Genomic DNA, 72,089 nt, shown 5'->3' on the forward strand with positions numbered 1-72,089 from the left:
CTTGTAACCCTTTGGAAATTTTGCTCCAAATTTTCCTTAAATTCCCCAGTCCATGTTTCTTACCTCTGCCCTGACCACAACAGAAGGCCAGTTTGCCCTTTAGCACACCCAGTACAAGAGTGAGGGAGCTACTGGGGAGTCCCCACAGAAGGCCATGGTGATGAAGGGACTGAAGCATCTCTTAATATGAGGGAAGGCTGAGAGAGCTGGGACTGGTTAGCCCAGTGAAGAGAAGGCTCAAGGGAAGTTCATTAATGCACGTGAGTATTTGAAGGGCGGCTGTAAAGAAGCGGGATCTTTCAGTGGTGCCCAGTGACACGACAAGAGCACTGGGCACAAACTGAAACACGGGAGGTTCCACCTGAACATAAGGAAGGTTGTGATGGTTTTTTTTGGTTGGTTGGTTGGTTGCCCATAGAGGTTGTGGGGTCTCTACCCCTGGAGATAATCAAAAGCTGTTGGGACAGCAGAAATACTGCAGGATTATAAAAGTATTAATTCCTATTGGAGTTCAGCAAAGTATACATATGTTTAAAGTAAGCAAACTGTAAGAATATACTACAATGATCTGCATTTCCCCTAGAAATCAAAAAAGTAATTACTTATGTGTTAATTTTCATGTAACCTTGATTCTTCTTCACAGGAAGGATAAAGCATGCAGGAAGATCAACAACTGGAAACAGTCAAAATATCATGGCTACATTTTCACTACACTGCATGCACATGGCCCTGGTTGTACAAACTGTTACAGACTGAATGCCAGAGGAAACACTGACAAAGACAACAACTACTAAACCACTTCTGCTTTCACCTTGTTACATTCCTTTATGGCCTCACACCTCTTTTCTTATACATTCAGCCTGCACTCCTCCATTTATATACTGTATACTTGTTTGTTCTTTATAAGCCACGCAGGAACACACTGGTTTTCTTAAAAAACATTATGTTAAGGATCATTCCTTTATTCAGAGCCCATGCAGCATGCAGTGACAGCAGGGGGGCTGCTTGGCATGAACAATGCTGGAAAGAGCACGACGTATTCCTAAACCCACTCTTCCACCCTCCTTAAACACAACAGAAGTTTTCAGGTAATGGTGAAGCAAAGGCTGAGGAAGGGAGAACAGAAATGAGGAATGAAATACCAGTTGCCATGCCTCTCTAGGCATGAAGAGGACAGCAATACTTAATGTTCATCATTATCAGGGACACCCTTCAACACAGCAGCATTGATTGAGATTAGACATCCAGAAAGGACAAAAAGTTGACATCTGGGGCAATCTGAGGAACTGCAGCAACTAACAGAATCTGATCTTCTGCATCTGTCTCACTTTCTTCTTGATGTATGACTTTACAGATGAACAGATTTCCTGGCACCCAACTGAACTGATTTACTGAGGATTAACCCCAAGGTCTACTTGAGGCTTCAAGCAGAACACTTAGCAGTTGACCAGCAATCAAAGGTCCACAAAATCAGTGCATTTTTGCTGCTCCACAAGAAAGTTAAATAGAAGGTTGGAAAACAGCTGCAATATCCATTATTATCTGGGATCTCTGCTTCTTTGAGCCAAACAAATTAAAAATCCATTGCAATTTACATCTCCTCTAATCCACAGCTGCATCTCAAAATCCTTATAACAGACCAAGGGGATCTTTCTGCACAAGGAAATCAAAACAAAACACTTCTGTGTTGATGAAGAAGATGATGCAAGGTTAGATGCTATTCCTAGCACAGGCTTTTGAAGACATGATCTGGCATTTGCAGAAGCTGTTAAGGTTTACATCTGTAAAGTTTCTAAATACCACACTAGAAACACCAGTGATATATGCCTGAGGTAATGTTTTCTGCACGTCAACATCATTCCCACAAATGGTCACTGAACAGCATCGAAGCTCCACCGAATAACACTCTGCAGAGCTCCAGCTGCCTTTTACAGACAGCTCAACAGCACCTTGGAGTACCTCGTACTTACCTTGGATAAATGGTTCAGTTCATATAATTTACACAAAGCGAACTCAACTTGCAGATTCTCTCTTCCTGTTTTCCCTCCAGCACACAAACGTGTGATGACTAAGAGAGCTGGTCTCTTAGACAGAAAACATTTCCAGAAGCTACACATTTTAATGTGGCACAAAACCCCCACATTTTCTGTCATGATTTCTATTTCAGTATTCATGAAATGTTTACCTGCTCCTTCATCAGACTGGGAACCAGAACCTAGGAAGTGCAGAAATTACTAACGCAACAAGCAGCTTAACGACATACACTTATCTTTTCACCGCAAAGGAAGTCACAATAAATATAACAAATGAGTATACAAAGAGTCCCCAAGATTTTATTTAAAGAAACACGTTCAAATGCAGCATTGAAAACAGAGAATGGAATGCAAATAGTCAGAGAACTTATGCTGAGTCATGTTTTCTTTGATAAACTAGCACCATTGAATCACAAGTCACAGACTAAATTTTTCCCAGAGGTGTAAAAAACCTTCACCATTATAAAATTCCTATAAGATCTATTAAAAATTGTTCCTCAGATTACTACTCCTAAAGAGATGAAAGCAGTTTGAAGTACAAGTTTTTTTATCTACTCATTGTTCAAGTTACCTATAAAAGACAGTTTATTCTTATGTCTAAACATCCTGATGAAGGGGAAAAATGTCTAAAAGTCAGCTTCACAAGTCTTTACAAACTAAACAAGTAAGAAAGATCTACTGTGTTATAAATATACACAGTACAACATGTACAAGTCTGATCTTACAAAACAAGAGCTTTCTAGTCCATAAAAATACTAACGCAACTACAAAATTTTCTTAGTGTTATAGTCACTATATCAAATTCCTAAAGCACTGTATTTATTCCATAGCACAGCAGCTTGAACATGTTCACAATGGGAAAAAGCCCAACACTCCACTATAAAACTGACTTCTAATCCTAATTTCCCACTCAAGTTTAGTGGTAACGTTAGCATTTGCAATCTATTTTCATGTCACAAGTCCTTTACATACTTCTAGACTGTGTTTGAACTATTCAAAGTGCTGAAAGTGCGATCAAAGAACAGAGTTTTGTATCCATTTTCCAGTACAACCTTCTCTGGCACTGGCAACAATAACCCAGTATTTCTAGGTCTGTGAGGTGAAAAAGGCACACGCTCATTTGTACACACTCCGGTAAGCACGCACAGATACACACACGCACTTTGCTTGCAAGACCTGCTCCTACACAGCAAAATGCTTCTTTCTGAGTAGGGATCTTCAAGAATTCCTTACAAATGGTTTAATGCAGATGCCTGGAATTCATAAAAACCTTCGATACAAACTGCTTAAAATGACTGAGAAGGTGGTGAAAAAAAGATTGTTTTGGTTTTAAACTTCTGGTATCCGAATATTGCTCTGGAATACAGAGAAACAAAGTCTACGCTCTCTCACCCTTTACCAAGCAACGTCCAGGTTACAGTAGCCCACGTGATTTATCATTTCATTACAGTTAACACAGCACATGTGAGCATACACACATACATAACACTTCCTCAGCATTCTTTCTTCTGTTGGAGACCATCTGCAGTCTGAATGAAAATAAAACTATTTGAAGAATATTTCAAGCAATATCCTTTTGTACTTACACATAAAATAAAAGAAATAACAGAACTGAAATGTGCCTCAACTGGAACAGACTTTTACTGATACACAAGCTAACACTGCTTCCTGTCACTTTCCTTCCCTACAGTGGTCTTCTACGACATGCATCATAATAACTAGTGCTGTTAAAAACTAAGAACATATCCCTCTTAACAAAGTTGACAAATTTTTCTAGTGGGCACATTGGCTTGCTGGAACGTTTATAATAATCCTTGCAAAATGAGGTCTGGAATGTGACATCGGCACCATTATACAGGATGCGGATAAAGTGTTCTTTGGGTCTCTTCCCATCCTGCCACAGCTCAAAAACTAATCTGGCAGCAAATCTTGGAAATCTGGCCTCTGTAATGCCCAAGGCACTAAGAACAGGTGACAGTGTGACATCATGTGCAGAGTAAAGAACGAATACTTCTTCCTTCTTGCCTTCTGCAATACGCTGCAGTCGATTAACGGTCTGGTTGAGGAGAGGATGAGTAGCCAATAGTGCATAGAAGAAATAGAGTTTCTTTTCCTGTCTTTCTCTCTCATCCTCCAACTGATGTCTTTTGATTACTTTGAAGTGTTCCATACTAATGCAGCCAGTTTTGGTACACGGAAAACTGACATTGTGGCAAAAATAGCACAAGAGAGAATCTATTGGGTTAGAAGCTCTCAGCTGCCTGGTGGGAATGCCTACAATCTTTGCCATATCCACATATATTTTCTCCAAATCATTGTTTTTCACCCTTAAGCTGTACTGTCTGCGCTGTTCCTCTTCTAGGTAGTGGTTTCGCATCGGACAGTCGCAGCTTCCAGAGCAAAAAATGGTGCTCCACTGATGCCTCATGTTAATTTTCTTCCAGTCAAAATCCGGCAAAAAAGTGTAGAGCAGCGCCAAGGCACTCTGCAGGGTTCGACTTTTTCCTGTTGTCTCCAAGTAGAGCTGTTTTGCTGTCCAGTTGCTCAGAAGCAGTTTATGTTTGTTTATATAAATTTCTCTTAACAGTTGTCCGTTTCGCAAGTGTTGTACAACCCCTGGAAGAGAATTTTTTAAAGTTACAAGACATGATTAGAATCTTCTTAGTTTTAGAGATAAAAATAAGCTACACAGCTAGCGGTCTTAATGATAAATGCACAATTAGTTAAAAGGTTATGAAATTAGAAACTGAACTTCACCTATGCTTGACTATTAGGAAAACTGCATGAAATATGAGATACCCGCTACTATTCAGTACCTCTCCAATTCTAGGAGCTAAACTGATATAGATAGAAAAAACTGGTTCCATAAAATTTGTTTAAAACCTCAGTGGTTTAAAATCTGTTTTTTCGATTACAGACACAGTCTGAATGGGTCTAATATGATTATAAAAGTAAGATGGTTATGAAGATGGACCCAGACTGACTGTTTTCAGACAGGCTATAAACGCTGCACATTTATGGCAGCCAGTAGAACTACCAGCAGTGAGGAAATCAATACACAGAATGTGAACTCGTGTGTAAACTCACAAAACAGAGTGGTGAGGTGTGGCAAAGGCTTCAAGCTTCCTTCTCCATCTTCCCTCAGGAAGCACTCAAACAGCTTGATGATTCCTACACTAAAGCTCTGCCTTATCCAGCTGGCAAGGAGGAGGGTGTGTGTCTTTCTCACACGCCAAAACCTTTACTCCAGCATCCACCTTGCTTGTGTTGTCTCCCACAGCAGCAAAGCAACAGGCATGAACCCTTTATGCACTAGAACATCTGTATAACTTGCTACATGCCATAGGAGCCCCAAATATTAATACCAGCTCAGTTACAAGCTGTATGCTGTGATTAATCCAGTTTCACACACAACGTGCTGTGTTAGGAGGAGTTCCTCAGTAACCTGCCCAGATTTCTCACGAGGTTCCTTTGCAATGCTTGACATGGCCCAATACAAGTATTTCTTCTGATGGGATCCCGGAACTCACAAGGATTTGACAGACAAGCTTTGGACTTAAAAAAAACCAGGAGATTCCTGGAAAGAGGCAAAAGGAAAATGGTGCCAGCTTCCCAAATCTTCAACACTATGTTCATTCTCTCTAGCGAGTCTCCAAACCCATTGGCTACCCAGATCCACTGTGATATGCCTTTTCAGTCACTGGTATTTAAAATAAGAAGAGCAACACAGTTAAAAACAAGGTGTGGGAATAAAATTGAATGGATCAATGTTAAAATTTGAAAAGATAGGAGAACATAAAACTATTATCAATGTGAATTTTCAAATAATTTAATGAATGTTGAGGAGAAAAATCCCCATGTAACTAATCCTTTTCACAATCACATTTCTACCTAGCTATGCACAGTATGTTTCCACATGTTTGTGAGCAGGCACTTTTGTATTTTTATTTTTGATGCACTGATATGAATACATACAGAAAAATAAGTGCAGCAAACAAACACACAGACTTCAGTTCATACCAGTTCAGCTGGCTGTTCTGCGTGGAGAACACAAACAATTCCAAGAGCTGTAGAATCTGTGAAAATCTGTTTCACACAAGTGGCAACTTGTTTCTATATTTGTGTAATCTTAACTTTTGTTCCCTCGTATTTTCTATCACCTGCTGACGGCAGTCCCGGATCCTTTCCAAAGGCTCTTTTATCACTGCTCTGATCCAGAACTACCTGCACCTTCCCTCTCCAACCTCAAGCCGTTTGTTTCTTTCTCATATTTCCAGTATCCCCAGCATCACAATACTCCCAGCTCTCCACATACTTCCTTCTACACAGTCAAATCCCTGACTGCAACCCTTCCAGTTACCTCCCATCTCCTGTGTTCTTTCGCTACAGATAAACTAAATATGTTCAGCAGCCTTTCTCTCAGTGGTAGTATTGATGAAGTCTCAAAACTTCATTTTTTAAAAAAGTTTTTTGGAATTTAATTGCTGATATTTCCACCTTTTCTCCCAATAACTAGCTCAGCAGAACTGACAGATAGGGTAAGAAAATAAGCTTAATTTTCCTGTGGTGAAAATATACAGAAACAAGTACACCAGAAAACACACTTTGGGCACTTCATTACAAAGCTTAGGATGGGGTCGGGAAGAAGCAAAAAAGCAGCAGATGTTTTTCTATTTCCATAATACAAGCATCAAATGAGTTTGTTACATCTGAATCTCTTGCAGGGGACACAGTAGTTACACCACAGATAAAAACCGGCAATTAAGTTCAGTTCAGAGCCACTTTGAATTATAAACCAGTCAGAGTACCAGATCTCCCTCAGGAGGGACTGAGCAATGCCATTTCTCACCAGGGTGACGAAGTAATTTTGTGGTGTGGAGCAACCTCAAGGAAAGGTGCTCTGACTTGTTGCAAATAAAAGAGATGCCAAGCGTGATCAATCTGTGACAGAAGTGGCAAGCATGGTTCTAGAACTATTACCACTGCTATGGTAGAGAGTCAAATACTTCATTCATACCCCAGCATAACCTAGACTGTGACCGACATTGTAAGCTTCCCATAAAAAAGCATTTATTCCAATCTAAAGAAAACGAGAAGATCCCTTTTTGAGCAGGCTGTATTTAACAGAGCAGAGGAAAAGCTAAAGCTGCTGTGGCAACTCACCCGTCTGTGTTAGCTCTCCCATCTCGCACAAGGAATGGCTGGGGTAGCGCGGCAGGCTGCTCAGGGGACCGTCCATTTGGGCTGCAGAGCCTTTGGACATCTGTTTGATGAAAGCTTCAAGCTGAGGATGAGAAGGTTTCCTAGAAAGGTAAACCAAGATGTGAAAACTTCCAAAAGCAGATGAGAAAACAGCTCAAGAAAGTCAAGTATTTGAAGTATGTCAGCTCAGAGATTTCATGATGCGAGGTTACTTCCCACTGGGATGACATCTGCTCTTATTCAGGACTTTCACAAGTCTGCAAAAGAAATCTAACTACTTGCTACCTAAGTGCTATAGGGAACCCGGTGTTGCATCATGTTAAAATTATAATACCTTTTGCTAAGTAATTTGGGAAGATTTTTGGGGGTTTTACAGACACAGTCACTAATACTGTTGCAAATTAAAAAGAAAAAAAATTCTTACCACAAAAACCACTCTCTCCACTTTCTGAAGTACCAATGCACTTTAACACCACAGCCCAAGGCACTAACAATCAAAAAGGCTTCATACAGCCAGTATTTTAAGTAGATGATCTTGAAGGCATTCTCAAGTTTTGTAATATACAATGCTGGTTACAATCTCAGCCTTTATTTCTAATTACTTCAGGCTTCCAATCAAATAGCACATGTAGCCTCCATTGAGTGGTACCTGGAAAGCAGTATCCAGTAGCCCCATTCCAATTGGAAGCCATTGGTTTGGGTTTTCTACTATTACCCAGGAAGAAAGAGTCCAGCACTGCTGGACACTTAAAACAGATACAATATCCCCACAAGGCAAGTGATGAATACAACTGGAAAAGCAATGCATACAAAAATATCTAAGTTAACTCACTGAAACAGAATTCAAGTCAGTGGAAGAACACTCAGATGTCCTGAACTGTTCTGCAAATTTCAAATACGCTACAGACTCAGCTCACTGTTGTACTGCAGCGCTAAAGACTACATATACGAAAGAGTCCACAATGTAATCAAAATGAAATAAATCTTTAATAAAAAAATCTATGATTGCACTTCTGCAGCAAAAATACATAAGTAGGGATTTCTTTGTTAAATGTCAATACTCAACAAATGTCACACAGTCACCTCTCCACTTTTGTGCAGAACTAAATCAGAAACTGTTTGGCAACCCAGCTCTGCCCCAGATGGTTCTCATTTTCATAGGACTTTCAGCCTGATTATAGTAAACATTTTTTTATGTTGTGTTTATTGTTCATGTATAGACTTTGCTAGAATGATAAACTGTTTTGATTCAAAAACCTCAGGTCTAAAGAAAACGTTCAGAGTTGCAGGAACCACAAGAGGGAGCAATAACACCGCTGAAGCATGAATAAGTGCCTGGAATCAGAGCTGCCCAGGACAAAGGCATTCTTGCTAACACAGGAGACACGGACAAACTCTCCTAAATGCGAAAGCACCTCGGGCAGAGCTGCTCTCAGCACACACATACAGGGCTCTCACAACAATCAGTGCCTCTGGTAACAGAAAGCCTCATGGTCGTATCATTTTATAAAAACTTGAACTTTTCAGTATTTAATTTACCTCCAGGAAAAAAACAAAAACTAAACAACCCACAGCACACACAACCTTGGCAGGAAAATGTTACGATAAATTATGAAAAGCTGCCAGTAAGAAAAAAATGCAAAATGAGAGAAAAATATCAAAATAATTTTTTTCCTTTTTACTTCAAATTGAAAGGAAAACCAGCCAATTTATGACATGCTAAATCCACAGCTGCTTCTGTATATTATAATTTTAAGAACACAAACGAAGATTAATATTTGAGAAGCAGGGGTACATTAAAAGGCTTTGTTCCTTTCTAAAGCAGCGGAAGCTTCCTGTAGTACCACGCACACATTACAAAGCTTAATCCAGCACCAGATGTGAATTTCCGAAAGAACTTATTGTACTGTTTTCACAGCCCAGCAGTGCAATCTAAAAATGGAAGAATTAATTTGAGATAATTAAATTAAACCCGTTAGCAAAAAAGCTTTTTAAGCTCATTACAGACATAGCAGGCTGAACTATCAATTTTCTGAAGTTTGCACGTTTATCCATTCTGCTTCTTTTGCTGCTTTGCTCACAACAACTTGAACTCTAATAGAATCAAACCTGTACTGATGAAAGTGCCATCAGTTACTTGTGGGAAGGAGGTGAAGAAAGAAACAAGAGAAGTATTTATCAATGCTTTACAAAAAGATTTTTCTAAAAATGGCAGGCAAGATAAACTAAAATCCAAGATAAAACTATAAAAGCACAGGCTAAGCACATGTTTGCAAAAGCAAATTATGAAATACAACTGCTAGACATATTTCTTGGTATAAATTCAAATCTTACTACTTGTTAAATATATTCCATGGGAAGAAAAAAATAAAAATCAAACAATAGCAATAAGAACCATTCTGCCTGAAGGGGTCAGACATCTCAGGCTACAAGATATTTCTCTCCTCAATGTAATCCTCACGCATGTAACCCAATTCTGAACATACCAGCAATTCTCCTGACTAACCCCGTACAGCTGAGCAAATAAAAAAATTCTTTTTCTTAAGAGCAAAAGCTATAGCACCACTCAAGCTACCACCTAATAAATGATCCTCCCTCCCCACCCCAAGATTTCTCTTTTCTTTAGAATCTGAATCCTCCTGTTGAATTGGCCAATTTACAGCTGCCGCAGGAGCTGGGGTATCCAGGCAACACAGCTGAGACTGCTGGGGCTGCTGGAGCAGGAAGCAAAGAAAATCACCCACTTGGAGAGCTGAAAAGATTGAAATAGCCTTACATTTTTACTTCCCTAAAAGTAACAAGAATATAAAAATGGGCTAAAGAGATAGCCTTGTGTAATTTGCTGGATGTTTATTTATTAATATGACTTATTCATACAATTAATCAATAATTAATAATTACTTAATAAACAATTAATCCAATTCATTAATGCAGTATTTCTTAATATTCCAACTTTTGTCAGAACATAGAATGGCTTTTCACCTAACACCATACTTTTTCCTAAGTTTGAACTTTTATTTCCCACTTTTAATGTCTGTAAATTTGCCTCTTAATGATTTTATTTTTGTAAATTCCCATCAATTTTTATCTGTAACAAAACTGAGGATGCTTCTTTTCCCTCAAATAATGAATTCAGCTTGCCTTTTTGTTATTTACCAACTAAACACTGGGATAACAGATTCCAGATTTAATAGTGTAGTTTTCATACACTAGTATTAAAAGAGACCAACATTTAAATCCTTATTCAACATTTAAATATCTTATTTGTAAAGGTCCTAAAAAGCTCTAATACCAAAATGTCATCTCTTTTTTGCTACTCTGTAACCAGCCTACATGGAAAGAAATCACACCTTGCAACTATTTGAACTGTATGTATATTTCTGCCAGTAACTGGGCTGACATCCTTCAATGAAAAGATTTCTTTTCCTTGAGAAGTTCAGATAGAAAAACGTAGAGGTATTTTTTTGTGTCTTTTTTTTTTTTGGTTGGTTGGTTGGTTGGTTTTGGTTTTTAGTTTAGTTCTGTTTGTTGGTGGGTTTGGGTGTTTGGTTTTGGTTTTTTGTTTTGTGTTTTGGTTGGTCGGTTGGTTTGTTTTTGTTTGGGTTTTTGGTGGTTTTTGTTTGTTTGTTATGAGAAGCAACCACTAACTTGCTGGTTGTTCTGAATTAGCACAGCAAAGTGAGAAATCTACAACACCCCAGAACATCTCCCGATAGATTCTGGGTGGCTTGGCTATAATGGCACAATATACCATCTCAGAAACACGCAGGAAAACGCATTTATTCCATCTATTATATATGTGCTTAGCTATGAAAAATAACTCGTGCAGTTCAATGTTAAGTTCAAACACATCACATAGAAAAGCCTCAAATGGTGCAAAGCAGCACAGAAACTTTGTTCTAGGGCATGTTTGCAGCTGCCCCCGCGAGGCTGACAACCCAGGACTCCAAGGTCAGGATCTGGGAATTGCTCTGGGAGACAGCGGAGCTTCCTGCCCCTGGATAAAGTGCCGCTCAGACTGACTGAGTGCGTGGAAGCCTCTTCTGCTAAGAGGTTAGCTCTTTGAGCTAATTGCCTTTGTTTAAATAATAGTAATAAGAAGAAGAATCACAGCATGAAGACCATTGCTAGACTTCATAGGTAATTCACAGAGCAAGAAGAAAATCATCCTTGCTTCTCAAGACCACTATTGGTGCTACTGATTTATATTGTAAGCAAAAACTGTTTCTATTGAAGACTTGAAACATAAATAGAAATTAGATCTAGAGCAGGGTTTTGTTCCTCTTTTAGACCTAAGCTGCAAATCAGACTCAAGCAGGTCAATTTTGATAAAAATTTCCCACCCCTTAATCTTTACATTTATTAATTTTAGGACTAATTTTTATTGAAATTAATTCATTGATAGGAATAGGCTGAGATTCCTTTAACATTCTTTCCTATCAAAGTTATTGGACGCACTGAACTTTTGCTTTACTTCTACTGTGTATACTGTAAAATCAAGTACAGTGTAAGCCCTGTTTCTTTCACAAACATGATGGTCAAACCACAGCATTCAATCTGTCCTCCAGTTAATTAAACTTAATGCTCTTTTGAACCACCTACAAATTTCAGACTACGTATCTATAAAAATTGCAAAGTTAGTCTAATTAAGATGAAGTACACTATTTAAGAAACAGATGTGGAAAGACATTATCTTGACAAGACTACATGCAACTACAGTTTATTTAATAATTTACATGTTCATAAAAATTCAAGAGTGGCATAAATAATGTATCTTCATCAACATATAAGATTTGACAGAAAAAATAATGTGTTGGTCAAGGTTATGATTGAAAGACAAACTGTGATAGAAGAAATATTTCAATTATTGAGATAAATTACGAAAAGTCATTTATCTAAAAGCTAAAACTGAATAGTTAATCAAGTAGAAAACTAGCAGCAGATAATGAATGCTTCACAGAAACAAGGAGGGGTAAACTTTTATTCATGTTACGTGCGTTACTGCACAGCGCTGTCCTCTTGCAGCACTGCATTCCAGACTTGTACGGATCTATGTGCCTCAGGAAAGAACTTGTGGAGGTAGACAGTGACACAAATGAGATATTGATTTCTGTTTTCTTCCCAAATGGCATTTATCTATGCAAGCATCACTTTTGTTAGCAAAAGGAGAATTTGCAAAAGCCAAGAGGACCACATTTCTCACAAGGAGCTGCAGAACCCTCAATGTGTCACTTGGTGAGGAAATGTGACCCCGCTGGGCACACGCCAAGCTCTGGCACAGGAACGTTACCTTCTTGTAATTGTATGACACCAGATTCTGTCTGCTAACTACACCAAAAGCAAGTGCCTTTTCTCTTTACTTCAAATGCAAAAAATGATTTTATAACTTAAGGCAAAAATAATGTGTTTTCTTTAAGTACACAAAAAAGGTGTTAGATCAAACGTCTAGATCATTTCCTTTTCAGAAGGCAAATGAGTGGAAAGAGACACAAAACCAGCAGATTACTGTAGTCTACAGAAGAGATCCTTAAGGATCCTTAGTACTGTTGGGGCTTATTTATTCATAAAAGTCTTATGGTTTTTGCATTTCTATAACAAACCCCAGTGCTCTAGTCTACTTCACTGCCCTTCTGAGTCTTCAGAGAAGTCAGAAGAAGCCTCAGGAGACCTTTCTTCACCTAATTCTGGTCTGGATCATGCTTAGACCTCACTCCAAGTCCAATCCACACCTCCTTTAGCTCAGAGTGTGATACCTGCCTCTCCCACACTTTCTTTAATCATTTTTCTGGCAGTTTCAAGACATGCGTATTGAAACTAAAATTCAAATATTTGTTACTAAGCTTATGATTAACATCAACACCTCTCAAAATGCCTTAAAGCATATGCCAATTTACCTAGCATACTACCAAATTATAGTGGTCTTCTGAAATCATTGTAACATCTTCCAAAAAGCATTTCTTTTCTATATTGCATACAAACTCAATGAAGAAACACTGCATATTTTTTTACTTTTGACACTATAAATGTAAGATAAAAAGGAAAAAGAAGTGGGAGATTAATTTATTCCCCCCATAAGCAAACATTACACTGAAAGGATTTTCATAACGTCATTCAATTCATTTTCTAGAGGAAAATAGTATATATTATTCAGTTCCCTTTGGAAATTTGCATCCCGAACAATGAAAGTAATAATAACTGAAGTTTTAGATGGAAGAAATCTCCAAAGCATTTAATCCATTTGCTTATTTTCATTCCACACTCATATGTCACAATCCATAACTCACAAAACCAAAGCGTGACCTCAAGGCTATTTTGCATATCTATTAGAAATCCATGAGGCTGTAGCATAATCTGCTTAATTAATGAATTCCATCAGCTGAATGCCAAGTCAAATAAAGCACAGACTGAATATGAGCAGCATACTTATCTGAAACTAAGTCCAGAAAGCTTAAACAAGCCAGACATTCAGACATCTCCACTAAATTATACAGTATTGAGAAACCTTCAGTTCAAAGGTAGCAATTATTTACCTTATATTACCCTCAATATAAATAGGTTTACAATCAAGTACCAAATTTACATCACAAAGGAATATAAGGCTGACAGCCAAAGGGAGCAAATAGCTTCCTGATGTTGAAGTAATAAATGTTCCTTTCAAAGCAATGGCAGAAAGTGTAACAATTCCAGCTGTATTCAGAAAGGTCAGCTTTAACACATCTGGGCAGCATGGTCCAGAGCCAACTCCTTTCATCTTTCTGCTGCCCTTTCAAAGCTGGCCAGGAGATTCTATTTTACATAAGCTTTGTTCTCAAGGACACAAGGTCTTTTTGGTTCTCCGCTCATTTCTAGTGGCTGTGAACGGTAGCGGAAGTACCATCTATATATTGATAGTCTAATGCTTCATAAATAAGTAACAGTCAAAGGCATCTACACTGCTGGCCTCCTCCATCCCCTTAACTGCTTGACTTGGCCATTCTGCTGGCAGTGTCAAAAGTTGCACTACTTGCTTGCCTTTTATGGATAGTTTTCCTAACTTCAGGGCCTTTATATTGCATTCCTTGCCTGAAACTGAAGTGGAAATAGCTATAAAAGCTTCTGTGACAAATACAAAACTGAGGTCTCACGTGGCACTTTAATACTGAGAAATACAGCTACTCATCCAACTTTGTCCCTTGCAGTTAACATCTCTGCAATAAAATTTTCTCACACACATTCTAACATGACAGATACTAAGCAAGATCAGAAGATGAGAGCCTTTAGGAACTCCAGAAGGAACCTGGATATTTCTTTACTTAGTATTTCATGCTGAAAATAATCTCACCCCTTAAAGGCACGTCATTCAAAATGTTATCATAACTGTTAGTAAATTATTAATTTTTCATCTTTTAGAGACATTAATTGCCCACTCGACTTTATTGCAGAGATAACTGGAGTTTGGTCTCATGTCTGCAATCCCAGGGCTGCATAACTCATTTCAGAAAGCCAGTCAGCTCACAGTGGGCACAGAGCGCTGTTGGGCTTGGGCACCTCTCAAAGAATTCAAATTTTTGTTGGAAGATAAAAATTCTTGACAAAACAAGTATTTTCTGGAAGTTCAAGTATGAATACAGAAAAGCGACAGCCAACACAATAGCAAACTTTTTTTTTTTTAATGCACTATGTAAAAGGTCCCAGACCACTATCACTTAGAAAGGTTTTTCAGTGTTACCAGGAAATCAGATATTTTGGGTTGCATTCATAGACAGGGATTCCAAAAGAGGAGTCTCCTTTCTAAAAAGGAGGATGTGGTTTTGCTCAATTTCCTATTTTGATACTTGCACCAAGGGGCTAAGAAAGATGTAAGTACATATATGCACTCTAAATCAGTGAAATTAGATGCTATTTGAATCTTGACAATTCCAGTGACATGTTAGATATAAAAACAGATTCCTCATGTTCATTTTGCTTTCCATTTTGCTCTTAAAAATATATGCATACATCCTTTCTTTAAAGACAGAGAAGATTCCATGCTATTCTAGGAAAAAGGTACTTCGGGTATATCCACACTGCTTTGTGTACCAGATCAGGAGACCCACTGTGTCCCTTTCCCTGAGCACTGTGGCTACTGGGAGCTGATGCAGCCCCAGCCACTGAAATCTCCACACGTGACACTCCTGAGCGGGCAGCATCCAGCTGTGGATTTGCCCAGCGCTTTTGCTAACACCTCTGATGGATTTTCTAGATATTTTCCTTTTAACTGTAAGTTTTCAGTAGCATCACTGGGAAGTCCTCAGGCATGAAAAAGAAAAAAAAGAAAAGAAATAAAAACACAGATCCTACTTAAGAGGAGAAAAAAAATAAACAACATATGTAATCAAGCAATCTGGGACAAAGGTTGATAATTTACATCATTGCTGTTTATTTCTGCTGCTCTACACAATAATTCATCTTTATCAATAAGTAAGCTCTAACCAAGAAAGAAAGGTTCTTCCACAAGAGCAGCAATTCAGATCATATCTACAGCTCACACTGGTTCAGGTATGAAGACAAGAATCAGCAAGCTACAAAGACATGATGTTAGACAGAAGCACACTATATTGAAACAGAAAGGTAAATGATGTTTTAATGGCAGTCAGACACAAATAATTTGTGTGTGACAGTTTTAAACAGTGAGTGGTAACTACAAGGAAATGGTGGTTTTCAAGTAGTAAACACTGCGCTGTTTAACTTGTCTTCTAATACTTAAATCTACAACCCCCATTTTTTTCCTGAATTTTAACACAAATCTTAATTTCGGGGAACTCTGATAACCTACGTTTCTTAAAAAATGCAAGAAAAAATAACATAAAATACAAAAAGCAATTTTTGAATGGTGATGACAAACTGTGACCTTTTTGTATTCACATAAAAGGAAGCACGCTTAGCTGAAATGGAAGAGACATTCCCAAACACTGCACTTAAATTTTGAAAATGTGTAGAAGCAGAAGAGGAACAGTAACCTAAATATTCAATTACACAGCTTTTGCTTTTTAAAGAAATACCAAATATTCCTACTGCTCTGAACTGGTAACAGGTAATAGTTCCTCTTTCAAAGGAAAAGTTGTACACCACTGAAATAGGTGTTTGGGGTTTTTTTAATCCATGACAATACACAAAGATCAGAAGTCCTAATGTACAAATTCTTCCCTGAAGAGGAACAAAATAATTATCAGGCAAAACACACAGTTAGTAATGATAAATGCCAAGAATTTTACCTGCTAGGCACCAACATACAGTCAATATCAGGTCTCTTTGTCTTGGGAATGGTATACAGCGGATACCTATCACCATGTCGAATCAACACTTGAACTGACACTAGCTTAAAATAATGAGGTGCATGACCTGAAGTGAAGGGAAAAAAAAAGAGAGAGAAAAAAAGGAAAAGTAAAAAGTTAACTAAATATTACCTAAATCTTTCTCCTTTCTTTAAGGAGGAAAAAAACAAACAAACAAACAAACAAACAAACAGGTATAATTAGCTTGATAACTTTGGTATTGCAATGAAAGAAAATCCCTGTAAGAAATGGTAACTCACTGTCCCAAGAAAGATTTCACTTGAAATCGCAAGCTAACTTATACAAGACTCAGGTTCTTAGCACGTTCTCCATAGTACATTTGAAGTTCAACAACCATACAGACATCATTCAAGCACTGAACTCTGCCAACATGACAAGGTCACCCCACTTTTATGATACGTCTCTTCCAGATCCCTATCATAATGATGGATTTTGCAGCATGTCTAATTTGGAGCTTTATGATACACTAGTTTGTGATTTATTTTATATGCATTAGTGGGATATGCTCATGCGGGAATTCATTCAGACTAACTTGCTGCTGCAGCCACTGTGGAGTGAAGAACACAAATGTGCCTTCTTGCCATGTCTAATGGATTGGGGTTCCAAATTTATTTACTTCTGGGTCTTTTTTTTTTTTTTTGTTCAGTATTCCAAGTCAACTGTTCGCAATGCAGCTCACTTGTAATAAGAATTACAATTCAAGTATTAAATATCTATCTCTCCTGTCCCTTTCAATTTTAGACCTCCAGTTGACCATTGACTAGAAACAGAACAGCTTCCAAAAATCAGGATAACAGAGAGGATACAAATGGAAGGAAAGAAGAACAGCATATCTTGAATGATTTAACATAATTCAGCAACCAGCTGGCATTTGTTGTGCCTTCTCCAAGCACCAAAGAACTGACAATGCACAAAGTTATAATTTCCAATAGGAGCAGGTAGAAACACACAACTAAGCTGTTGTTTGCATTCACAAAGCTTACCTTCCATACTGCGCTCAGCAATGGTGGGAATATTGCAGTAAACACGAGCTTCATAAACAGGATCTATTACAGGAGGCTCAGTCAGCAAATCGGGCATGATTCTCTTTCGGCTCTTCGGATTCAACCCATCTTCCCTGATGGGGTTTACTGGGATTAAATGCACTGAAAGATACAGAACATATACCATATACCCTTGGAGGCTTTAAGGACATATAGGACTATGACTGGTTTTTTTTTAACGTAACCGCGCACAGAGTACAGTTTCCATGAAAGAATGCCAGTCTGCAGTACAGACCTTTCTTGTGAATTTTTCATTATTTACACCTAGAAGACAAGCTCAGAGAGCTCTTTAGCAAAGTCAGTGCTCGGCTAAGAGTGCAGAAATCCATCTGGATGTAGGACAACTGCCTCTTGTACTCTGCTCAGAACTGCGCTTTCTGTCAGTCCCTCGGGAAGCTCTAGGAGTATTAATGAGAAGAAGAGGGCCATGGCAAGCCCAGCTGTCTCTCATCATTCCAACTTGAAAACTGATGTTGAAGTTCCCCAGCAAAAGACACAGCACAGTTATGATGGTACTACAAACCACTGGGAAAAGTGCTGGACAGTCCATAATTTACCTTACAAATCCTCACACTTACACGGCTACCTTGCCAGCCTTAAATAGTCTGACTTATCTAAAGAAAACACACACAAAATATATGGTATGTATCTAATTAAGCCTACCACATAAAATGTTAAATACAAAGAAATGCAGTTAACGCTTACACACACAAGGAAAATTAACAGAAATACCACTGCCAGTCTTCCAGCATGTAGAGGACGCTGAAGCAAATCTGAATTTAAGGCCAGAGTTGTGCTGATAATGTCTTTTTACTGTGCCTGGATGTGAAAGCACTACTTAATTTATCAGCCTTACAAAACTACACTTGTCATAATGAATGCCCACATTTTTTTCTATTAGTATTTTCAGGGGCAGATTTAGAGGTGAAAAAGAGGAGGAAAAGTGTTTGTGTTTTTACCCCATTAGTTTTCCGTGGTGAGAGCAGGTCGGGGAGTGGGAAGAGAGAGCAAATTTCAAGGCAGAATTTTACTAATGCTTCTGGGTCAGTTGCTCAGTTGCATCTTGACTGACTGTTTTAATTTAAGAGGCAAATTTGTTCTGCAGTAGAGTTGTGTGGACAAAGAAAAGCAATGAAAACAACAAACTGAAGTGAAGCATGCAAAGATTTTTAAGAGCACATAGTCATTAATGTAACACAGACTCTTCATTCTTAAACTACAATACACTAAGTATTATTATGTGGTTTCTCTTTGCCTGCCAAAGCCAGAATTCAAGCATTTTCCATACCCTTGTTAGTGCTGTTGACATGGCCAATACCCGCAAAATGCAGTGACTTTAAACTTTTCCTGAAACTGTTTCAGATTTTGCATATGACTGCCCACAGGACTGTGCTTGGCAAGAACATTAACCTGCAATTTTGACTTCAGCCACTTAAACTGCAGGGCTCAGCAGTCATTCCAGCATTTATTTATCAAATTCATTTTTTAGGTCCTTCCGTGCTAAGACTCACGTTATTGTGAGACACTGCAAACCACTGACCAAGAAACTCCAGCAGTAAGACAGAGCCTTGGCAACATCTATCAGAGGTTAAGTCTGGCTTCAAGTAGGCTTACAGCAAATTTGTATTTGGGCTATAGATCTCAAACCTAAGAATGTGTTACAACAGTTTCTTGACTCTACAAATAAACAGCATTACAAGACAGTAGTGGCCTAAAGAGAATAAATGGGAAATGACAGCAGTTATGTTATATTGGTCAAGTTTCCTAGTCAGAAAAGGTTGGGAGAAACAACTTTCAGCTTTCTGTTAACAAATTGTCTCTAGAGCAACTTACATTTCTACTGCTTACTTAATGCCACAAAACCAGAGTTGGCTTAAGTCCTCATGGAGGCAACGTAACTCCAATCAACTCTGACCCATGAGCGTTTCCAAAGATGGGGAAACCATCCACCAATAACAACAGCCACAAACTCTGGTGCTAAAATTTGGTTGGGAGATTTAAAAGCAAAATAAGGAACCTAATTTTTTATCCAAGGCAGTTTTAACTACAAGAGACTGAACAGATCACATTTTTGCACTGAGAGTACAGCACTCAACAGATGCATCTGTTATCTTATTCAGATCAAATAGCTATGATTCATGGGGCCAAATATTTTGTTTGCAGATAACAAGTCTCATTTCTAATCAAACTAGTTGAACAAATACTTTAACACTGCCGGACAAATAAGGAAAAGCACTAAATCTTACAGAGAAGAATCTACTCTAATTAAAATATTAAAAATAAAACTGAATATTAAAAACACCACCTAGAGGATTATCAGATTACATATCTGAAGTTTAGAAAGCCACTGACAGAACACCCTTAAAGAAGACCCTTAAATCAAGACAGCAGTTATGGGTGCACTGTAAGATTATTCCATGGACTGGAAATGGACTCGGAGATTAGGAATAATAATAGTTCATGTCATTAATTAAAAAAAATAAATAGTTTATTAAAAACTATCCCATTCTAAATGCTGCTGCTAACTACATTTATTAATTACCTAGTAATAGCCGGTAAATATTGTCCATACTGTATAGTGAATAAGCCTGGCTTATAGCAGGGAAGAAGGAACACAACATTTCCTCCCTCAACTACCAGCACCCTGCCCACATCCAAGTATCTCAGGGATGGGCTAGAGGAGCTTCTAACTTTCACAGAATCATTGAATCCACCAGGGGTATGACCATGTTGTCTGGATTTCTGAACATATTTGAGCAACTGGATCTAGTGAAAAATGTCCCTGCCCATAGCATTTGAATCTTTAAAAGGTCACTTCCAACATAAACCATTCTAAGATTCAACTTAAATGATTCAAATTGTTGGTAGGTTTGACAAAGAAAATAATCCAGAAGGTCAAGAAACTCCAGTCATCTAAATGAGCACTGTCACAACAAGTGCTATTTACTTTTAGCACACTTGAAAGAACACATACTGGCGAGGGAAATAATCTGGGTCTTCTATAATATTTAACTATGTTAAATAGAAAAAAAAAGAAAATCATGTGATCTGGGCACCAGTCTAGGCAATCCACTGGAAATTTCCACCAAATGCATACACATGCGGATAGCAAGTATTCCAGAAGAGGGGGAAAACAAGACCAAGGAGAGATGCCTTCCAGCTGGAAAGCTGCCTTGTGTGTGCCAGCACTGTCAGCAGGGTGGGCTGAGGAGCCCAGCGCCCCCAGCCAGGCTGCGCCTCCTCCCCTGGGCAAAACTCCTCACAGCCCTGAGGACCCCACGGTTCCAGCGCTTTGGGATGAGGATCCCAAGTGACGCAGTCCCTCTTCGTTCTTCTGCCTGCTCCAGCCAACGCCAGAGGTACCTTCCACACTGACAGCTGAAGCCTGCGTTGTCTCTCAATTGTTTTCTTATCTTCTGCCATTCCCTGGATGTGCCTTGTGTTATGATGTTTTCTCCTTTCTGCCTCCCTTTTCTGTTCAAGTCCTTGGGTTCATGCTCCCTGCTGTCCTCCTTTATCCTGCCTCTGGGCTTTCGAGTCCTTCTTTGCACACCTCATCCTCCCAGCTCCCTAATGCACAGAAGGTTCAGCTTGTTCCTCCATTTCAGTACCTTTTATACCACACAGGGCAGTTACTCAAAGCAATTTGAAGAGGTGGCTGACTCTCTGTATCCAAGTATTTCCTTACTGGAAGTCCTCCTCTATAGTGCCAATCCCACCTTTGTCCCCCAAGTGGGTTTTCTGGTCCTTATGTAACCAGCAAACCTACAAAGGTAGGTTTGTATTGGACCAACACAGCTCAGAGAGGGAAAGGTAATCATCTGAAAGTCCCTTGTATGCTCATATGGAGTTGAAATTAATCTTTTCATCCAAACTCTGTTCTGCTCTTGCAGCTGTAAATCATGAAAAGATCAGAATTCTATTATGTAGTTTTCACATGATTTTTTTATAGCTTACCACTATTTTATATGACTTGTTCTATTAGTTCACAGTAACATGCACTTGCCCAAAACAGAAGTCTGCCGATGTGTATATAGACACACATCTTTGATTAAGGGAATTTTTGAACAGGATTTTTACACTGCTGTGCCTTTCAAAGCTCATGTTTTACTGTGACAGGAATACAAGAATGTGAAACAGAAATGAAATAGATTATTTTGATGTGCATTTCCCACAGCCAGGGCACTTAATAAAATGTATCTGAAACATATTTGGTGATCTAACTGGAAGCTTTACCAGCACTGAAACTATAAAGAATACAAACATCATATCATAGACATAGCTTGTTAACAAAAAGGGAAAGAAAATAGATTTCATTTCCCAATATTCATATATTTATTTTTAAAACTACAGAAGTTACATAGAAACTACTTTGAAACATTATTTTGGAAAAAGTTATATCTAGGAAAAAAGTAGAAGGTTTACAGAAACAGCAAAACGAAGGAAACCCCAACAGAACTCTGCCTGGTGTCCCGCCATGTCAAAATTGCTTGAAACACTGAAGAAAATCTAAACACATGGGCTGGTATCAGACAAAAGTAAGAGCAGATGGAACAGTCAAACAGCAAAAGCAGCCCTGGGAGAGACGAGGGGGCACCGGTCACACGGTGGAGCAGCCAAGTGCTGCTGCACAATCACTCCTTCAAGAATTTTTTGCAGCTCCAAACTGAAATCCAATTTTTTTATGTTGACAAACTTCAGAGGAAATAAAATCCAATCTCTGATACTAAGTTAAACAAAAAACATCCCGTAACTTTTATTTTAATTCAAACCACACAACCTGACGACCAAATTTTAAAACTAATTTAACAGTTTGGCTAAGAAATGTCTTTGTGAACAAAACCAATGGCATCCGAAATATTATGACATATGGTTTTATTCCCAGTGTACATTAAATACGACCTACTTAACAGACAAGAAGCTAATTTGTCTGACTTCCATACACTGCCCAGTTCCTAAATGCCACAATATATGCCAAAAAGATCAATATTAGACAAGTAGTTTCTAAGACAGAGAGAAAAATTCAGAAGTGCTTTCAGTATAATGATTGTAACAATCACTACATAGCAACTAATCCCCTCTGGAGGAATGTCAAGTTTACCAAATCAATTATTGTACTCAGAAGCCCAAGCAGGGAGCCAGACTGCTATGAATTCATGCTACAAAACTGACATGAGTTTGACAAGAATTCAGTACAGCGGAAAAAACAAACACAAAGCAAACTGCAGTTCATGTAGAAGAAACACCAAATTAAATGCTAAATCACTCCATTACCAGCTTTTCTCCCTCCTTGCAGTCCTAGTTTCAGCTTGGAAAACAAAAGGTATCACCACTGTTTACCAAGAATAAAAAGATTTATCCATGAAAAATTAAAAAAAAATCACTAGCATTTACCTAAAAGCAGAAAGACAGGCAACAAAACCATTTTCCATTTTCCCTTGTAGCTCCAACCAGCCTGAGAAGCAGCAGCACAAGTAGCCATGTTAGTCTCAATTTTCTGACTAAACAGAGACCTGAAATTTTCATCTTATAACAGAAGGTCCTTTCAGCCCCACGCAAACATACTATTTAAAACAGTCACATGGAAATGAAGCAACACAGCAGAAATGCAAAAAAACCCCAAACCACTGTAGGTAACCTTATGCTAATGGGTAAAGAAAAGCAAATGCGCATGTCAGAGAGCACAAAAAGTTATTTATCCCTCTTTCACCTTTTTTTTCCAGCCCCCTCCTCTTTCTGCTCCTAGCAGGGCACTAACAAGGCCGCCTAGCACAGAGCAGAACTTCTGAAATTCTGATGACAAATGTAGACTCCTCTTCTGGTTGCTCTCTCTCTGGAAAAAAATGGAAGCTCAAAAAGGAACATCAGGAAAAACAAGGAGAAAGAGGCAGGAATGCTTCAAAACAACCGAGATGAGGGAAGAAGGTGGAGATGTGCGCAGCAGAAAAGCAAACTCTTAACTTCAGTAACTGATATTGACGTAATTTTGCTGCATGACATGCAACCAAAAGCTTATTCTTCAGTCTAACACAAGCTGAATTTTCAGCCTTCTTGGTTTCCAGATCCCTGAAGTTCTCCGCTGGAGATGCAGATCTCCATATGGAGATCAAGAACTACTGTAAATTGGCTGCTTTTTTTACCTCTTTTTCACAGACTTGGTCAGAAATAATAAAATCCCCTACCCCAAGGGTGTCAAACTCATTTTCCCTGGGGGCCACATTAGCCTCGTGGTTGCCTTCAAAGAGCCAAAGGTAATTTTAGTTACAGCTACTCCTACATTTATACAGTCCTAAAATTACATTCAGCTCTTTGAAGGCAATTGCAAGGCTGATGTGAAAATGAGTTTGAGACCCCTGGACTAGCCATTTCCAGGAGTGGGTCAAGGCCTACTTGTCTGCCTATTTTTGGGATCAAAAGATGGCAAATTTTTAAAAATTTTCCTCATTTGGGGACAAATGCCAAAGTAACCTTCTGCCCACAGAGCTATAGCCAGCAGGTATTGACCCAGGGCCTTATTCCTTATCAGACACAGGGGAAAAGGCCAGATTGCCTTGTCTGTGTATTCATGTTCAAGAATAAGAAAAAGTACACCTGACCACCAGGACTTAGGCCAGGATTTCTGAGAACAAGTCTCTTATTTCCAGCTGCATTAGCTGCATGCTTTGCTGATTTTTTACAGGGTCCCAATCTGACTTGCACAAGGAAAAATATATTTTAGGAAAATCTTTTTTGCACCAAAGCACAATATGGCAGACCTCGCCGTGTTATGTTTTTGAGACCAAATTTAATCAAACACATTAAACTATACAATGGGTGCCTGCATGTATTGAGTCCAGATGTGGCTCTGAAAAGAGTTTTATAGTTCTAGGGTTTTTCCCCCCTCAATTGTTTTTCAATTGACAATTCAGAGGGCATATGGCACTGTTTAAATAGCTTCCAGGATTTTCGGCTTGACAGCAATAACAGTAATGCTGACTGCAAGTCCGAGCCTTTTCAAGTTCTTGAGAAGACACTAATTTTCTACTTCTCCTCCCAAAGTGAAAAATTACTCTGTATATATTATTCTGTTTGCCTACTACAATGAAACACTACATTGTTTAACTTGGGAAAGATTTATATTTCCATCAATTAAATGCACTCCTTCCTTTACAATAAATATAGATGTATAATCAAGACTTTCCATACCAGCTTCTCACTAATTACCTCACTGCTTGGCTCTCCAGTCAGTTTGAAGCGGTGGGGAGGTTCCTATTCAACACCTAGACAAGCATATAGGTTTCCTGCTCTATAAACACGTCACTCAAGTCAGACATTGCTCGTGCTCCCCATTATCTAGTGACAAGATGCAAATCATTTAAAAAGCCCTATCAATGCTTACAAAGCAGTGGTTCTGGTGGCCCATTGCCTACCATGGCCTTGTCAGGATTCACGCTGAGGTGTGTTACACAAATGGCACCACAATGCTACACATGAAGTCGTTCCTGCCGGTGTATCTGCGTAGCTGCCACATCTCATGAGGCTGGGAGATGATTTTGACTACATCAGATCAGTGTCCCAAAGGCTACCAAAAAAGGCTTAAGTATACAAAGACTAAATAGGGGTTTTTTAAGCCTTGAAAGCATGATTTTTATAAATACAGTAGATCCAGCCATTGTTACTTATTTAAAAAGATTCATGAGCACTACAATAAAATTTTTAAGCTCTGTCCTGCTTCTGTGTACAGAACTCAGCAACTGGTAAATGAACTAATCCAGCTGAATTGTCCTGGAACAGATTTTCAAAACAGCTTTTATCAGCTGTGTTCAGAAACTGCTGGCAACTCTTCCCATTTCCATAGCATTGTCTCAAAATAAAGGTCAACATGAAAAGATACCTGCAGGACACAATATACCGAACACTACTGCCATAATTTGCCTATGGGTGGTGACCTTTGTTTTTTCATTTTGTCTTGTATAATTTTTGGATCTCACAAATACTGGAGTGGGAAGCTGTGCAGCAGAGATTACATCAGGACTGAAAAAAAGGCACTTGGCAGATTCCACATGTGAACGGAACACGGACATAGAAGCCAACTACACTCAGTGTTCAACAAAGCAGAAGAAAACATGGCAAAAAGTATTTTCCCAGGAACACGGACAGCAAATCCTCTGGCTTCTTTGATCTTTTAATCTTCAGCAGTTGAGAATGATACAAAAATATGGCCAATACAGTAGAGTTCAAGACAGTTCAACAGTTGCTCCTGTTCTGTTCTCCAGCAATCTGTCACTAAGGCTTCGCATCTCTGACAAGGGTTCTCTGCTGCTGGAACACGGCTGCTCCCTGGCGCCTGTGCTGTAAGGAATTCACTGATTCTTGCCACTAGGTCTTGCTCTTCAAATGGATATGAAGAGGAAGTGTGCACAATTCTTCTCTATAATCCTAAACAAAATGTTTTTCCCTCCTTTAAAGGACCAACTGACAGGAGTGTATAGTCATCCAGAGCTTCAAGTACATGTCATTGCCTCTTCCTTAAGTCTCTCCTTAAGACAGCATCCCAAAATACTCAGAATAGCTTTTCAAACTCAAGTCAACTTTTATTAGGTCATGTACTAGAAGACTAAGATATTGAAACAGAAATCACAAAATACACCAGGAAAAAAAACCCACAGAAATAAAAGGACATTAAAATCACACCTTTACTCTGCCCACTACATCTTTATTACATCCCCTGGTTTCAGAACACCAAGGTGGTGGCTTTTTGGCTGCAACAAATTCTGTACATTCGCTCACTAGTACAAGCGTCTTTCTGTCACTTCTCAACAGAGCTACTTTCCGCACTTCTCAGCAGTGTCTCTGCGTCTGCACACCTGGGGCAGAACAAGTCACCTCCCTTTTTCTCAAAGGGCGACAACCAAAAGGCAGGAAAACCCAGCACGTCGGCAGTTCAGCCACAGCCTCTGCAAAGGCACAGGACAAAAAGTGTTTAATATGTTAATGACATCAGTCAGACACAATCCACAGACATCTGGCACTTCCCTACATCAGTGTCCTTCCAAGATAAAAAGCCTTACACATTCAAATCAATATTTAAACTACCGCATTAAATTAGCACTTTTCTGTTTCATATCTAATCCAAACTGTTTTCCATCCACGAACTGACCCGCTTAGGGAAGGGATATCCGCACCATATGCCACTGCTTACCCACGCCAAGCCTGCCTGCTTGCTTGTCCTTGTCAGCACCAAGGCACAGAAAGCTGCCGTGGATTTGCTAGCAGCAAGCCCCGAAACAACATATTTAATACAGCCTGACGGCTTTCGTGCTGGAGAAGCCTGTAACGGCAGACGTAGTCAGTCTCAGAAATTGAGAACAGTGTTCTCTGGATCAGAGAACCATTGGTGTCTTTGGGACTCTTGCTGTAAACCAGCTTAGATTAAGACGGTGAATCACATTTCTTGTCTTTGTCCAACATTAACGTGCACAGCTGGTAAAGCCAAAATTACACCAGATACCCAGGGCTTCTAGCTCTCTTAATCTGATCATCTCACAAACAAAATCATAAAGGGACATCAGTTCCACTTTCCAATACCTCATATTTCACTGCAGCAAGCCCACTTTGTTAACAAATAAACCACAATGCCATTTAATATGTGCAAGCACTGCTTTTCTCGCAGTGAGTGGGCTTCGAAAATTTAAAAGGGAATAAAGTGCAGGAACAGAGATTACTTTAAAAAAAAGTAATTAAAAAAAAAAAAAACACCACAGTTCAGGTCAGTATACGATGAACCTATGGAAAAATCCTATGAACAAATTTGTGGCTTTAAAAGACCAACATGCCAATCTAAAATACATCTGCAGTTATCTGCAAGGCATGAAAAAGGAGCAGCAGAGAACTGGATTAATGAGCTTTTGCTGAGTTGATAAGGGTAACACTCGTGAAATATCAAACAAAAAAGAAATTGGTAATAAATAAATATTTCACCTGCTCTACTGCTACAGAATAAACTAATCATTTGGGTTGGAACAGACATCTGCAAGTCATCTGCTCCAACCCAGACCTCAAAGCAGGGCTAACTCAGGCCAAGGCATTGTGCAGTCAGCTATAAACGGTTTAAAAGTTACACATTGGCTAAAACCACCTACAACTTAGAACCAGAGTAGACAGCCTAAAGCTTGGTTATGACTAAGCAACTCTTAAAAGAAAACAGAAAGTCCAGATTTCCTCATTGCCCCATGTCTTAAGTGAAATTAGCCATCATCAAGCTGATACACATTAAAGTACAAACTGCCCTTTTCTGAAATTCAATTGACACAGAGAGCCAAGCAACTACTGGCTCACAGAAGGAAAAAAAAGAAGGAAGAAAAAGTGGCAAAGGAACAGGAGGAATACTCCATACTTCTTAAAAAAATCAGAGCATTTCTTAAAGCTCTACAGAAAATCTGAGCTACTTCTCCTATGCACTATTTATCAAATTGTCTGCAACGCCAGACGGTCCTAAGCAATGACTTCAAAAAAACACTACTGAATTCATAATAGACTAATGCAATGTAAACAAGCTCACGGGACTGTAAAATGACGGCAGGATCTGAAGAGATAGGAAAAAAACTACAAAAAATTGTGAGTCACCAGAAGAAAACACTGTGCAATCTTCCATGAGCTCCTCCAAAATTCTACTACACTTCCACAGACTTCCATGCAAGGCGACCGTCCATGCACATGGTTATAAAAGTTCAGCTGCAACAGAGCTTCTAGCCATTACACTGGCACATCATTGCTTTGCAAAAATGTGAGTAGTCCAGATCACTAAGGAAAATATCCATCCCTCAGGGAGCCTCTTGGTCTAGACCTAATTCTACCATTTCATGTTCTACCCTCATTTACTTTTCTGATGATAAACCCAAGTATCTCAAGATAGCAGGATTCCATGGTACGTAGAAAGACAAAGGTATTACGCACGTCCTTGAAAGAAATGTAGGTTAAATTTGTTTAAATAACACACAGCTACATATAAGTCATCTTCTGGCAGCAAGCCAGAACAGGAAGGATTAACTATAGCACAGGTATTCTAAAAGTAGCTTAACTATGAGCAACAAACCAGAGTTCACTCCCAGGTTAAATATACAGAATTAAAATCAATGCATTAGTCTACATAGATACTGTCAGAAACATTGATTACTATAAGCATATCATTTTTTCACCTACTGAGAATATTTGTTTTTCTTTGCTGTTTACTACGCGTTCAAATCTCAAACAATTAAGGACAGGATCATACCCACAAGACTGTCCCTACAAAAGGCCATTGACACTTTCACATGTTTAAAATACTTGCAATATGCATTACCACAATTATTAAAAGACTGAAGCACAAATTTCAACACTCCCAAACTTTCTTGCATGTATTAGGACCAAGATTTCAGTTGGATTTTGAGAGAAATTACGTTAAAAATGCTTATTATTTTCCAGTCTTATATCTTCCCTCTAGGATTTCACTCAACACTGCATTAAGGATTTGCAGAAGCCTAACTAATAACTTGTTGTTAGTTTTTGTGAAGTATGAGGCTTTATTTACAGTAACCTTCAACTGTATGTTTTAACAGCTTATATTAATCTCTGCTTAAACATGGTTCAATTAATCATCATAGAAAAAGCCAAAATATATATTTAAAGAAGATGTATAAAGTTCTGTAGCCTGCCAAGTATCTTCTACTGGGCAAATCTTGTACGAAGCAACTTGACCTATATTTAAAGCAGATATTTAAAAATTATTGCTTTATTTTTGTAGAAGAAAATAAGACTGTCCCATAGTATCATTCTCAAGTATTCGTCATGTCTCCTCCCTCTTCAAGGAATAATTTCTGGACTGGTACATTATACCACCACTTTTGAGAATCACAAAAAAAAGTTATTTAAATCTCCAGTTACAACACAAAAAGCATCTTTAACAAAAATCTGTATATTTACAGTTAGTTTTCTTCATCCACTACTAAAGTGTTCACAGCCTTGAATATATTATTTATGGGTTGTTTCTCCCTTTAATCTTAAATTCAGATTAAATTAGTACTTTCAAAAAACCCAGAGAGACTTCTCATTAGCAGAAAATCTGCCATGCTTATGAGCTTGAAGGCAAAATTCAGGAAGGGAGATGTCTGATGTCCTTTTAATTTGGTATGCTCGTAACACATGACAAAACTGAATTCATCAAGAATTCTAAAGTCGTGGCTTTTTAAATATAGTTAGCTGTATAAATCAGCAAAATGCAGCTCTATTTTTTTTCTTCCACTGAAAAAAAATATATTTTTATAATGTAAAATATAAGTAGTTATTGTTTGTTGGTAAGGAGGAGTAAGAGATGGTGAGGAATTCACTTTAGAGAGATGGTAAAGATACATTTTCTGTCCAGAAACAGCCAGAAGCTTATATTATCTTTTTACCGAATACCCTGGGGACTTTTCCCCTACTCTTTCAGAAATTAAATTCTAGAAAAATCCAACTCACCCATTTTTTCCACAGACTTCTCATATCCCAGCTGTTCTCAGCATCCCACTGGCAGTCTCTGGGCAAGGGGCTGCGGGTGCAGCTCACACCCTGTTCTGCTTTGCGGTGGAGAAGAGGGCACATTGGCAGCTCTGTGGTGCCACAGCTACAGATCCACATATGTTGAGGAAACACATCCCGCTTTGCACAAGAAAGGCTGAACTGGATGCTGCAACCCCCTCGGCCTCCACCTCTGTTCCCACCTGCCGGTCCCTGCTGAGCATTTGGCACTGGGAAACCCTCCCCGTGAGCCTCCCTCCAGAGCAGCCCAGCACCCCCTGTGCTCTCACAGCAGCGGTGAGGAGGTCCAGAGAGGTTCTCCTCCCCCTCTACTCTGCCCTGGTGAGACCGCACCTGGAATATTGTGTCCAGTTCTGGGCCCCTCAGTTCCAGAAGGACAGGGAACTGCTGGAGAGGGTCCAGCGGAAGGCAACAAAGATGCTGAAGGGAGTGGAGCATCTCCCGTGTGAGGAAAGGCTGAGGGAGCTGGGGCTCTTAGTTTGGAGAAAAGGAGACTGAGGGGTGACCTTATTAACGTTTACAAATATATATAAAGGGTGAGTGTCACAAGGCTCTTCTCGGTGACAGCCAATGGTAAGACAAGGGGTAATGGGTTCAAACTGGAACACAAGAGGCTCCACTTAAATTTGAGAAGAAACTTCTTCTCAGTGAGGGTGACACTGGAACAGGCTGCCCAGGGAGGTTGTGGAGTCTCCTACTCTGGAGACATTCAAAACCCGCCTGGACACATTCCTGTGTAACCTCATCTGGTTGTTCCTGTTCTGATGGAGAGATTGGACTGGATGATCTTTTGAGGTCCCTTCTAATCCCTAACATTCTGTGATTCCGTGAGCTAAGCCCTAAACCCTTCAGTGTTGCTCCTGAACAGCTGCACTGGGCCAGCAAGCAGGGATGCAGAGAGCAGCCCCCCAGCAGAGGGGCAGCACCACTGAAGCGGAGAGGCTGCCAAGGAGGCTGTGCAGGAACACGGCAATTGCCTCCTCCTGGCAACACACTGCTGGGGTTGCTGATGGTGCCTACACCGTCCTCAGAAAATAAGAGCCCTCAATCCAATAAAATAAAACTCTACTACTTCTCCATGTGGAGAATCCCTATTTCTGTTTCCTGTGACTCATCTGTAAAACAAAAACCTCCAGTGCAAAACAAGATGACAGAAAGTAGAGGGAAATTATTACTGGAAAAGCAAAATGTCATCTCCAGACATGCCGAAATGCCAGCACCCAGCCTGACCATCAAGTCAGAGATAGCATGGAGGGAAGAGGGGGAACGAAACAAAAGAAAACAACAACAACAAAACAAAACAAGAAAAAACACAAACAAACAACCAAACAAAACAAAACAAAAAGAAACACACCATCAAACCACTCCCCACACCTTACACAAGAACCAGCGCCCTGCCTGGGTTGCTGCTGACATCCTAAAAAGCAGTGGCAGATACTAAAATTAATCGAGTAACAGGCCTGAGCCACTATCAAAGTATTTAAGGAAACAACCCTGAAACCCGAAGAGAAGCTCCATGTGCAGGATCTGCCTGAGAGCCAAGGGCTTGGCGATTGTGCGAGTGCCTGCAGCAGGCTCCAAAGGGAAGGCTGGCGTTTCTGCCTGCCACAGGCTTAGACCGCGAGTAAAAAGAAATGCTTTCCCACTATAGTTATAGTCCTTCTCTGCTGACTGCTACTTTCCTTAGGTTTTCAGTAAATGAAAACAAAACCAAAAAATAAATAAACAAAAGAAACGACCACAAAGTAAAACAAAGGAATTTACTTTGTTGTAAAAATTTTATTTACATGCATGCAATTAAAAAAAAAAAAAAAATCAAACCCCACAGTCCTTGTCAAGTAAACTTTACAGGGATTACTTATGGCATCTTAACAGCTAGCTTTTGAATTTCCTTCCAGTTTGGTTTATTCAAGGTAACTCAAAGATAAATAGTTGGAACATCCTGAGGAGAGCCACTTCCAGGCTTCCGCAGTCAGTCACAGATGTTCTAATGTACTGGAAGGTCTGTGCTTGCCCAGTAACTGGGTTCTCCTGTCCTGCACCAGTCTGAAGGGGAAAAAAGAAAGCAGCTCTTCAGGCACAGTTACAACCTCTTATTCCTACGCTGACCCAAGGGCTAAGCAATGTAATTAACATTGACAGGGTCCTAAATTATGTGTTTTCCCTGCAGTGTGAGGCTGCAGGACCACAGTCGGATTCTGACACATCCCTTACAACACACTCAAATCTCGCTGTGCTACCATCCTCGCTCTTTGTGCTATAGGAACTCCCCCAAGTGCTGCATTTACAATCCCTTTGCAGTGCTCTGGGCATTTCACACAGCACAGAGTAGGAAGGAAGACCTCAACCACTGCAACCTTTTCCTCTGGCAGAAAAGAATAAAGTATCCCAACTTGCATTCACTCTGTATGGAAGTAAACTGCCTGGTTTTAGTCAACAGCATGACAGATAATATTTACAGAGACAAAAATACAGCCCACAATCTAATAGCCCAGGTCATTTTTCCATTCTGCAGTTTTTCTGACAAAGCAAAACACTGAAGTCTTCTAAGAGAAAAACAACGTAATTCCGCTTTAGACCAGTCTAACTGAAAAGTCTATCAAAACCAGTTCTCCTGTTGCCTTTAGTAATGAAGTTTTAAATCATTTTAGAACCATGACCATTTACATAAACAAAGAAAGAGAGGAAAAATAAAAACATGCGTGGAGTGTTAAATACTACAAGGAAAATACTTCTCCAGTGCTTTCTGTAGATCTGGCCCAAAACATAAAACCAGAGGGAAACAATGACAATTCCCAATAAAACTTTAAGCTGCCAGTCCTATTTAGTTTGGAAGTCATCCAGTCACCCTGCCCAATGGGTTTCCCAAACAAAAACTCTCATGGCTATAATTATCCAGCAGAGACATCACAGTATGCTTTCAGCCAGCAGTGGAACGTTTTTTGAGTTTTAACTTTTAACACTGTCATTTTTCTATATGATTTAAAATGAAAACATGTACAAAATTCAGAGGCATTTGCCATTCAAGAGAGTTTCCCTCTATTGCTGATCTGGTCCAGGTTTCACACTGTACAATTTACTAATAGTCAAAATTAATCTGAGCAACACATCTGGCTCCCATTCTTTTGCTTCAAAGTCCAGGCCACACAGTTAGAATCACGAAGACTTCTGTGTTTTCATCAAGTATAAACTTCTTTATAAAAGTCTTCTATGTGCCCACTAGAAATGGTAAACAACCCTGGCAAAACTATGAATAGGTTTTCAAACTTACTAGAGCTCAAATCTCATTCTCCTTTCATCTACCAGATATGTTCAGAAACAGAACCTGAGGCATCATTTGTGTAAATAAATACCTATAGCTTGAAAACAGTAGGACTTCTAGGAGAAAGTTGCCTTCCCTGCTGCTCCAAGTGGAATACAAGGAAGCCAGCGAGCCCCCCCCAGGCAGCCAAGCCTGGCCCCTGATGCTGTGGGAAGCAGCACATGAAAAGATGGTGCCCAGACCCTGGGCCTTTGGCTCCTGTGCAAGGGCATAAAGAGCAGAACGGGTCAAGTCCTCCATTGCCCAAAACCTACGTGACAGAGGATGCTGGCAGCAGGAAGGAAGGTGTCGTATGGGATCCACAGCAACTACATCACCTTGAAGAAGGACTATTACAGTTCAAAAAGAAAGTCCTTTCTCCAACTGTTTGGCAAAGTACAGTCTGCTTACACGTCTCTCTCAGGATAAGAGAATTAAAACAATTCAGCTGGCATTTGATCCAGCAACACAATATTTGACAAATGTGAACCAACCGCTCCGCAGAGCTGCCTCCTGTCCCTCTGGTACTGCGGCCCTGCAGTGGCAGGGCAGGGGCAGCCTCTGCGCCAGGACAAGTCCATACACTGCAGCTGGTGGTTACAACACTTTCAGTGCTCAGAGCTGTCGTTTGGTGGCAAAAGAGATTTGGGGGATACTTTCTCAATTATTTACCCCGTAAGTTAAGCAGCATTAGTACCCATGTAAAGCACTAGCCTTGGAGTGAAAAAGCAACACAGGAAAGCAGACTAGTTTCAATCGAAACTTGGAAACCACAATAGAAGACAAAGAAACCAAGAACAAACATCAAAACAGGGCACAATTTTCTATAGATCCTAGGTCCACCCCCAACCTACCAATACTGAAGATCGAGGTCTAATACGCTGAATGAAACCCCCAGTTTCTCTCCTTATGCTTAAACCCAAGATGTGACAACTGTTAGCTCTGACACAATTGCCTTGGCAGTTTGTCTTACAAGGAAGGACAGGCCTACATTAGGGCTGCTGACACGACACCCATCACCTCCACTTCAGCACGGCTGCAGGAACGGCTGCTCAAAGAGTAGTGCCAGACCCTTCACGGCACAGTCAGCTAAAGGAAAGCAGCACCAACTTCTGCTCAACTGAGCAGCGAACTGCTGCAAGCAATTCCTGAATCCTCACAGCTCAACATGGGCCAGACTGCAAACCTGTCAGGCTGTCTGTAATATTGAATTAGAACCTATGGAAATCCAGCTGAACTTGGCCTTCACTACTCCCTTCGCTTCAGAGTCAGCTACAACTCACAAGTCTGGCTTCAAAACACCACAGTTTCACACAAGGACAAGACAGGATAAAATATAAAGCATTTATAATAGGAGTGACGCGCTGCCCTAAAGCAGAAGTTTAAAAAAGGAAGATGTGTACCACTTGTACCATTAATCATTTACCATTTGAACAAATTTAGCACAGAAGAAACATCTTCAACATTCACTTCTTCGAAAAGCAGTAATATCTTTTAAAATGACCAGCCCTCCTCCACAAAGCCGAGCGCTGCTTGCTAACAGAGAATCACAATCTCACAACAGCATAAAACATCCATTTCCACTCCAAATGCTTCAGGATGTAACTCCCTTCAAACAAAACAAACCAACAAAACAAAACAAACAAACAAAATAAACAAATCAATGGCTTGGTCATTTTCCTGAGTCTAAATGTATAAACTCTTATTTCCATTCCATAATCTGTCATAAACTACAGAATCATAGACTCATTTAGCTTGGAAAGGACCTTTAAGGTCATCAACTCCAACTGTTATCCTGGCACTGCCAAGTCCACCAGTAAACCATGTCGCTAAGTGCCACATATATACCATCCTCCAGAGATGGTGACACCACTTCCCTGGGCAGCCTGGTCCAATGCCTGACAACCCTTTCCAGGACGAAACTTTTCCTAATATCCAATCTGAACCTCCTGTGGAGCAACTTGAGATCACCCCCTCTTCACCCTCTCCCTTGATACATGGGAGAAGAGACCAATCCCCTCCATGCTACAAACTCCTTTCAGGTAGTTACGGACAGAGATAAGGTCTCCCCTCAGCCTCCTTTTCTCACGGTTAAACAGCCCCAGATCCCTCAGCTGCTCCTCATCACGCTTGTGCTCCAGGCCCCTCACCAGCTTCATTGCCCTTTTCTGAACTCTCTCCGGCACCTTAGTGTCTTTGTTGTCATGAAGGGCCCAAAACAGAACACAGTATTTGATTATTATAAAGCAGTATGACCAAATTATTTGTCCAGGCAGCTCAGAAGGGACCAAAATTTGGAAACCAAATTTTACAGTCCGAATAAAAAAAAAAGAAGCATACTGTTTTCAGAAAAAAAGCTTTATACATGAAATAAAGACTACATTACTACCACTTAGTGCAACAGTGAGAATCAAACCGCGAGGGGTACATGCCTCTGAACCACATCATGTGTTAAAAGGAACAGATTCAGTGCAAGGAAGGACCCTCAACATAGCAACAGAATACAAGTAACAAATGTTAAACTAGTCAGGAACTATAATTTGGAGAAGATAAAAAATTTACAGCTATGTTTAATTTTACAGCAGTTCATCAAGCACTTGCAAACTCTAATATAATTTTGCAGGTAGTGGATGGTTTTACAGCTGGAGCAGAAATATTGGTTTTGGCTTTAAGACTTCAGTTTGGTTTTTAAATTCTCCGAAGTCCAGCTTGTTTCCATAATAGTTGTATGTGATGATAGAAGAAGAGAGTTTGGTGTTTGCTTTGGAGGTTTTTTTGTTCCAAGTCTGAACTAATCTCTCTATAAGCTGAAGCTGGTAGAAGTTAAAATATCAGGTTACCTGTATGTCTTCAAATACTTAGTTCCTGCTGGTCTGTATTGCAGTTCTTACTTGGTAAAAATTTCTATATGTATTTTGGTATTGACACTAAGCTTCATGACGGCTGCCTGCTGGAGCTTAATTGCTTTTTAAAGCTCCCCTCAAACATCTCTGTCTCCTAGAATTCCTCTTGCACAAATGTTATCTTCTAATTAAGTGGAAAATAACTTCCTCCTTTGATGAAATGTGATTCACTCTCCTATATGCCCACCTCCTCATCTCTATAAAGTTCATTTTTGTCAACAATTCAGTTTCATATTTCAGCTGAAGTTCCTCTAGGACCTTCACCCTATACACAATTCAAAACCAACAATATAACATCAAGGGCAGAGCCATAAAGAGCCTAACGGGCCAAACAATAAACAAATACACATTAATTGTATGTATATGTAAGACTTTTCATTATCGAAAACAGGAAAGAAGCAAGAGAGATCTTTCCTTGAGCAAAGAAGTGCCAGGACAAAAAGAAACAGACCCACTGGCATGTACCCATAGGAGGCTGAAAAAAAAGCAATTCAGAGCCACAGGTCCCTGTGTTACATGCAGACAAGTTTAAACATACAAAAAATAACAACACAAAACCACAAAGCTTCTTTCCCTTTCCTGTATTCTCCCACCTTTTCTGTACAAAGATTGTTATCCTGTACTACAGATATGCATTTTTCCTTGCCTTCTAACAGCAACTACTTACATCGGTGTGCATTAGTACATATTCTATTTACACTAAACACCACTTTATGTTCACGACGGAGGTGATAAGCAGCCATATGGCACCAGTCTTACATGGCAGCACACACTGACCTGCGCTCAGTACAACCCTCTGCCTTTGCCATCAGTACGTAACTGGCCTCTGGACTGACCCATGATTAACTGATTGGAAGCACGGCATAATTTATCTTTTCTTAAACAAACCAGCCAAGTGTGATGAGCCAATTGAACTTTTTAAAGCTTCCTAATGTGAGGGTACAAATAAGACGTTCCAATGCTCAACCCTCTCACAGCAGGTTTCTCAATCCTGTCTGTTCTCATGCCACATAAAATAGGAATTGCAGCAGTTCTTACTCAAATGTGTTTCGTCTATTTCCATGGAAAGATTCAATCACATTCAATTACTTAATTGCACTACTAAATCAAGATTTTTTCTGAGATAGCCTGATTTGAAAAAGTCTCTGGATTGCATAATTCCTCTATGACACATAAAACATTTTATTCTTACATTTATTTTCCTATTTAAAAAAAAAAAAAAAAACACAACACAGAAAGAATGCTTCAAAAACATGTAAGCATGGCTGTTTTAAAACACACATGTAGACCACTACATATAGAAAACAAAAGAGGGGGACACTTACAGAATTGTAGACTGAGGCTCAAAAAGGCTAATAAGGCTGCCAAAGCCAGCAAGAACAGAAAGCGATTTCGGAAAAGCATTATTATTCGTTCTGCTTTCTCTTCATGGTTTCATCTTCATATATCAATGGTTCCTGCAAACAACAAAACATTGGCAAATATATTTCAGATGTTGAAGCATCAACTATAGGAAAGAAAAGTCAAATATTTTGACACTGTCAAGTTATTTCTTAAAGGCAAACACGAGCAATTCAAATTGGCAACAATGGTATCAAAAAGTTCTCTTCACCCTTGTCATGAGATTAACTACATTTCCACAAGACCGAACTTTCTAATTAAAAAAAAAAAAAAAAAAGCCATTTCCCATAAAATTAAGTTTTCTCCTGCTAACACAAGGTTAATGCTCATGTCAGAACATGGTTAACAGTTCTTTAACAAAAGTCTCTTGCCTCTGTGCAAAGCAAATCACAACACAAATATTATTATTGAGGGGCTCTCAAGAACAATTTGGTAAAGTATCCCTAGCAAAAAAAATAATGCCGTAAGGTGTTTAAAAGGTTCACATACACACACACTTTTAAATATAGGTTAAAAAATAGTTTCTCAACTGGTCACCCTTTCACTGATACAAGTTCACAACTCTTGTTTAATGGAATAAAGAGTAAGAAAAAATACCAACACCACTACGCAGAAAATGGAAAAGTATATTGATTTAAGATTAACACCTGGGATAATTCTGTGTAACAACATTTTTAAACAACTACTGTGATGAAGACCAGAAGAATATATTTCAAGTTAATAGTATTTAATAAAACTTGAAAACTCAAATAACTCATTGCAAAAGATGAAGACCAAAAATAAACCACAACCCTCTCCTGAAAATAGCCAAACAAGAAGCACGCACCATTAGTAAAATCACACTCTTCCTTGCAAAATGACATCTGAAAGTGCAGCAAATTTGCTGAAGTCCCCTGTTTTCACAGATGTCCGTTTTCCACTGGAAAATGGCTCTATATAAGGGATGGGAGATGTTCTCACAGACACACACTTCTTATTTTTTTAAACAACCAGCCATTCTTATATGCAAGAGAGCCCTTTTCCCAGCACCGACAGCGTGTTGCAGGAAACTGGTTAGCCTTGAAAGAAATCTTCTGACATTCCCAGATCCTTTGAACTGAGCTCTTATTAGGACGGCACATTCAAACACATTGACAGAAAGTAACTTCTTTCCCCCACCACTGTTTCTTTTTGTCGTGGCACTTATTTGCTCAGGGAAAGATCTCTCTTGCTTCTTTCCTGCTTTCAAGGGTTGCATACACATATAATTAATGTGTATTTGTTTATTGAAACTCTTCTGCATTCCAAAAACTAAGCATCTTAGCAAGATGTTAATCTCTGTCTCTGAGCACTAATAAACCACGTAAAATCACAATCTCAAAATTCAGAGCTTTTTTTCCCTAATTCATTTTGCCATCAGTATTTGAAAATGTCTCATGAATCACTGAACTTATTTCATGTACTGTGGTTAGTCTTCAGAAGAGTTGTGGGATCGAGGAGCCGGCCCGAGGTGACCTCCACAGCACGAAGCAGTGGGACCCACAGCGTAAGCCGTGATGCTCCAGAAACGGAGGCAGCGGGGCTTGCAGCAAGTGAAATGTATTATGCACATACATTTTGCAGGACTGAGGTCTTCCCATCTCATTTTACTTGGATAACTACCTTTACAGCTTTTGGAAACTATGGGAAAATGGAAAGAACTAGAGATTCTGAGAAGCAAGAAACCAGTGCCATTACAGTATTTTTCCAAAATGCCAACAGCACTACAAACGACATGTGCAAGCAGTAATAAAAATAAAGGTTATGGGGTCTGGGCTTTTTGGTTTGGGGTTTTTTGTTGGGTTTTCTTTGTTGGTTTTGCATTTGAGGTTTTTTTTCATTTGTGGGTGTGTTTTGTTTGGTTTTTGTTGGTTTTGTTTTGTTTTAAAGAAAGAGACACAAGGCAGAAGGAATTATTTTAACAGTCTGTTTCACAAAAATCATAGTTCATCCTGGAACATCTTATTGAAAGGTATGCTGAAACTAAACTAAACTAAACCGCTGAAACTAAACAAAGCTTTGAAGGGTAGAAGGTATAAGGATTAGTGTATACAAGACACCGGGAGATAAAAAAGCAGTTAAACCAAACAGATGGAAGAACAGAAGGGGAACCACAGGAAAAAGCAAAATTAGACTTAGCAGGGAGGATGAGGTAAAATCTATTAAAAAGCTCTCAGGAATAAGAGGTCTTGTGCACAGACTACACTCATTAATATTGTTGCTGCCTTAAAAAAGTTGCCATAAAAAAGGAAAGATTACAAGATTGGAAAAGAGGACAGCATACACACCTCATATGAGCAAAATATTTTAGAGAAAAAGCTTAATGAGTTTTAAACCTTAATTGCAAGATCAGAAGTTTTAAAACATTTTGTTTTAAATGCAATACTCAATTAATTATAAACAACATGGGAAGACTATTCTTTTAAATATACTTTGACATGCTAACAAATTCAAAGTTGCTGTGTTACAGCTTATGAGGGATAGGAACAGCCCTGTTGAGTAGCTGTTAAATAAGACCCTGTAAATGCAATTTCTCATCAGCTCTTACTCGATACCAAGCTGTGGGAACGCGGTGAACATGCATCCAAGGGAGCGCGGCAGCCGCTGCTCCCCTGGGCTGGCACAGCAGCTGCTCCCAGGCAAAGCCGCACTGAGCCGGCACATACGCAGCCAAGGAAGTGCAAGGAGGAGCGTGAGCACTCACTGAAGTGAGCATTGCTAAGCTAAAAATGACAAAATTGAGCTTGGGACAATAAAAAGTTAACCAACCTTATCTCCCCACAAAACTATTTTTATATGCAGACACATCAAAAAACAAACCACCCAGCAGAACACATTTGGGGTCTTCAGAATATACTATCACATAGCAAGAAGCTGCGGCATCACAGAGCATCTGCTGCGATGTGACATGTAGAGAACATTGATCTTATCTGTTTGCTCTGGGCACAGGGCAGAGTGCAGGTCAGGGCCTGGCTTTGCCATCGCGACGCTGCAAGGGCTCACCACTCCAAGGTCAGTTCTATCAGCAACCGATATCACTGCCTTGCTCGTCTCCACGCAGGGGCCTGAGTCCTTTGCTTTGGAGATAAGTAAATAGTTTAAGTACTTATTGCTTGTAAAGGTGAGTAAGCACCACACCACTGCAGAAGAGGTGGAACTCAGTGCTGGGAGCAGCAGCGTTCTGGTAGCAGCTTCTGACACGTGCCAGGAAAGCAGCGATTTATGCTCATCCCTGAGAAGTCTTGTGCTCAAGACCAAAACCACCCCAGGCTGCACCAGGGGAGGGTTAGACTGGATATTAGGAAAAAATTCTTCACAGAAAGGGTTGTCAGGCATTGGAACAGGCTGCCCAGGGAAGTGGTGGAATCACCATCCCTGGAGGGGTTTAAAAAACAAGTAGATGTGGCATTGAGAGACATGGTTTAGTCTAGACATGGACTTGACAGTGTTAGATTAATGGTTAAACTTGATTATCTTAAAGATCCTTTCCAACCTAAATGATTCTATGAATGCAGAACTTCATAAAGATGACCTACAAAACCCCTAATTTATTTTGGCAACACTAATTATAAGCGTAACACACATAACCAGTCTAGATACTCTGAAGGATAGTCATTAATACAGCATCCCCTATCAAAATGTATGTAATTAAAAGGCTACTTCTGTGCCACCTTTTGCAGCATACCCACCTACCCACAGAATTTACCTTTTTCTTTTAAACATGATCCAAAAGTCTCAGCTCATCAAAACACACCAGAATGCCTCACAGCATTTAGAGCACCCTCAGCCCTGACCTGATCTCACCAGACAGTGCCCGCACGCGCTGGTGGAAGGTGCTTGGCTCCTGCACGCTCGCACAAGGATCAAAATAGTCTTACAACTGACGGCCAGGCCAGGGAGTCAGGAGACTAGCCAAGTCGAAAATCTGGTCAAGTCACATTATCTGTTTTAGGCCATTTCACCACAAAAATTAGTAGCTACCTAGAAATGCTGGGAGAGCAGCACGTCTGCAAAGAGCCCAGCCTGAGCACACAGCTCCCAGCAGAGCAGCTGGCGTGACTAACCAGCTTTTTGTTCAGAACTAGCTGGGAAGTGCTGGCTGGTGCTGCACGTGGAACCTCCCCCAGCATCCCTTCCTCTTTGGCAAAATATAAAGATATTTTTTGCAGGGTTGAGTAGCTAAGATATTTCTTTTGATTATTTTAAGTCAGATCCTAAAAATAACTTTCAAAGTGCCTGTGAGGGCAGACACAACACTAAACCACTGCTGCTAAATTTCTGTGCCAGCTGTCTGATACTGCTAGATCCTCTAAGCCACCTGTATCTATCTAGAATACAAACCTGGATCTAGCATGAAGCACAAGCACACTGTTACACTGACTCACCACGACAGTTTAAATGAATTTACTTGATTAAAATAGCATGTCTCCATAAATAATCAATAGTACTTTTCAAAGTCTGCCTCAATAAAATGACTGTTTTTATCTGATGTGGTACATCAAAATGACACTGTCTACTGAAATATAAGTGAGCAAAAGTGGTCGCAAAGAAACAGCAAAGAGAAATGGTGACTTTGCTGTAAAAGGAAAGTGGCATTAAGTCTGTACCTAACTATATGCCCAAGAAAGATAGAGCTATATTTTGTAGCAATCGTATAGAATCTAGGAGGGAAAGCAAAAAGCCTACAGGCAACATAAGGTTGATTTGGAGTAACACTCATAGATACTTTTAGAAAAAGCCATGGAAGAACACAAGGACCCACTTACTAGTCTGATGTCTCTATACTGCAGAAGAATTTAATTGCTTCTTGATCCACCTTATATCTTTCATCTACATCTGCAGGCTTATTTTCTGACAAAACCTGTTTTGAAGACATCTGAAATGAAGGTGATGGCTCCCGATACAATTATAATGAAGACTTCTGCCTTTACTTCCATTTTAACTCATGATGCTCCATCAATTATTCCCCAGCCCTCTGGCAGCAGCCTACCAGGTAGTACATTCTTCATCTACTAAAACCCACAAGTCCAGCACCCAGACATTGTCCCACAGCTGAAGAACTTCATATTCTTGAATTGGAAATTGCAGAAAATAGTCATGTCACCAAGTGGTGCCTGCCAAACCTTTTCTTTGGTGCTTCAAAAGATTTGCTTTTTTTTCCCTGCAGGAATGAAAAAGAGTGGCTGGGATCTTGTGGTGATGACCAAATGAACCATCACTACAAAGATCTAAGGGCAGTAGCAGAACAGAGAGGAAACGGGAACACTCAGCAGAACCAATTCTCCAGTCAGCACCCTCACAAAACCCCTGCAGGTGACTGTAGTGTCAGCAATTTAAACTGGACATATGATTCCCGCAACACCACAGTTACATTTTGCATAGCATGACAAAGTAACAAAGCTAGCATCTGCGATATTGTTAATCATAAGTCTTCATTTTCCCATCAGAAATAAAAAAGCATTACATTTTTTTTAGAAAAGCTTTTATGAGAAATAGGTCACATCACTTGGCGTAAAAAATTGCATTTCTGAAAAAGTAAAACCAGCTTATCACTGAAAAAATTAAATAAAACCTGCTCAGTAATGTCACTCATGTTAACCCACCCCATGACTTCATCTGGAAGTCAGCAACCACAGGAAACACAGAACTTGACTGAAAGTACAAACAGGTCAGTGGCCTCATAGAAAAGAGCATGTGAAGGTAGAGAAAGCCATGGTAAAAATGCAACATGTACCACGCCACAGTAATCATGCATGGAAACAGCAGGACGCAGCAGCTATCCAACAGAGCATAGCTACATCTTGATATGTAAAAATGAAGATAAGATATTTTTATTTTCAAATTACTTAACATTTTAGCAGTAAGTAACTGATTTAAAACAAACAAACAAACAAAACAAACATAAAAACAAAAACACACACACACAACAACAAACCACACAGCTAAGTTGCCCAAGTTTAATATATTTTGGTATTTGGAACATTAAAATATCTACATCTAAATTTCTCTTTTCTCCTATTCCAAGTTTCTTCTTTATCTACTCAGTTCCAAAATCCCCATAGTGGCACAGCTGGTCTTGAGATGTGCAAAAGCTACTGAAAATGGCACAGCGGTATTGCGCAGTCTGTCAAAGCAGCCAACACAAGCTCTCACTTCAGTAAAGCCAGGGGATCAAACTGAGTTCTTCCTCAAACAATGTTGTCCCTCTCTATGGCACTCATTATTTTCACTGTGCAGCAAAATTAACGCTGGATTTAATAAGTAAAGGTGAAGAGTTACGTAACATCCAGAAGTGATGAAGAGGCTATTAGCCACACTGAAATGTCACTGCACCTTGAAGATAATCTGCGGTTCTCACAACAAAAGGTCCACTTGACTTGGAGATCTTAGCTTTTCAATCTCAAGGTGTGCAAGCAGATAACATAGTGAACATTTTAAACATTCTCTTATCCAGCTTTCAGGTTTGAGCAGGACTGTCATACAGTTTTACACTGGAAATTCTGGGAAATGGCACAGCGGTATTGCGCAGTCTGTCAAAGCAGCCAACACAAGCTCTCACTTCAGTAAAGCCAGGGGATCAAACTGAGTTCTTCCTCAAACAATGTTGTCCCTCTCTATGGCACTCATTATTTTCACTGTGCAGCAAATTTAACGCTGGATTTAATAAGTAAAGGTGAAGAGTTACGTAGCATCCAGAAGTGATGAAGAGGTCGTTAGCCACACTGAAATGTCACTGCACCTTGAAGATAATCTGCGGTTCTCACAATAAAAGGTCCACTTGACTTGGAGATCTTAGCTTTTCAATCTCAAGGTGTGCAAGCAGATAACACAGTGAACATTTTAAACATTCTCTTATCCAGCTTTCAGGTTTGAGCAGGACTGTCATACAGTTTTACACTGGAAATTCTGGGAAAACAGTCTTCAGCTTACAATTTCAGTTTACATCCTTCAAAGGACAGTTTCCAGCTTTTCAATTCTGTCCTACTCAAATCCCCAACATTATGAATTACCTTCTTTCAGAGATCAGCAGCCAAGAGATGCAAGCAGAACAAGTTTTTACATAGTTCAGGTTTGCATTTGATTTTTCTCAGTCCACATCCTCTCGAATGCATTTCTGTTACTTAAATTGGAACCTACAAGTCTATGAAACTGTTAAAATCAGGAAATAAACACAGTCATGTAGAGACATCTATATCGAGACATCTATATCCAAGTTATGTTTAGTGCATTAATGTTGTAGTTAATGTGATGTAACATCATTTTGGAGGCCCTGTGGAAACAAAATTTTAATATATAGGAAAATCTGTCACAAGCCCAACTGTTCATCATCCACTTCAGGAATGTCACCTTATTCCTCCTCCTTTCCCTGTGGCAATGATGTCTCATACACATTCCTGAACTGCAGAGAAAAGTAAAAACAAAAACAAGGAAGTGCTTTTACTTCCTAAAGGAAACTGAGCAACTCTTTTTTAACATTATTATGAAACTTGAAAGAAACCTTATGATTTTGATGGCTCCAGGCCAGAACTGAATGTTAATTGGCAGCAAAACCATTCCAGAACATACAGACAATTAAACAATTCTTAAAAAACAGCACCAGAATGTAATTATTTTAAACTTACAATTTTAAAACACTATGCCATCTGCTTGTAATTGCATCAGCATAGATTCTAATCACAGACAGATCACAGCCAGTGGCTGATCAGATAACATCACAGCTCCAAAAAGCACACAAAGGCAAAGCAGTTCACGTGCTTGAATTGTTATTACTTTTTACAGTTTTAATTATTTGAAGAACTCCCTCTCCTACTGTAACACTCCCCTCTGCATGCATTTCCAATACAGAGCCTAGAACATGCCTCTGAACAGGCACCTGCTCCCTCTGTCCCAGTGTCAGGGGCTGCATTCTGCTGCGAACACCTTCTTCTGGCACTAACTTTGAACGCAAACATTGTGGAGATGTCTTCAAAGCTATTTGCCATCAACCAGTGAAGCCACATTCAATAAAGACATCAGTGAAGAAGCTCACAAGTGTAGGAAAATGTTTATCTTCCCACACTAGGTCACATGTATCCTATTCAACGTTTGAGTTTATGTTAGTATGAAGGACAATATTTTCCTCTGCACATCTGCCCTTCCACTCAGGTTAGATGGATTTGAGAATACGACCTGAGCTCCTAAATCTGCCTTTATTCTTTTAATTCCAGATGATCTTATCCTGGGTCTGTTTATAACCTGCCTGCACATGTATGTATTCTAATGCTGAAAGGTCACACACCCACAGCTCTCAGGGGTTCACACACTTTGATTTGCTCACGGTATTCAAATCGAATGGATCTAGGGAGATTCCAGTCAAGCTGTTAAGAGCTTGCTGACTTAATTACTCCAGTCTCTTCAGCCTGCTCACCGTCCCATCTTGCATCCCCTGCTCAGCTGGTACTTTATCCCTCACCCTCTGGAAAACTGCCAGAATCTGAATGCACTGAGATCCCCAGCAACTCACCCATTATTCCACCTGTAACCATCAGCTAGCTACACCTTCTGCTTACCAGATGTAAAATGCTACGTTTTCAGGTAATTTGGGCATTACTGGGAGCTTTCCATGAAGTTACACACCATTTTACCATGTTACACGTGTGAAAAATGGCAGTGCAACAACCTGATGTTAGAAGTGTTTGTACAAGAGGGATGGTTGGGCTGACGTTTATTTCATTACCAATTATATTTCTATTTTATCCTTGTGCTCCAGCTATATTTTGACCCTCATCCTCAAATATTTTTTCTCCTATGGCCCAGCTACGAGATTTGTTCCATTCTGCCATCATCTGCCAGGTCACCCAACTCTTCCGTAATCAACTACCTCTATACAATCACAGAGATTCCAAATCACAGGTTAAACACACTTCTGTGTCCTGTCTTCCAAACGGAAGGCTTTTGTTTCTCTCCGCAGGTTACACTGTCCCCCACTGCAGCGCCGGCAGCTGGCAGGTCATACTGAATTAAAAAAAAAAAAAAAAAAAAAAAAAAAAGGCTAAACAGACTTTATTCAGCAATTTTGTCATCTTCCTGCAATCTAACCCCAGAATAGTGATTACACAGATGCAATAGCAGACAGTCAGCATTTTCTGCCACCCTTTCTCCCCCATGACACTCCGTACAGCTGCCAACTGTCCCAGCTCTGCAGAGCTGAATGGGGCACACAGCTGAATGGGGCACACAGGCAGCAGAGCGGGGACACCACCGTGCTGGGGGCAGAAGGGCACGTCCGGTTCCTCCCTCGGCCCTCCCGGCAGCAGCACAAGGTCACCTCTGGAAACACACCATGCTACAGTTTGAGACAACCTGAACATGAAGGTGCAAGCAGAAGAGTTATTTCTTCCAAAGGAAAAATAAGAATGGGTTTAGGTAACCAGTGCTGGCATTACACATCATGTCCTAATGCTTCATTTGACAGGCCCATTGCCCACATTTTTGTTGCTTAGTTCCACAAAGTTGTTTTCACAACTTAGCGGCCCCACAGGAGCTCCTCATGAGGGCACCAAAAAGTCTTCACAGACAGAAAGGCAAGCCTGTGGTCAGACTGCTGCTTCAGGGGCAATCTGTGAACCCACATCATAACCATAGATATGAGGAAGATGAACAAAGCATGAAAAATATGGCAAAGTGCAAGATCCAGTGTCAGCTTTGCTTTGTCCTTTCAAAGTCATCATTAACAACAGAGCAAACCAGGTATTCACACCACCTCCCTTTTTACCACCAAAGGCTATCGGCATTAGGAAAACCAAGTACGGTATCTTCCACTGCGTAAGTAATTGTGGAATTTATCATAGCAGACATTGAGAAAAAGTTACGGTGTTTAATTTTCTTATTTTTACAAGGGAAGCCATGAATCACATGAAAACTTTCCATGGGAGACTGACTTCTTTCTTGGTACATGAAAAGTTTCAGGTGGCTGTAGAAACTCTGGATGAAACAGCTGGAAAACAGTCACTGACTAGTATTTCCAAACAGCGTTTCCAAGCAAAGTCTTTGCCACGTGGCACAAACAAATCAGCCTAATTGTTTCAGCTTCCAAACATCAGTTCTTTTTAAGAAATAGGACAGCTATCTAGCTTTTCAATGCCAAGTTTACCTCTCTAATCAATACAAAATAGTCTGTCCATCTAGCTCTGAATCCTTTGCCTGTGATCAGAACCACTTGGTGCATAATCACAGACTTACCATCCACCTTTCTAGTGCTCCTGGCAAATGTTCCTATTATCATCTTGCACAAAGAAAAAATTGCTCTTTTTTGCTGCTTATGATGAACCATTACATTTATGATTCAGGCATTTTCTGAACACAGTAAAATGACATTATCAGATTTCTTAAAAATGAATCATAAACACTGATTCTCACAGAACACCTTCCCACTCTTTATTTCTTCACTGAGCAAGAGCATGTCTCATCGAGCTGTAACCAGAGACCACTTCATACTTTCAAGACAAACAAGAACATTAATTTTGAGTTCTAACCTAAACCAAATGCCACAAAGGGAGTTGCATGGGCAAAGCTCACATGCTCCTGTGCAGATATAAATCAAGACTCATGTATCCTCCGATATAATTTTTAGACAATAACGTTTCTAAAACTTTCTACCCTAAATGGTTTGCAAAGCCAAATGCTGCTTAAGGGGAGTCCGTTTGGGTTTTACCAAAGCGCAGCCTGATGTTAACAGAACATGAAGTGTGTCATGATCTGTACATTTCAAGTATCTTTCTGGAGAGCTGCTACATAAGCCCTCAGTCATCAGCATCCTATATGTAGCTTTACAATCAACTGTTTGAATTACTATTTCTACTTCTGTGTAATTTATACCATATATTGGCCTGCATTCACTATGGAAAGAATTCTAGAAAGCATTTCAAAGAAAAGAAAAACCAAACTTATTTTAAAGCACAATCTTTTTATCAGTACTGCAATATTTTAACACAATTCCAGTAAAATTACCACAGCACTAAATGCCATGCAAGCAGAAGTCTTGCATGAAATCTACATTTAAAGTCTCCTCTCAGGCATTTGGCATTTCTTCCCCTTTTGCTACACAATTTAAGTTTTCATTTTTATATATAATTTGCCACTCAAGCTAGAGTATTTTTAAATACAACCTTCTGGATGTGAATCAAGGCACAGGTCGCTTACTGACTCCCTCTCCCAGCGAGCCAAGATCCCAGGCTACGTTCAAACACTCCCCAGATGCGACTCCCTGCAGGAACAGTCCTGACCCAAACCACCCTGTTTGTCCAGCATTTGGACCCCTGAGGTTCTTTTTATGCAAATCTTTCCTCACTCTTGAGGCTGCTGTCTGGCAGCCCGTGTGTGTGCCAGTCAAGTGCCTGCCGGCCCAGCTGAGCTGCCATCCTGTCTTGTCATGTATCTTCTCAGTAACTATCTCGTGCATCTACCAGTAACTCCCACAACCTTCTTGTATTACCTATAACAAACTCCATCTTCTTTAATCCTCCCATACTTCCGTCACCAAACAATCCCTTTAAAACCTCAAGCAATAGCTCCATGTTTCACATGTGCTTTCCAATACTCCTTGAGAGAAACTCTCACTGTTTTTTGGTAGAGGCAGACTTGAAGACTCCACCCGCCCCAACAGTTAAGGTAGCACGACCTCCTTTGTAGCATCCATCATAAACCATCCATCTAATCCCATCTAAATCATAAAGCATACATTAGTAGGTGGCTTAACATTTAATTCCTACATTCATTTGATGTATGTTTGTGAGCAATAGATATCTCATTGTGGTTTTTTGCATACTAATTGCCAATTTCATTAGTTAAAAGAGAATAAAAACCTTAGGGAGAGGAAGAGAATACACAACTAGAACTGACCATAAATCCAGATAAAAGCCAAACTTAAGACCACATTAATTCATCTTTCAGGCAATAAAACACAGATACACTTAAGATACAAGCCTTTTATAACAAATAAATAAATTAAAAATATAATCTGCAACTTCAGCAGAAAAAGCACCCAGTAAAATTCAACCAAAGTTTAGTTTCAAAGGTCTCCTATGAGATTTTGAAAATGAACAAAGACCTACATAAGAAACCTCACAGGATGCTTAATGTACACTCTATTGTAAAACCACTGCAGAAAGCAAATTCCATGGGGGAGAGTACTTTTGCACACCCTGAAGCATTGCCTTTTGTGTGCATTAATTCCAAGATGCCCACTTTTTAAACTAAAAAAAAAAGCTGAAAAGACAAATGAAGGCTGACAGAGGAAAGCAAGCTCACCATTATGAAAGGGAAACAATATCACTAAATGCCTGAAGTCCAAGCAGAGGTGCACCTATGTGTGAGTTCACAGGTACAGACACAGGGGTCAGTTACACCAATGCAGCTTTATAGCTCTGTTGTTGTCAGACCTTCACATGAGACCCTGCTATTCCTCAATATTTTGGGGTTTTTGCAGAACGGGGAGCTCATATGTATTGAATCTTATAAAAATTAATGTTTCAGCACTACTGAGTTTACATAAAATATTTAAGAGACTACAATTAAAAGCCATTAGAGAGAGGAGCATATGTGTTTTAACCATGTGCGCTACTTTTAGTTACCTTTTTCAGAAGATTAAAATTAAGCAGCTTTTGCTTTCATCCCACTCACACCCTCCCACTACAAATTCTGTCTGAACTAATCCTCCTTCCACAGACGTCAAAACAGGGCATAAGTATTACAGCTACTTACTGCCAAAATGTGTTCATTTAATATCCCATTACTATTGTAATACTGGCACAATAACTTATTATATGTGACAGCTTTTGCAGTTAGTCAAGGATAGAGCCACTTAATCTGTAGTCTTTCCATCAACATGAAACTACATTTGTAAGATTTGTAAAAGAGAAAATTTAAGGTCTGAACCAGATGCTCATCTCAGACCACAGTGCCAGACAAAATAAAGGCTTATAAGGTCATCACACATACTCTTCCAACCCTGTCATTTCCATTGTCCCAGCCTTTATGTAAAGTGATCTGTCCAGAAATTCAGGTTACAGTATTACAAATACATTGTTTAATCCCTTACATCCTAGCGTGTATATATATATATATTTTTTTTTTAAATACTTTCACATATTGTAATATTGTTTTTAAGTGCAACGTTCTGCATGAAGGCCATGACAACCTCCATGTCAGAACACATTTCCAATGAAAAGTCCATGCTCATCAAAAGGTTCAGCATTACTCTTCAGGAACCTGCCATGCAGAAATACACTAAGAAGTCTGTTCAAGGCTCTAAAAATATTCAGATTAAACTATATACAATGAAAGGGACTGCTATCAGCTACACTAAGGATAACAGACATCAAAAGAAAAAAAAAAAAAGAGCAATTCAAGTAAGTTACTCCACTCCAGCCACAGTATTTCAGCCAACAATAGATGACAAAGTGTCAGTCCAGTAGAGAAGCAGAGCAGCTCCGCAACAGCGCTGTTCTCTCTGCCAGCCAAGGCTGATAAACACCACGTCTGTCACCACAGAGGCTCTGAGGGACTGAAGAGCCCATTTGGGGCTCTCGCCGTGCACGATGCGTGCACCCCCGCCCCCACGCCGGACTGCACGGACCGCTCACACACACCGGAGCAAGCCCGTGAGTACCAAGCCCCGGGCGCGTGCCCGCGGGTACCATGCTGCAGGTGAAGTTCCTCCCGCCGAGGCCTCACGGAGCGGCCAGGCTGGGTGCGGGGCAGTTCGCCGCCCGCCGAGCCCTCCCGCCTGGCCGCTTCAGCCAACGCGGCCGAGACCGCCGCTGCCCCGGGTCTCCCCGGTGCGCCGGGCAGGCGGGAGCGCACGGACCTTTCCCGGCCTTCGAAACAGCCTCTCCCGCCGCGCCGTAAACACCCGGGCCGCACCCCGTCCCTCCCCGGGCGTCGACAGCGACCGCCCGCCGGAGCCGCCGAGTATTTAACGGCGGGAGGGAAGCGCCGCGGATCCAGCCGGGTCGCGCTGGGGCACCAGCCCGAGCGCTCCCCGGCAGCGCAAACAGAGCGCCCTCCCGCCTGCCCGGCCGGGGGGACACCCCCGCCCGCCGCACCCCTTTACCTGCCCTACCGCGCTCAGCACCTCCGCCGGGCCGGGGCCACTGCCCGCCGCCACGCCACGGCTCCGGCTCGGCAGCTCGCCGAGCGCCCGAGTCCCGCCAGCACCGCCCCCGAGCGGCCGCCCCGCCCGGCCGTAACTGCCGCCCCGCGGGGCGGTGCTGCCCCCGGCCCGGCCCGCGCCGCCGCTCCCCGCCCCGGTACGGAACGGGCTGCCCGGTCCCCCCTTCCCGCAGCCAGGCCCGGGGAGCGGGGGCAGAGCTCGCTCGCTGTTGCCCGCGGCACATGCGGTCCCCGGGCGGGTTCACCCCCTGCCGACCGCTGCTTTCCTAACCGCAGTTGTGGGAGACCAGCGAGAGACTCCGTGACCAACAGCGGGCATCGTGTCCGAGCTCCCCACATCAGAGTCCCGCTTTTCACCTTCCTGCTCCTTCCAGCCTTGGAGTGGGTGGCCAGCAGTTCCCCGCGTATACTGGGAAGTACAGCTGGAAGTTGTCATAGCCCTTCGTAAAAGATGTCAATTTCAAGTCCTTGCCAAAGACGAAATCTACAAATTTCAATTTTAAAAGGATAAAATAATCATATTCCTTTCTATAGCTGGTGCAAGTGAAGTAATTTCAAATCCTGGCAAATCATTTGCCAGGATTTGTTGCCAACAAAGAAGCTCTCAGCTCATCAGCTTTTCCCCTCATAGAAGCTGGATACTTCTGCCAGCTTCTAACTGTGTTGTCATGCTGCTCTACCAGCGAAGCGACTTCTCTGCATGGCCTCTACTCTCTGGTCACGGTGACCGGTGGTCACTGCCCTGTAAATAGCAGCATGAAGCCAAATTTGCTTGCTTGGATACTGCCCAGCCACAGAGCCAACATATCCAGTAAAACGGTTGGGTATGTTTTTCTACTTAGACTGGTACGATTTCACCTGTGAACATGCTCAGGTCCTCCATCTTCTTTCCTTTAGGGATAAGAAGTAGGAATTAATCTAGTTTTAACCAATGGACCACAGAGCAGCATGGAAAACAGTCATCCAGCTGCCAGTCAGAAGACTGGAGCCTTTATCGACTGCTGCTCTTGACAAACCATACCCAGAGATGCTCGGCAGCACGGCGCCTGGCCTGGCGAATGGCAGCTGCACATCAAATACACAGCCACCAGCATCATATCAGATTAGAGCTAATCCATCATAATGGTTTTCTTATTTCTTAGAAAATCAGTGCTGAACATCTGAAAAAGCATGGTTTGCAGGAGAGTAGACAAACTATGGGATGCTAGATGTGGATCAGTGGGACTTCTGTCTGCCCTTTGCTACATCACTTCAGGGCATTTTAAGATTGCATAATGCCCAACATTAGCTTAAAGAAATCTGGCCTTGCCCTATCCAGAATGCAGAATACCTACTTTACAGAAAAATTGTCTTCATATAGAAAAAAAAAAAATAATTTACCATGATAGTAAATGCTTGCCAGGGCAGTTACGTTCCACCTGCATCCAGAACAAAGTACAATTCACAAAGGATTTGGGATTCAAGAACCATCAATCTGTTCTCCATGTAATAAAAGGATTTCATTCTCTTCATAGAATGTTTTTGCTTTGGAGAATAAAGTTGTCTATGTGACAAAAGAAATCAACTTTGTTAAAGTCGTGATATTTATAATACAAAAGACTATGTACTCAAAACTTGTTAGTAGCCTGAAAATTTCTCTGCAGATTTGAAAGATGAAATTAGTGGAGACCAACAGAATACTTGCAGGGCAGAGCAACTGCAACAGCTGTCTTTGGAGAAGACTTGGAGTTATGCAGAGTCTCACCACATCACCTCACTTGATATTTTTGTCAATTGGATCCGTCTCCTATACACACCATTACAAATCCAATGGCCTTCTCATAGTGCTAGCACTGCTTTGTATCATCAGAATTTGCTCTTCCAGCAAGTATTGGAGGGGTGTCCTTACTGTAGAGTGAGTCAGCTATGAACTAACAAAAATCTTGTTGCATGAACCAAACATTAGGCCTGAGCATGTGCAGATGCTAAAGCTCTTAAGCTTGCTCACAAACATCCACTGGCTGCTACTGAGAAAATCTACAGTTACATGTGGTCAAAACACTGTAGCAGTCCTCTGTCTGACCTCCATCCCAAGAAGTAAACTGGCAATCTGCATTTTAGAGGACAGATCACGGTGAAACACAGCCCTGTCACCCAGGGAGGACAGTTCTAATGTTATGGTTTACCTAGATTTCTGAGCTCCTGGTCTTAATTCTACTTTTTTTTTTTTTTTAAGAATTACATATATTTAATCTGTTAGGTGTTTATTTTAATCTCTCCATTTCTAGCCACTGAGTCACAACAACAACACATTCTTCTGTTTGCCAGAGTTTCTGAATCAGAGATTCTTGGGAGAAGGTATGTGTTGGTTCAGGGCTGTCCAGCAGACAAATTCCAACACACAAAGTACACACCAATTACATTTCACAGCATAAAATAATTCAAATTTCTCGCTAGTCAACAGTTCTGCAAGAAATGAGAATCAGGAAGTAAGCCCAAAAACCTTACCCCAAATACCAGCTAGACCCCAGCTCCTGCTCTCGAAGGCTGTGGCAGCAATGGAGTAGAAGTACCTGAGCATGAGTGAGTGGAGAGGGAGGCAAGTCACTGCTCTACAGACAAGTTTGCAGTCAGTTTGGCTCATTAAGGAGGGTTTCAGGCACTTCTGAGATATTGTACATTCGAACTATGATAATATTTTATACAAGGTAACATTTGATTATGGTATTTCAGTTCTATGGTTACTTCACCCTGACAGTTTCAGGCCCTACACATTTGTGGGTTGGTGTGTTTTTTTTTTCTTTTAGGAACACAAGAGTTTCAGCCACCTGAATCATTCTTTCAGTTCCATTGTTCGACCTTTGCCACATTTCTCAGCTACATGCCTGAATGCTTTAGAGAGTCCTTACTCTCTATGTAGCAAAAGGTCACTTGTGACAATATGCCATTCTTTGCAAGCACTGTTTTCAGTTTGCTAATTACTGCCTGAGATGCTTTGTGCCTCAGTCCTACTGCTTTTAAGTATTATAAGAAACTGCTGACAGCTCTAGAAGGAAACCCCTTTGAAAACCATTATTTATGCCTGCTTTTTGCCACCACATACCTGAAGTCTCACATCACCTCTTTCAATTGCTTTGTGCATGTTCCTGCGTCATTCCGAGTGTCACGTGGCGTATCTATGCAATGCCTGCCAAAGTCAGCCCTGGTTTTATAGCTTTGGATGCCTTGATCACTTGTGTTTATTTCAACATTAAATTTCTATAAGCCTCTGGGATTACCATATTGTTACCCATTAAATTACCTCACTCTGAGTCTCATCGGATCTTTTGGAATATTTTAATAAGGTCATAACCATTGGTCTGGACACAGTGTCACAGCCACTCACACAGATTTCTATAACTCTTCTATTACATTACAGCAGCTTCTGTTTTCTTCAGAGGATGCCTATTATCTTATTTGTCGGCATTTCTACGTACATGGGTTTACAGCATTTAAATTATCTCTGCAGGGAGTCACTCAATTCAACCCTCAAACATGCTATTTTGCAGTGTATCTTGTACATGTTAAATACTATGTTTTCACCTCTTGCTCTCAGGCTTAACTTCCTAAGAATATCATCACACTCAGCCATCAGTTTCAGCAGTAATCAAGCAACCAACAATTAAAGTATATACTAGGAATATTACGACATATTCCATTCTTTTTCCTCTACTCTTTCACTAGTTGATTAAACCCCAAATAATAATTGCAAATTCTACTTTGTTACTAGGTGATATTAAAGAGCACAGCAGAAGATACCTTATCTAGCTGAACTTGCCAATATTTCCCTTTCTTCTGAATAGCATCATAAAAAACCCTGTTTATTTTTCAGAGTGAACAGAAGACTGCTGTTTGCACATGACTATGTGCTCAAGTATAAAGAGGCATATAAAACTCTTTCATTTGGAAAATAATCTGATTTAGATGGAAGATTTAAAAAAATAAATAAATTAGGGCCTCTGAACAAATATAGCTTGAACAGTTACTTTGGTCCATTACTTCCTCCTCGTTCCTTTTCCAAGCCCCACTGTCACACAGCTGAATGCATACCAACCATGGCATTAAAATAGAGGCATTTCATCCCAGCAGGTCCACATTTTATTCCAACAGGACCCTACATGGTCACAAGAGGATTGCCAGTGCATGTCAGAATAGCAAAGACTGGTTAATTAAGTCATTCAGCAGCAATGAAGTCGGCTACCTACCAAGGTAGCCTTAGTATTCATGCAATAGGTATCACCAAATGACAATATTATACATCACATTCCAATTGTGTTTTTTCTAAATGTGCAAACAGGGTGTCATATTTTGAAGAAAATAGCTTGTTGTTACTTCTTTATGTAGAAGTTACTGAGAGCAGCAGAAACCACAAACTAAATTTGGGGCTGAAGATTTTGAAAGAGGAAGTCTGTGTGGGACTACCGCTCATGGAGGAATGTGTGCAATATAAATAGACTTTACAAGTATGCTAAGAAAATACCCATATCACACATTGCTGATTTCTCCCCAACAGAAAACCCAGCACCTGTTTCCACTTTGCAGAGGTTAGGCAGTAGTCTTTATAGACAAATTTCTTGAGTATGGACATGCTAGCATAAGACACAACATGAGAACCATAGTTCCATGTCACCCAGTGCCACTGGAAAAGAAGGGCTTTTTTTTGGCACAATGCCTTATGACACATCATATATCAGTTCTGATCAAAGAGCTCCTGTTCATAAGTCACATTTCAAAGCAGTTTTAAATAAGATCCTACACTCATTTTAGAGCATAAACAAGTGACTCAAGCTCTAGCTTTCGTTACTGGCTAAGAGTATTTAATGAGCATTGGTTACATTGGCAATCAGTTACTCTCTTCATAGATTTTTACCCAGGTGTTACTCTGAACACTTAAGTTTGAATAGCACATATAATGAGACATGACAGACAACTTCTTGAACAACAGCCTTAAACCAAAATTAAATGTTAAGAAACTTTGCTCTTAAATCACCCCACTTCGCCTCTCCAAATAGTAGTCAGTAGTGTAGGTCTATGAGATGGGAACCAACTTCGAGAGAGCACCCACATTTGCCACTTTAGTAGGTGCACTATTTGGCTAGCTTATTATTTCATCTATTTAAAGGTCCATTTGGTAATTTTCCACTAGGATTAACTTCTGAAAATAAACTCCCCACAAAAGGTTTTGCATAGTCCTCCGAAACACAGGTCTCAGATTGTCTGAATATGTATCATTGCTTTTATTTGCATTTCAAACGACTCAGATGAAAGTACAAATGCCCAAAAAGGCAGCAGGTGCTTTGAAAAAGCCTCAAAAACAACCCTTAAAATAACTGCATACATACACAACTACTCTCCAGTGTCATTTATGATCCCAAACAGCTCCTTCTGTCTCCCTGGAATAAGGCAAGCCATTCTTACAGCACTTAATTGGTTCTAAGGGTAACCAAGTCCAGCTGCTCTGTCTAGCAAAGCAGCACAGCTGCCTTCTCTCAGTCCAGAGGAGCTGAGCAGACGGGAAAAAATGGGAAGTACCCACCACTTCAAGAGCTCCATTCCCAGGGTCTCACAAACCTGACTAGAATCTGGATCGGAATTTTAAATAGATCCCTTAGGAGCAGCAATTGGCTTCCTAGGCAACCAGGGTGGCCACATTGCTGCACTGCTTACATGGAGATAGGAGGAAGGGGAGGGAGTGTGGAAATATATATATGTATGTAAAATTGCCCTTATACATTCACAGGAGGGTTTCCTAGTTCATAAATATTCCTGCTGCAAGCTGTCATTTCAGTTAAATTCAGACTCGACTTGCCAATGTGGTAGGCAGTAAAGTTATTCAGAGTGACATCTTTTAGCCCTTCTGTTGCTGGGTGAGTTGGGACCAGATGGTTAGATGCCAGCAAAACTGGCTTTAGAGTATCTGAATGCCTCCCTGCACCTGAGGAATGCCCAGGTACTTTTCCAGGGAAGATTTCTCACCCCTCTGGTGGGTGGAACTAAAGAGCTGTCCATGAAGCCAGGTGAATTTTAAGCACATCATATTACTTCCCTGTTGTACGTAGTTCTCAGGGAAACTGCCAACTTTAAAAGTCTAATTAGGGAAACCTGCAGAGGAAAAAAAAAAGCTCTCAGTACTGACATTATCACTGCCAACTTCCTTATTACCCTGTTCTCACACTTCAAACCTGCTCCTGATGAGCCCCAGCCAGACACAACAAGGGATGCCTGCTCCTCCTTAGTCATTGGCCTTCTGTTAAAACCAATACCAAGGACACCCATATAGCAAATGTACATCCCACACTGCTTTTCAAAATCTGAAGAGGAGACATGCCTTGGAATACTTAATTGAGAGACACACAGAAGCCCATGTTGACATACAAATACTCTTCATACTGCACCCTTTGTCACCAGGGAGTCCAGAAACTCAGCTGGAACAGGACAAGTCAGTCTCCTTCGGCTACAGTCAGTAACACCAGTTTGCATTGAAGCCAGCAGGTACAGCTGCAGTTGGCATACTGACCTGACGTTCCATCAGGAAAGGACGTAGACATGAATAAAGATAACATGGGTGAGTGTGGCAGAAACAACATTAAAATAAGAATATTAAGTCATTGCTGCTTGAAATATGAGTCAGACCAAATAATTTTGGTATCTAAGTATCTTAGCTTCCTATTTCTGTGAACAAATCCACTGGCTGAGAATGCAAGATATGTATAGTCTGGAGCCATGTCCTAGTTTAAGTAAAGATAAATAGTACTGTAAGACCCACCTTCCCAAACTTTTAATCCTTACTGCTTAAAAGTAACACTGACTGATATATTGTGAATTGGCAAAAGGCTTCTACACACATACATGAACATACTACATACAACTGCTCGAAGCCAAGAATAATAACGTACTAAGCAGATATAAAGCCAGACACTTAAATACAATTCATTTCTAACTGTATTTAGTATTCATGTCAGGAGTACAGCTCATTTTTAGGACTTAATTCTACATTAACATACAGAAGGTACCTCCCCAGTGTTGTAGGAGTAAGTAAGAAAGGGAAGAAAGGGGTAGAATATAGAGAGTGAATGAGCTGCATAGTGTTTTCTCAGCTTGGCAAAGGAAAGCAGTTGTGGCTATGCTGGGCTTCTCTGTTTCTGTGCCCACACAGGGTATTTCAAGTATTCATTTCCTTCTCACTACTTCAGGGTTTGTCAAATGAACAAATCCAGTAACTTAAGAGTAGCTTCAGCCCTAGGAGAACTTGCTTTCAGGCGAGGAAGAAATAAAAGCCTTGTTTTAATGTTTGATTCAACATGATGATGAGCAGGCAGGAGATAGTATTCCGAGAAGACCCAGATGAGGAAACTGTGATAGTAACACTGCCCAGTTCCTTTCAGGTCACTTAATCTTCTGTTCTTACAGACCTTTGCTTAGTATATTCTGGTGAGAGAAAAGAAAAAAAAAAAAAATCCCTGTTCTGCTGTATACCTGTGGACTCTTTAGCCAGTTAATTCCTAATCCTTCCCTTGTCATTTTTAAGGGACTTGAATACTTTGCTTTTCCACTTACAGTTTTCAGATACTGCACAGCTGAGGCTTCAGGGATCAAAGCCAGAGCTTTGTTAGAATTAGGTTTTGACAAGGTAACTGAAAAAGGACAGAAACTGGGAAATAAACAGCAGCTGAAAATAAACATATGTGCAGCCAGATGTATGGACTTTTAGGAAAGAATTTCTAGATCCCAATAAGCTTACTTAAATATTGAAGTAATGAGCCAGAGTATTCTGCACTGCTTAGGCAGGTAAAACAGCTGAGAAACTACTAAGCAGGGCACACTCCCAGATGTGAATTCCTAAGCCCATTTCTAACATCATTTTTCCTAGCAGAAAAAGCACACTAGATCTAATCCTCACTAGTAAAGCCCTAAACAAATCTTGCCAGAACATGAAGTAGAATTGGCAGACCCAAGAATCATGATTTGGAAAGGCGTTTACAGTTTCTTGACATTCAAGTTTTGTTAATGATTTTGTGATATGTTACTACAGCCTCATAGGTCACAAGTGTCCTTACTTTCCTGAATTCAATGGCTATTGCTTACATTTGTCTCCAAACTCCTTTTTTAACGCTCTCCTTCTTTCCTCTGAAAATGCCGTTTAGTAGCACTTCTTACATAAGCAGATACTTCCACTACCTTCAGTAGAGTTACTGCTAATTTAAAGACACATAAGCGGTATCAGAAAAAGACCTACTTACCTCAGGCTTTTGAAATTCTGAAGTCAATTGCCTTTTATACTAATGACTTCCTGGGGTGCACTCCCCATTCCTACTGCTTCCAAACCACAGCTGTGTGCTGGGACACCTGAAGGTCCAGCTGCTCCAGGGGCCTCACCACTGCACCCAGCAAGGGAAGCAGGGCAGACCCAGTGGTGGGGACTGCACTCAGCCAACAGCCCGGGTCCTCAGGTAAGATCATGATGGGGAAGGAGGTCCCAGGACAAGTCAGCAAGTAAAACCACTGGGCAAAATCAGACCCAGCGATTGACAGGCAGGTCCACAGAGACAAGACATCCTGAAAGGCGAGCCAGAAAGTCAGCCCACAGATCAGAGCGGTCCATGATGAGTCAGAGCTATAGCTAAATGACAGACCAGCACCCCAAACATAGTTCATGCCAGGTCTGAAGGTCCCAAACTAAGCTTAAATAGGCCCCTATGCCCACAGGCAGGGTTTTGAATGGGGACACCAGGTGAGGCTGGTCAGGACCATTAAGGCCAGTTAGCACCCTCAGGGCCATGACACATGCTGCTTTCTTACATGAGCCTCTGGAATCATTTCTGATTCACAGTCACGCCCAGTGACACCTTCATCAGTGAATTGTGTTGTCTCTTAATCAGTTCCATTAGTATTCTAAAAATAGCACCACTGGCTCCTCAACAATCAGCTCTTAGCATATTTCCACCATCAGTTCAGATACATGTAAGATGTGGCAAACACAGGCAAAAAAGGCAAAGGGTGAGGATACCACACTGAAATACAATAGTAGGTCAGGAGAATGGCACCTTCCCACAGCTGAAGATTCAGTATGTGCAGTGGGATAGGAACAAAATCTACTTCAGTGAGTCTGATGATTGGTTGAAAAAAATTGTAAGCTTTGAAGAACTCTCTAAAATGATAGAAAATAAAAATGCTACTTGTGGGTTACCCTTTATTGCATGTTATAAGGGGAAATGTAATACTTTTATTTTTAGTATGTTAAAGACAGCATATTTTTTTAGGTTAAATGAACAAATAATAGGCCAAATTATGGCCCTAGAGGTCACTCCTGTCTAGCATGAATACAGACTGTGTCAGCATTCAGCATTCATGAAGACTGCCTGCCAGCATAGATCATTGTCATTGTCACCCTGAGAACTCATGGTTTGGTGTTCTTTTTTTTTCAGAAAATCTGCAACTTCTTTGTCTTTTAGTTTTTGCATAGAGCTAACTAGCATGTTTCAAGGGCAGGACAAGATCAAGAAAAGATGGGAGGGTATTGAGTCAGGAATGTGAGAGAGAAAAATGAGTTATGTGCTGTGCGATGATAAAAAAGACCATTTGATAATAGTCACTGGAGAGAATAGCTAAGTAACACAAATTGTATGCATGAGCATCATATTGCCCATAATAAAAAGCAGCAACCAAGCAATGGCCCAAATGCCTATTAGCTCAAGTACGTGTCTGAAAACAAACATATTCATATGAATGGAGCTGTCAGAAAGAAACTGATGAATCCCACAATCCCAAATGAAAAGTGAGCTAGCTGCAGCAGTCTCAAAAGCTTCATTTTCAGATACAGGAAAAAAGCTGCAGGCCCAGTTAAACATGAATTAGGGATCATAACTGAGGGATCACAGGTCCTACCTAGGGATGAAGGCCTGAGGGATCCATCAAACTACTTACTTGTATATAGCATGATAAGGAATAGATACCAGGGACCTTACCAAGCAGACAGACAGGCAGAGCATGAATACTCTCAGTCTGACACTTGTTCAAAGGTCCACAAACGTCTCCCAGTTTGGAACCTTCTTTCCACGTCTGTGCTATAGGAGGACTGGGATTCAGGTCTGTATCCCAGAACCAAACATTTATACACATTGTGAGCTGTAGCCCAAGTGTGAAGAAAACAGAGCAACTCACCTCTGTCTCACTGACAGTCCTTAACATGATCTCTCCATGCTCTCACAGCTGCAGGAAACCAGGGGGGCTATTTTACTGACAGCTTTCAAGTAAAAAGAGTTTTCTATTTTAAGACTTTTCATTACCCTTCCCTTCTTACAATAGTTTGATATTCCTCTCCAGAAGCTTGAAAATAATATTAGCCACTGATACTTATCCTTCATTTTTTCCCCAAAAACTGATGTTCTAAAATTGAATTTGAAATTGAAACAGCATTTATGTGAATATTTTTTTCCCGCATGCGATGGCAGTCTGAGTAGATTCTTGGAGCTTTTGAAGTAGCCTAGATTGGTTGTGCTTATTTTGTAGGCTGATTCAGATACACAAGGAGGACTCTGCCATCTCCCCAGTGACCTCAGTGGGGTTATTTCAGGTTTAAATCAGCACGACTAAGAGGAGAATTAGCCCTTTTAAAAAGTCAGATAGCAATGAATGCCTCTTGCCCACAGCCAAGTGCAAGTTCTGAATGAGGAAAGCATTTGTACATTTAATACGTATTTGAGTTCCACTGAACTGCTGCTAATATTAGTACATGTTTAAAGACTATTTAAACAAACAAATTTCCATTAAGTTGGCACAGATACAAAGCAAGCTGCCTCTTACATTCTGCTCTCAGCTATGCTGGTGTCATATTTACTTCATGTCCCTGCATGAGAAGTAAAACCAAGCCAGATGGGAATGACAAAGATGAGCTGAGGTGTCTCAAAGGAACAATCAAAACCAGACAGGCCAACTATGCCAGGTAACTCAGGTAAACTCTTTCAAGGCTTTATAGCCTTTTAGAGGGGACCATGTGCAATTGGGAAATAATACAAATAAAACCAGACCTACACAGGATGTGCTTTGAAAATTAAATGTCTTTTTTTTCTGGGTGCTTGTACTTAAAAAATAAAACCACTGTATAGGTCTCAGTCAGGTTTGTGGGTTAAGCCTTCTGCAAGGAAAGTGAGATTGTACTGTTCAAATGCAGTTTTTTATTTGATGTCTTGCACATGAGGAACAAATGTTTAACTCTTAATAGATAATACAGAAACCTGTGTTTCTCCAAGGGTACTGTCTAACATTAAGAGGCTCCTTTTATAATGCATTGAAAGTATGTTTTCTTTTGGATTTTTCTACTGTGGCAAATTAGAATTCTCCTGCAGAGGGGAAAATATTTAACTCTAGACTTTTTATTATGCCTTCAAACTCTTACACTGAATAATTTGTTGATTAAATGTAGTAGCCTTCAGCCTCTTAGCAGCTTTCTCATTGAAAACGATAAGCAATCAACAGAACTGGTAAAAGATCTCTTTCCCAAAAAGTCTAGCACCAGTAGTCTTGGACATATTTTTTCCCTCTCTTGTGTACATAATTAGTCTTACAACCAATGTGCAGTCCATAGTCCAGTGAGTATGTGGTTTGATAGATTTTTGGCCATTATGATACTGGCTCTCATAATATGATCTTTTAAGATCTGATTCATCAAAGCACTTGTCAGAGCAGGCAATATTGTGTTAGGGCCCGTTTCGTTCTCAGCCGATAGATGGGTGGGGTATTAAACCACATAATAGATGAGAAAGCTAATTTAACACCCTGGATGCTTAAACAAATAAGCTTATTAAAAGAGGCAGTGATTTCGTGTGTCTTTACTACTGCTGATGAATAAAATATGACAGTTTTCCTCTCTGGTATTAAAGCACAACATTTCAGTTCTGAACAAAGGAAGTAGGTAAACAAGTGTCTTTGAGGACAGGAGGAAAACATTGCTATTCTTTGGAATGAATGCCCTAAAGCCTGAAAGCAGAATACTCTGCATTGTATCAGTGATGCTGGTGTCTCCCCGAGGCACAAAGGGATGGCACATGGGCTCACACAACTGACTGTGGCAAAGTAGCAGGGATCCCAGTGGTGTTCCCATGGAGCTTTCATTAGAAATGGAGACTCATGGTGTGTTTAATCTCATTCTCTGAAAGACTTTGCTGTGTGTCACGTGGCAGCAGTGCATAAAGATTAGAATAGCAGTCTGGCAAAGTGGGTTTCTAGTTGCACAGTTTAGTGTAAATGAGCACGCTACCCACTCTCCCTTCCCCCCTCAAAAAAAAAAAAATCCTCAGAGAAATGGAAGCATGATCAGACCTCAATCCACCTAATATGAAGAGTGAATTAGGATGCCTCTGCCTTTCCTCAGTATATCATTGTTATTACAGGACAAACTCCTGTTGGAGTTGCAGCCTGTACGTCACACATGATCATGTACTGTCTCACCCACAAAGTCAGCAGAACGTGGGCACAAAGGCATTCATCAGCAAGCACCCTGATAAAACACAGATGAAGCTTCAGACTGAATGAGCTGAAACAGTAGTTGTATACTGAGGAATTTCTTGCCTGAAAAGAGACAACTTCATTGTCTGTTTGCTCTAAAAATCTGAAAATGATCAGGTCAGACAGATCTGCCCACAAGGTTATGGTTTTCTCTTATATGATGCCAAGTAGCACTTCTGAACAGCTGCTCTACAAATTTTCTCTCCAAAAAAGGAGTGTAACAAAAGACTGCACCTAGTGTTTCAGCCTTGACTCTAATTATTTCAGCTTCTCTTTTTACAGTTCTCTCTTCTGATATAGGTTACAGGAGAACGGAGAAATTATTTTGTTAACCCAGAATCCTACAGGGTTAGCAAACTCCCTAATCTATGGCATCTTGCAGAGTTTTATCTTCAGGTAACTTGTGAATGGATGAAGAGTAGAAATATTACTCAACATCAAATATGGGTTAGTTTGACTACTTCTTGAAGCTAAAGAGTATTATAAGAAAATAATTTAGTCTTTATTCTTGTACATTTTAAGCATATTTTAAGCATATTTTAACACATTACCTTGTCTGGTGCCATACAGACTTCTAACTTGAAGGCTTTTCAAATACAAGTGACAGGAAACATGTTTCAGCTCTATAATTGATTTCTCTTCTTTGTCAAAGCTAGTGACAGAACACAAGTCTCATATCCAATAACGCTGATATTAAAATGTACCGTAATTTTTTTTTTTTAGGCTAGTGATTCTTGTTACTCTGGAAAGTGAGTATTTCAGCATCAGTCAATTATTCTGACTGTGAGAATAACTCTCACATGTTCCTCAAGTGTCCACAATGGTAAAATATTTTCTGCTTTCAGTTTTGCTTCTTGCTTTTTGTCTTTAGTTTGTCGTTCATGAGACAATGCTGTAAAGGTTCATTTAGTATTATCAGTTACAAAAATATGTTGCTTTCAGTCCAGTGCTGTATTTTATTTAGGTGGCTTTTTCAATTATCCCCAGATGGATTCTGTTAAAATGTTTTACCTGTACATACTTTGTTTGAAAAAAACAAACAAACAAAAACATTGTGGAATATGAGAAATCACTATTGGAATGAGTTCTTAAGAGTTAAGTTTTTCAGTATTATGCAGTGTTTTATATTTCCAACACACTTAAATTGTGTAACCTGAATGATGTTCCCAGAACTCTGTGCTCAAACTAAGCTTCACCAGGAAACTGCGAGTAAAGTAATCAGTACTTTGTGTAGACTGTGTCTGTCTTGTCCACTGGTGATCTCATTACAAGTCTGAATAAGATACATGGATTTCTCTCAAATCTGCTGGCTTCTGGCATGCTGAGAGAGAAACCATAAGAACTGAGTAATAGCTGAGGTAATAAAATGAACTGTTCTCTGATGGAAATAAGTGAGGTATATGACAGAAGTTCTGCTCACTACTTGTAGCAAGCAGAGCAAACCCACAGCCATGCCAAAGATCTTTTCCACTGTTTCCATCAGTTGATTTTATTTGTTTTCTGCTGATTGTTTTAAACATCTTTCACTATCAGTCTTCATCCATTATGGATATAATAGGTACTAAAAGAAATTGTAGCTGTCAGGTTTCAGCAGCCGTGGTGTTTACTGGTTTACATCTGGGAAAAATAGAGGAACTGCTGTGTCCTACTTCCCAAAAGTGGCAAAAGATGAGGTAAAACTCCTTAATACCAGGCATGTCTAGGCTGGCTGCAGTTGAACAGTTTAATAGCAAGGGACTGAAGCAGCCAAAGTATGTCTATACAGCAAAATAGGGATATCATTACACTGGCACTTACCTTGCTGGCTCTGCTAATACTTGCTATGAGGCCGCAGCAGCCAGCTCTGACAACAGCGAGCTCTCACATGGCTGCCGTTCCGTGCTGGAGGGCACGCCACCAAATCTCTGCTGTGCTCCTACAGCTGCCAGCTGAATTAAAGCTATCACAGATATAGCAATCATGCTGTGATCACTGTAATATGGTTTATTACACTCTGAGAGTATGTGCAGAGAGCAATAACCCAGTGAAAACAGCCCCTATGTACAGAATACTGCCCTGGACTTGATTTACCAAAAACCAAACTGAGTGCTTTGAATATTACCTGAAGAGTCACATGAGTATTGCCTCAGCTTGCAGTAACATCTGTAATAAAGGACACAGAGGAAAAAGTAGGATCAACTAGAAGTCCTCTCTGGTAACTGCCAGTTTACACATTTGAAGTGGAATTAAAACTTCAATTGCCCAAAGCACATGCAGGGCTTCAATAACACCTATTTATGCTAAGTCTACCTAGTAGTCAGCAACTACTGGTGTCCCCCCAGGATCAGTACTGTGTAATGTCTTCTACTTGGCACTTGTGATACCTCTCTGGGATATATCGCCCAGTATCGGGCTCTCCAGGACAAGAAAGACCTTGACATACCGGATTGAGTCCAGTGGGTCTAACCAAGATGGTTAGAGGGCTGGAGAACATGGTGTAAGAGGAGAGGCAGAGAGAAGTGGGTCTGTTCAGCCCAGCAAAGAAAACACTTGCAGGGAGTCCTTACTGCTGTCAACAGCTACCTGATTGAAGGGTACAGAGAATATGGAGCCAAATTCTTCTTGGAGGTGCACAATGGCAGGACAATAGGCAACAGACACAGCTGGAACATGGGAAAGTGATCAAATATAAAGAAAATCTTTTTACCATGACAGTGGTCAAAAGCTGGAGCAGGCTGCCCAGGAGGTTGCAGATTCTTTCTACAGAGGTGTCTAAGACTCAGCTGGACACATAGCAGCACAATCTGATCTCGTGAGACCCGCTTTGAGCAGGGAGTTAGACTAGCTGACCTCTGGACGTCCCATCCAACCCAAATTATTCTCTGACACTATGATTCCTAGATATAGAAAGAAATGCAACAGCGAGCTGCTGACAGCTAACCTACACATGGCTGGAAAATAACAGGTAAAAAAGCAATCCAAGCAACCTCTTGGCCTGTCTTCAATGGTTTTTAAGACTTTAGGATACATTTTAAAAGCAAGAAATACTGAAGACTAGGTGATGAATGGACACCAAGAGAATATACTGTATCAGATTACCAGCAGCACAACTTTTGGATTGTTCTACTATCTTCTTTGATAAGAAATTCCAGGTAGTTTAGACCAGCTGTGTTTAAATAGCACTTCATGTTGGAAGTTCTTCAGACTGAGTAACATATTTAGTACAATAAGTAAAAACCAGCAAGGGATCTGATTAGACTAAGGAACTGATAATTTGTGCCAAAAAGAGAGGCTGAAAATTGGCTCCTAGCTGGTCTTTTCAAGGTCTGAAATTGGAACTACCGCTCTCTTTAGTATTTAATTTTGCCATTGTCATTAAGAAGATGGGGGAGGTAATATTTGTCAAAGATGGGCCATTTTATCAATATCAGAGAGGACTGAAATAACCTACAGAATGAAATGAAAGATCTTGGGGATGACAGCATATGAACTGGATGACATTTAATTGCAGAGCGTGCGAAGCCATGTATTTAAGGAACTGCAGTGAGCTGGAAATGACTAAGGAAAGAGATCTGGACATGCTGGCAAATCACCCGCACTCTGTGTCGTGAGTCAAAGGGGTATGATGCAGCTGCACAAGAAATAGAACTCAACAAAAGGCTGTAATTTTTACTGACTCTTTCAATGCTTCTGGGTTTCCTACCAGAGAGCAACCTTGAATATTGTACAGCTTTTCAGAAACAGCTTTTGAATTTTTGGAAACCTTTTTGTTTCCCATACAGAGAAGAGCAAAGGAAAGTATGTTTGTGCACAGAGGGAGAGAGATGGGAAAAGAGGAAAGACAGGGGAAACACTGAAGCAAAAATATCATTTCTAAGGGTTGTGATTTTCTGTTCAAATAAACAGACAATGATTCCAGAAATATATTCAGGGACGGCTTTTGAAAGCTTCTGGCAACATCAGTTCCACTAAATAAAATACTATTGCAGTAAGTGATTTTAGAGTGTATAGCAGGGATAGCAGGTGATGTCTTACCAGCTTCTCTTTCAGCAATGTTATTTTTCTGATAGACCTACAGCAAAGATTCTGCATGCTTGAAATATTCAGACAATTTTTTTCATAGGCTGTGAAAGCCAGAAGTAACAATTTTCTTAAATTGAATCATATTAATAGGTTCTCTTATTCTGCTGTGATAGTTTCTTATTTTATTATTGTATACATTATTAACTATGCTAGCAGTAGGACATAACAAATGCAAAATACTTGTTCGAGAACACTACTGTTTTCAGCAGGGAATAATTAAGAATACATTTCAATAACATTTAGAATTCTAATGAATAAAAGATAACTCATGCAGGCAACTTAGAGGTCTGCATAATTTTCTCCAAGGAGGTTAAAATGCATGACGAGTGCCTAATTCATAAGGAAGCACTTTTGGGTCATATATTTCAATAGCAGACAAGATATGATCAAGGTTCAGGTAACATATAGGTTTGAAATGTCATCTTTCCCACAGGAGGCCTTCAAAAGGATGTCAGAACTCTTCAGAGTAATCCACCTGAAAATTAGAAAATGCCTCAGAGAGGTGGAATTTTAGAGCTTCAGTGCTTTGCAGACAGGACGTGTACCAAACCTAGAAACTTCACCCCTCATTCATGGAAGCCCTGATTGCATTTTCCCAGCTGGATCTGATGGGTGAACAAGCACTAAGCACAACTGTGCTCCTATCTCCATAACAGTGACATAATGAAAGCAGTAAAGAATATGACCATCAAGCTGCCTTTCTTTCAGACCCTCCACCATTCCTCTAATTTTCCTAATTGCCAGATGCAGCTATTTAGCTTTGTATCCCAAAATTGCCTTGATTTTACTTCTAGAAAAATCACCAAGGACAAAATGTGTTTGTGTGGCTCAGTCCATTCAGACTGCCTGTCTAAATCAGCTTAAACTTTGCTGTCTACAGCAAGCGTAGGGTCTAACGGCATCATCTTAATCCTTTTGATTCCACACCACAATACAGTAACAGCCCAGTTAGAAATGACTCTTATTTCATTATTACTCTTCATTTGAACTGGCATTCTGCATGCATTTTGGGAGGAGCAGGTGAGATGAGGATTGTGGGGGAAGGAAATAACAAAGGAAGCAAGTGCAAGGGTTACGATTGTACAGAACAGAGGCTTTAGATAGCCTGGATTGAAAAGACAGACATTTGTACGTGGATCCGCACACAGCGCTGCCCTTAAAACAACACCTCTAAAAATTATCAGAAATTTCTAACAAACAAAGCACAAAAAAGGTTATTCTTTGTCTGATAAAAGCAAATGCTGAAGGTCAGTTGCTGTCTTTGTGTTCTCTTGGCGCAGTCCCCTCCCTTACGCAACTCCAGCTGAAGAGCTTTTCCAAAATATTAAAAAAATTCTCTTAAAGCTTGAACAAAAAACAGATTTTTTTTTCACAGGTTACAACTGCCCATCCCTCCCAAGTGAGGAGACAGTAGGTAGGACTCCCCACGAGGCACTTGGGGGTTTTCAGACTGCCACGAGCACTGGGAGGTACCCAGGAACAGCCAGCCCCTGGTGCAGCCTGATGCTGTTTGGGACTGGTGCAAGGCATACGGAGGAGTTAAGAGGCTTTGTGTGGCCCATTTTATTGCCTATAGAATGAGAACAAGGCTTTTTCTGCCACTTTTTGTCAGTGTTGTGCAAAATGCTTTTCAATTCATAAATCTACCCACCTGACAGCCTGCTTTGTCTGCGAACATGCAGAGATTGCAACTAACTAATTTTGTTCCTATTGAAAGTTGGGATAAGCTACAACAGAGCTAGATTTAAGGCAGCTTTATCTTTCTACCTCTGTGCTGTTGCCAGGACTACAGCAGCCAGACTGGGTGTTGGCCAGCTTGGTTCCTATGGCGGGTGGGCACAATGAAAGCTTTTCTGCCCCTCTGGGTGCTTCTTTCCCCTTCAGCATAGCTCCTTTCCCAAAGCAAGCCCTTTCCCTTAGCCCACTACCATGTCATATGGAAATAGCTCATTTTCCTTTGCTTTATTCTTGCCACACTATTTGTTTATCTTTCAACGCAATAGCTTCTTCCTGTTATGAGGGAGACTAAACTTCTGTGTCTGATTCTGCAAGCTGTATTTTTCTAAAAGACAATGACTATTTCACCCATGTGCAGCAATGTGAATTTAAGCTGCTGATCTCCCGGTTCCAGGGCACTCCACATCTCTAGAGCTAGGTGATGCATTTCTAAACTTTTCAAGCTTTTATGGATTTAGAACAAAACTTGGAAACATTATCAGAGCAAATTCTACACTTAAAAGCCAGAAAGCAAGCCAAAATGGGCATACAAGCATTAGTTTAAACCCTGAGTTGACATGTTTGTTTCAAGTCAGTATTCTAGGTGCTGCTTGGCCACAGGAGATGTAATTAAACTGGTGTTTGTGACAAGGAAAACAAAACCCTAGAAGCTGGTCTCCCTTACCCACACTGACTAACTGCAACGATTTAGTGCAAGGAATACGTGGTGATGCTTTTACATCAGAGCTTTTGAGAATATTTTTAAAAGAGCAAGCATGTGGTAGAGACATATCAGGCAATTTGACATTGTAACATTGTCTGATCTCCACCAACCAGACTGCGCAACCAGCAGCGGGAAACGGGGCATCAGCTGGCAGCTCTAACTTCATATTCAAAAGGCCAAGGTACATCTTGCAAACCATCTGTGGCCCGGTCTCAGGGGGACAGAAAACACACAGGAGTGCTTTGAATTCTAATGCATGCATTGACCTCTCAGTGCCCTCTGCACAGGCACCCTACTTCCCTTCACACTCAATGTCATTTACCTCATAGTTGCAAATACAGCTAAGGATCTACATGAAACCATCATAGTTCTGCTGAGGTGCAGTACTTTGTGATATCCTGGCAAAATATCTGCAATTCTCGCTTTTCCTCCCATTCTCTGAGCAGACAGAGTTTCTTTCTTGGAAATAAGGATCTAATGATGATGAAGAAAGAGTCTCTTTGCTAAGAAAGGAATTAGGTAGGCGCCAGATATTATTTCTCTAGCTTCTGAGAAATGCTATACAGCCCAGATCTTGAGATATCAAGATACCAGAGGCCAAGCAGTACCTTACTTGATGTATCTGTCTTTTCATTGACCGATCTATGGAAACCACGTGAGATTTGACACTCACTGACCATTTCCTGGAGATGTTTTCAATGGAAATTGTTACTACTCCTGATAATATCCTGCAAATCCCAAACAGGGATAGGATGACAAGAGAGAAGGGTCCCACTACAAGCAGAATAATTACATTAGACTTACTGTGGTGTGGTCAGTATTTGGACCTAAGCCTCTGTTTTAAGGATATAAGTATAAATGTCTTTCTGAAAACAGCAGTTACAGTACTTTCCAGCAAATTAGGCTACATTCCAGGGGTATAGTTTGGTTTACTGGAAATGATGTTTTAATTCATGGTAAATGAGGGACTAAAAATTATGATCAGGTCAAGAGACAGAAGGTCTGAGGTGCACTTCTGAGTGTAGATCAATAGTCAGAAAAATTCAAAATAGACTCCCAGCTAAGTGTCAGTGCAGATTTTCCTCATGAAATGAATAAAGTGCTGTTCTATTGGCAACCTCATTATTCACTACTTAGCAGACACAGTAATGACTTTAGGCAAACG

General features: G+C 40.3%; 1 protein-coding gene across 3 annotated transcripts; it reads right to left on the reverse strand.

The window, feature by feature from the left end:
• Positions 1 to 2,307: 2,307 nt before the first annotated feature.
• Positions 2,308 to 51,968, reverse strand: PXYLP1 (2-phosphoxylose phosphatase 1). 3 transcript variants are annotated; one of them, XM_082055868.1, is made up of 6 exons: positions 51,842 to 51,968; positions 37,656 to 37,787; positions 17,533 to 17,694; positions 16,469 to 16,595; positions 7,197 to 7,336; positions 2,308 to 4,649 (listed from the first exon to the last, which is right to left on the reverse strand). In XM_082055868.1, exons 2-6 carry the CDS (start codon positions 37,732 to 37,734, stop codon positions 3,718 to 3,720), a joined length of 1,440 nt encoding a protein of 479 aa, XP_081911994.1. In that variant the 5' UTR covers positions 37,735 to 37,787; positions 51,842 to 51,968; the 3' UTR covers positions 2,308 to 3,717. The 3 variants fall into 3 exon arrangements, with proteins under 3 accessions (XP_081911994.1, XP_081911995.1, XP_081911993.1); XM_082055869.1 differs by lacking the exon at positions 51,842 to 51,968 and adding an exon at positions 42,516 to 42,536; XM_082055867.1 differs by lacking the exons at positions 37,656 to 37,787; positions 51,842 to 51,968 and adding an exon at positions 22,987 to 23,111.
• Between the last annotated feature and the right edge of the window lie 20,121 nt (positions 51,969 to 72,089).

Source organism: Streptopelia decaocto (genome assembly GCF_964273445.1).
Source record: "Streptopelia decaocto genome assembly, chromosome: 6".
Taxonomy (NCBI): Eukaryota; Metazoa; Chordata; class Aves; order Columbiformes; family Columbidae; genus Streptopelia; species Streptopelia decaocto.

Coding starts and splice junctions, on each gene's coding strand:
- PXYLP1 (XM_082055867.1), bottom strand. CDS start 23,074: ATGGCTACTTGTGCTGCTGCTTCTCAGGCTGGTTGGAGCTACAAGGGA. Junction 17,695..22,986: donor GCCTGTCTTTCTGCTTTTAG/GTAAATGCTAGT, acceptor TGTATCTTTCAG/TGCATTTAATCCCAGTAAAC. Junction 16,596..17,532: donor TGCTGAGCGCAGTATGGAAG/GTAAGCTTTGTG, acceptor CCTTCACTTCAG/GTCATGCACCTCATTATTTT.